Below are 72089 nucleotides of genomic sequence, written 5' to 3'. Positions count from 1 at the left end.
ATCCCCTGCTGATTTTGTACGTTTGCCCACTGACAAAGACATGATCAGTCTATAATTTTAATGGTAGGTTTATTTGAACAGTGAGAGACAGAATAACAACAAAAAAATCCAGAAAAACGGATGTCAAAAATGTTATAAATTGATTTGCATTTTAATGAGGGAAATAAGTATTTGACCCCTCTGCAAAACATGACTTAGTACTTGGTGGCAAAACCCTTGTTGGCAATCACAGTGGTCAGACGTTTCTTGTAGTTGGCCACCAGGTTTGCACACATCTCAGGAGGGATTTTGTCCCACTCCTCTTTGCAGATCTTCTCCAAGTCATTAAGGTTTCGAGCCTGACGTTTGGCAACTCGAATCTTCAGCTCCCTCCACAGATTTTCTATGGGATTAAGGTCTGGAGACTGGCTAGGCCACTCCAGGACCTTAATGTGCTTCTTCTTGAGCCACTCCTTTGTTGCCTTGGCCGTGTGTTTTGGGTCATTGTCATGCTGGAATACCCATGCACGACCCATTTTCAATGCCCTGGCTGAGGGAAGGAGGTTCTCACCCAAGATTTGACGGTACATGGCCCCGTCCATCGTCCCTTTGATGCGGTGAAGTTGTCCCGTCCCCTTAGCAGAAAAACACCCCCAAAGCATAATGTTTCCACCTTCATGTTTGACGATGGGGATGGTGTTCTTGGGGTCATAGGCAGCATTCCTCTTCCTCCAAACACGGCGAGTTGAGTTGATGCCAAAGAGCTCGATGTTGGTCTCATCTGACCTCCCAGTTCTCCTCTGAATCATTCAGATGTTCATTGGCAAACTTCAGACGGGCCTGTATATGTGCTTTCTTGAGCAGGGGGACCTTGCGGGCGCTGCAGGATTTCAGTCCTTCACGGCGTAGTGTGTTACCAATTGTTTTCTTGGTGACTATGGTCCCAGCTGCCTTGAGATCATTGACAAGATCCTCCCGTGTAGTTCTGGGCTGATTCCTCACCGTTTTCATGATCATTGCAACTCCACGAGGTGAGATCTTGCATGGAGCCCCAGGCCGAGGGAGATTGACAGTTATTTTGTGTTTCTTCCATTTGCGAATAATCGCACCAACTCTTGTCACCTTCTCACCAAGCTGCTTGGCGATGGTCTTGTAGCCCTTCCAGCCTTGTGTAGGTCTACAATCTTGTCCCTGACATCCTTGGAGAGCTCTTTGGTCTTGGCCATGGTGGAGAGTTTGGAATCTGATTGATTGATTGCTTCTGTGGACAGGTGTCTTTTATACAGGTAACAAGCTGAGATTAGGAGCACTCCATTTAAGAGTGAGCTCCTAATCTCAGCTCGTTACCTGTATAAAAGACACATGGGAGCCAGAAATCTTTCTGATTGAGAGGGGGTCAAATACTTATTTCCCTCATTAAAATGACATTTCAATTTATAAAATTTTTGACATGCGTTTTTCTGGATTTTTTGGTTGTTATTTTGTCTCTCACTGTTCAAATAAACCTACCATTAAAATTATAGACTGATCATTTCTTTGTCCTTGGGCAAACGTACAAAATCAGCAGGGGACCAAATACTTTTTTCCCTCACTGTAGATATTTTGCCACTGATCTTTACAAGAAACTGGAAACGATTGTGACAATTATACTTTGTTCTTATATAAGGTTGAATGTGACTTAAATAGATGGACTCAGTCCCCATTATCATTCCAGTCTTGTATTTCTGTAATAAAAATGGCATGTGTTGCTCTATATTCATTTTATAAACTCTGTGATTCCTCTGCGCCCAGTAGCAGGATATTGGGACAGGCTTCATAGGGCAATTTCCTATGAAGCCTATGAAAGAATAGAAAAATACTAACTTTACAAAGACCTGCTGGTGGATGGGGCGTTATGAATGTTTAATTTTATCACTGGGCTTTTGTCACTGGGCTTTTGTACGCAAGCAATTTCTCCGGGGCAGTGAAGGGGTAGGGTGCAGTCTTTCAGATGGGATGTTAAACAGGTGTCCTGTCTCTCTGTGGTCATAAAAAATCACAACCTGGCGAAATTCCATCATGACCACCTAATCATCCCCCTCATTCCTAATTGGCATATAATACTCCTCACCTCTCCACCTGATAGTTGATGTGTGGTGAGCATTCTGGCACAAAAATGGTCACCGTGCATCACCCAGGTGGGTGCTACAAATTGGTGATGGATGAGGTGAGTTTACCCCTTACAGTGAGGGAAAAAAGTATTTGATCCCCTGCTGATTTTGTACGTTTGCCCACTGACAAAGAAATGATCAGTCTATAATTTTAATGGTAGGTTTATTTGAACAGTGAGAGACAGAATAACAACAAAAAAATCCAGAAAAACACATGTCAAAAATGTTATAAATTCATTTGCATTTTAATGAGGGAAATAAGTATTTGACCCCCTCTCAATCAGAAAGATTTCTGGCTCCCAGGTGTCTTTTATACAGGTAACGAGCTGAGATTAGGAGCACACTCTTAAAGAGAGTGCTCCTAATCTCAGTTTGTTACCTGTATAAAAGACACCTGTCCACAGAAGCAATCAATCAATCAGATTCCAAACTCTCCACCATGGCCAAGACCAAAGAGCTCTCCAAGGATGTCAGGGACAAGATTGTAGACCTACACAAGGCTGGAATGGGCTACAAGACCATCGCCAAGCAGCTTGGTGAGAAGGTGACAACAGTAGGTGCGATTATTCGCAAATGGAAGAAACACAAAAGACCTGTCAATCTCCCTCGGCCTGGGGCTCCATGCAAGATCTCACCTCGTGGAGTTGCAATGATCATGAGAATGGTGAGGAATCAGCCCAGAACTACACGGGAGGATCTTGTCAATGATCTCAAGGCAGCTGGGACCATAGTCACCAAGAAAACAATTGGTAACACTCTACACCGTGAAGGACTGAAATCCTGCAGCGCCCACAAGGTCCCCCTACTCAAGAAAGCACATATACAGGCCCGTCTGAAGTTTGCCAATTAACATCTGAATGATTCAGAGGAGAACTGGCTGAAAGTGTTGTGGTCAGATGAGACCAAAATCGAGCTCTTTGGCATCAACTCGCCGTGTTTGGAGGAGGAGGAATGCTGCCTATGACCCCAAGAACACCATCCCTACCGTCAAACATGGAGGTGGAAACATTATGCTTTGGGGGTGTTTTTCTGCTAAGGGGACAGGATAACTTCACTGCATCAAAGGGACGATGGACGGGGCCATGTATCGTCAAGTGATACATGGCCCCGAGAAACTTCCTTCCCTCAGCCAGGGCATTGAAAATGGGTCGTGGATGGGTATTCCAGCATGACAATGACCCAAAACACACGGCCAAGGCTACAAGAAGAAGCACATTAAGGTCCTGGAGTGGCCTAGCCAGTCTCCAGACCTTAATCCCATAGAAAATCTGTGGAGGGAGCTGAAGGTTTGAGTTGCCAAACATCAGCCTCGAAACCACAATGACTTGGAGAAGATCTGCAAAGAGGAGTGGGACATAATCCCTCCTGAGATGTGTGTAAACCTGGTGGCCAACTACAAGAAATGTCTGACCTCTGTGATTGCCAACAAGGGTTTTGCCACCAAGTACTAAGTCATGTTTTGCAGAGGGGTCAAATACTTATTTCCCTCATTAAAATGCAAATCAATTTATAACATTTTTGACATGTGTTTTTCTGGATTTTTTTGTTGTTATTCTGTCTCTCACTGTTCAAATAAACCTACCATTAAAATTATAGACTGATCATGTCTTTGTCAGTGGGCAAACGTACAAAATCAGCAGGGGATCAAATACTTTTTTCCCTCACTGTACTATGTAAAGTGCTTTGTGTACCTCAGTTGGTAGAAAAGAGCTATATAAATCCAATCAATTATTATCATAATTTCTAATGTTCTGTCTATATGAAAACTAGCAAAACAAGCGTGATCTGGCATTGTTACACACCATTTTTATAATATTCTACTAGGAAGACGGCCAAATATACACTACCAGTCAAAAGTTTGGACATACCTACTCATTCAAGGGTTTTTCTTTACTTCTTTATATTATTTCAAAAATGTGTACATTGTAGAATAATAGTGAAGACATCAAAACTATGAAATAACACATATGGAATCATGTAGTAACCAAAAAAGTGTTAAACAAATCAAAATATATTTTATATTTGAGATTCTTCAAATAGCCACCCTTTTGCCTTGATGACAGCTTTGCACACTCTTGGCATTCTCTCAACCAGCTTCATGAGGTAGTCACCTGGAATGCATTCAATGAACAGGTGTGCCTTCTTAAAAGTTAATTTGTGGAGTTTATTTCCTTCTTAATGCGTTTGAGCCAATCAGTTGTGATGTGACAAGGTATACAGAAGATAGCTCTATTTGGTAAAAGACCAAGTCCATATTATGGCAAGAACAGCTCAAATAAGCAAAGAGAAACAACAGTCCATCATTATTTTACATACGGAAAATGTCAAGAACTTTGAAAGTTTCTTCAATTGCAGTCGCAAAAACCATCAAGCGCTATGATGAAACTGGCTTTCATGAGGACTGCCACAGGAATGGAAGACCCAGAGTTACCTCTGCTGCAGAGGATAAGTTCATTAGAGTTACCATTCTCAGAAATTGCAGCCCAAATAAATACTTCACAGAGTTCAAGTAACAGACACATCTCAACATCAACTGTTCAGAGGGTACTTTGTGAATCAGGCCTTCATGGTGCGGTGGATATTTTAAATAGTATCAAATGAGGAGAGACAAACTTATCACACAAGTCAGAGTTATACTTCAACTAAATCTTTATTCAAATAACTTATCGATAAGGGAGCTGGTCGCAATATCCACACAACCAAGTGAATAGAGTGAGAGTCCAACGAACAGGAAATGTCTCATATAGTGGACCTAAAAATGCTTAGTCATGGCTGGTTCCACCCCCTACCCGGCAGATCAGGAGCTACCTTGTTTTCTTCTTGTGGCTATGTGTATCGGGTTATAGCGCACAAACAAGTGATAACGTTAGTTCTGTTACTATCTCCACACAGCTGTGCCCTTGGAAGATAGTACAATACAGGATGAACTGAAAAACTGTGGTCACTCTGAGGCTCTTGTCGTGTGACCAGGTTACTCAGAAGCAACGAGAAATTGAAACAATACAGGTCTATCTGTTCCTCAAGTTTATCTCTATCCCATGTCCTTGACTACACGCCCAGAACAGCTGCAGGGAGCTAGAGGGAACCATCCTTATGAAAAGCACAGCATCGGTAGTTAAGAAATGTCTCTACTACTGTTAAGCGTATTAATTGTTATCTATTCATATTAAACAAATCAGGTAAATACGTGATCTTTCTCTCACAATGGTCGAATTGCTGTAAAGAAACCACTACTAAAGGACACCAATAAGAAGAAGACACCCGCTTGGGCCAAGAAACACAAGCAATGGACATTAGACTAGTGGAAATGTATCCTTTGGTCTGGAGTCGAAATTTGAGATTTTTGGTTCAAACCGCCGTGCCTTTGTGAGACACGGTGTGGGTGAACGGATGATCTCCGCATGTGTAGTTCCCACCATAAAGCATGGAGGAGGAGGAGTTATAGTGTGGGGGTGCTTTGCTGGTGACACTGTCTGTGATTTATTTAGAATTCAAGGCATACTTAACCAGCATGGCTACCACAGCATTCTGCAGCGATATGCCAGCCCATCTGGTTTGGACTTAGTGGGACTATCATTTGTTTTTCAACAGGACAATGACCCAACACACCTGTGTAAGGGCTATTTTATCGAGAAGGAGAGTGATGGAGTGCTGCATCAGATGACCTGGCCTCCCCAATCCCCCGACCTCAATCCAATTGAGAAGGTTTGGGATGAGTCGGATGGCAGAGTGAAGGAAATGCATCCAACAAGTGCTCAGCATATGTGGGAACTCCTTCAAGACTGTTGGAAAAGCATTCCAGGTGAAGCTGGTTGAGAGAATGCCAAGAGTGTGCAAAGCTGTCATCAAGGCAAAGGGTGGTTATTTGAAGAATCTCAAATATAAAATACTACATGATTCCATATGTGTTATTTCATACTTTTGATGTCTTCACTATTATTCTGCAATGTAAAAAATAGTAATAACTACGAAAAATCCTCAAAATTGGCTATATCGTAAAAAATGCAGGCACCAGGCAATGCGCCGGCTTTACGCACTGTGCCGCCAGTGCGCCTTCACAGACCGGTACGGCCCGTGCCTACTCCTCGCACCAAATCAGTGGTGCGTGTCTCCAGCCCGATGTGCCCTGTACCTGCTCCTCGCACCAAACCAGTGGTGCGTGTCTCCAGTCTGGTACGGCCCGTACCTGCTCCTCACACCAAACCAGTGGTCCGTGTCCCCAGCCTAGTTCGGTCCGTCCCTGCTCCTCGCACCAAACCAGTGGTGCGTGTATCTAGTTCGGTAAGGCCCGTTCCTGCTCCTCGCACCAAACCAGTGGTGCGTGTATCTAGTCCGGTACGGCCCGTTCCTGCTCCTCGCACCAAACCAGTGGTGCGTGTCTCCAGTCCAGTACGGCCCGTTCCTGCTCCTCGAACCAAACCAGTGGTGCGTTTATCTAGTCCGGTGCGCCCCGTACCTGCTCGTCGCACCAAACCAGTAGTGCGTGTCTCCAAACCAGTACTGCCCGTGCCTGCTCCTCGCACCAGACCAGTGGTGCGTGTCTCCAGTCTGGTACGGCCCGTGCCTGCTCCTCGCACCAGACAAGTGGTGCGTGTCTCCAGTCCGGTATGGCCCATGCCTGCTCCTCACACCAGACCAGTGGTGTGTGTCTCCAGTCCGGCCTCCAGCGAGGGTCAGCTGCTCCACTCCGGAGCCAGAGCTGTCCGCTCCACCGGTGCCTAGTCCCGCTCCGGTTATCTGCTCCCTACCAGAGCCGGGGCAGTTCGCTTCACAGGTGCCCAGTCCGGGTCCGGTCGTCTACTCTTCCCCCATGCCGGAGCCATCCGCTCCACCGGGGTCCGAGCCGGAGCCAGACGTCAACCCCTCTCCAGGGTCGGGGTCTCCCACACCAGGGTCCAGACAGGACTTGGTGCATCGCGGGAGGACTGCTGGGCCGGGACCAGACGTCAGCCCCTCTCCAGGTTCGAGGGCTCCCACACCAGGGTCCAGACAGGGCTTGGTGCATTGTGGGAGGACTGAGAGGGGGAGCATCGCGCCGGGGTCCAGACCGGACCGGGCATGCAAAGGGGGATGGCAGGATGGGAGAAGAGTTTACTGCCTACGTCACAGCCGGAGCCGGAGCCGCCACCGAGGCTAGATGCCCACCCGGACCCTCCCCTAATGAGTCAGGTTTTTGCGGCCAGACTTAAGTGTGATGAATAGTGAAAGGGGAATATCAGATTTCATTGTGCCTTTGCCCAACTAACATTATCCTGGTCCCAGATCTGTTTGTGCTGTAGGGGACAGTGGGGTAAGTTGAGCCAAAGGGTAAGTTGAGCCTCCCTTGTTTCTAGGAAACCATACACACAATTAATCATTTAACCAAATATTTAGGATGAGGTCACAATTTCATGGAGTCTGAAGGAAGAAACCACATGGGAAAAGGGGTGAGCAAGTTAGGTCCAAACAATTTTCACCAAGTCAAAGGAATATATTGTTTTAGAGATTTCATGATGCTTGTATCTAATCCAAAGAAGATCATTTTAAGATTGTTCTATACATCAGTTGGTCTCTATAAGCTTCAATATGAGGTCCTAAACCTACCATGAAAGTGCATCGTTGTACCTGTGTGGGCTAATATAGTAAAAACGTTTGCCTTGGGGTAAGTTGAGCCAATGGTGGAGCCTATGTTAAAAGTGTTTTAAAAAGTACAAAGTATTAGTTAGGTGTTAAGTCTGTGTTAAAAGATTATTAAAATAATTGAAAGACAATGTATCTCAATCTCTCCCAAACGTTTTGAAGATCATAGACAAATTCAGCTCCATCTCAAGTTATAAAATAGATCTAACCAAATCTGCCCTACTCCCCCTCAAGAACCCTACAGAGGACCCCATTTCTCTTATGGAATCCTAATAGTTTCCCATTTTAAATATTTAGGAATAGATATATTTCCTTCTTTAGATGAAACCATTGCCAAAATCTTAAACAGAACGCTAAAATCAATTAAATCAGTAGATGGATTAACATCCCAGTCGCTCTAACTGGCAGAATTTTGATTGTGAAAATGAATATGTTGGGCACAATGCTTCCTATGTCTCCCCCTTCTGGCTATTGGGATAAAATCCACAGTACATTTTCAAAATGGAAATGGAAAGGTAAGAGATACTGGATTCAATTAAAACATTTACAGAGAGGGAAAGACACTGGAGGGCTATCCGTTCCAAACTTTAAATTGTATTTCCAAATTCTAGCATTTCGCCCAATTATAAATTGGTTTATACATACAATGTGGGAAAAAAGTATTTGATCCCCTGCTGATTTTGTATGTTTGCCCACTGACAAAGAAATGATCAGTCTATAATTTTAATGGTATGTTTATTTAACAGTGAGAGACAGAATAACAACCAAAAAAATCCAGAAAAACGCATGTCAAAAATGTTATAAATTGATTTGCATTTTAATGAGGGTAATTCGTATTTGACCCCCTCTCAATCAGAAAGATTTCTGGCTCCCATGTGTCTTTTATACAGGTAACGAGCTGAGATTAGGAGCACACTCTTAAAGGGAGTGCTCCTAATCTCAGCTTGTTACCTGTATAAAAGACACCTGTCCACAGAAGCAATCAATCAATCAGATTCCAAACTCTCCACCATGGACAAGACCAAAGAGATCTCCAAGGATGTCAGGGACAAGATTGAAGACCTACACAAGGCTGGAATGGGCTACAAGACCGTCGCCAAGCAGCTTGGTGAGAAGGTGACAACAGTTGGTGCGATTATTCGCAAATGGAAGAAACACAAAAGAACTGTCAATCTCCCTCGGCCTGGGGCTCCATGCAAGATCTCACCTCGTGGAGTTGCAATGATCATGAGAACGGTGAGGAATCAGCCCAGAACTACACGGGAGGATCTTGTCAATGATCTCAAGGCAGCTGGGACCATAGTCACCAAGAAAACAATTGGTAACACACTACGCTGTGAAGGACTGAAATCCTGCAGCGCCCGCAAGGTCCCCCTGCTCAAGAAAGCACATATACAGGTCCGTCTGAAGTTTACCAATGAACATCTGAATGATTCAGAGGAGAACTGGGTGAAAGTGTTGTGGTCAGATGAGACCAAAATCGAGCTCTTTGGCATCAACTCAACTCGCCGTGTTTGGAGGATGAGGAATGCTGCCTATGACCCCAAGAACACCATCCCCACCGTCAAACATGGAGGTGGAAACATTATGCTTTGGGGGTGTTTTTCTGCTAAGGGGACAGGACAACTTCACCGCATCAAAGGGACGATGGACGGGGCCATGTACCGTCAAATCTTGGGTGAGAACCTCCGTCCCTCAGCCAGGGTATTGAAAATGGGTCGTGGATGGGTATTCCAGCATGACAATGACCCAAAACACACGGCCAAGGCAACAAAGGAGTGGCTCAAGAAGAAGCACATTAAGGTCCTGGAGTGGCCTAGGCAGTCTCCAGACCTTAATCCCATAGAAAATCTGTGGAGGGAGCTGAAGGTTCGAGTTGCCAAACGTCAGGCTCGAAATCTTAATGACTTGTAGAATATCTGCAAAGAGGAGTGGGACAACATCCCTCCTGAGATGTGTGCAAACCTGGTAGCCAACTACAAGAAATGTCTGACCCCTGTGATTGCCAACAAGGTTTTGCCACCAAGTACTAAGTCATGTTTTGCAGAGGGGTCAAATATTTATTTCCCTCATTAAAATGCAAATCAATTCATAACATTTTTTACATGTGTTTTTCTGGATTTTTTTGTTGTTATTCTGTCTCTCACTGTTCAAATAAACCTACCATTAAAATTATAGACTGATCATGTCTTTGTCAGTGGGCAAACGTACAAAATCAGCAGGGGATCAAATACATTTTTCCCTCACTGTAAGTCTTCCACTCCCTGGCTGAGAATTGAGAGAAATATGGTGGCTCCCATTGTCCTGGAATAAGTGGTGTTCATTGATCTACGCTTTGGCCCAATCATTGCTCCCACAATTTCTATTTGGCACAAAATTGAAAAACGATGCAACTGGGTAACTAAATGGTACGCCCAGACTCCAATATTTAACAATAATGCCTTGTCATCTGGAGGACGGCCTTTCACATCGCCCCAATGGTCCAAATGTGGTATCCGTACCCATGCCGATATTATGGATAGTAATTGTTAGAGGACATTCCAAGATCTGAAAGAAGCATTTATATTACCAGGTAACTCTTTTTTTCTTTATCTCCAATTAAGGTCAGTTATGCTAGCCTATGGAGTTCCATGGGAAACCCAGCTGTTGAACCATCCAGTGATGGAATTTGTAAACAGATTATCTGGTCTCCTGAAAAGACTAATCTCTGTAATATATAAACTATTGGAAAGCTCAAACTAGCCTTTAAAAAATGATGGCCCACAGATCTAAATGTAACTGAATCATCCTTTAACTGGACCAGAATATGGCAAAATATAACCTTGGCATCCTGTAATCCGAACCCTAATCTTATTAATTTCAAGTTTGTTCACGGACTTTATCTAACACCCAAAAAGAAAATATATCATGAAATTGGCCCCAACTTCCAAATGTTCACTGTGTCCCCTAAATCAGGAAGGCACATTCCTTCATATGATGTGGGAGTGCCCTGCAGTTAAATGCTTTTGGCACAAAGTTGCAAAATGTATTTCAAAGAGCATAAATGTAAATATTCAATGCTCCCCAACCATTATGTTACATAATTATGATAACCACTTGAATCTCTCAATCAATCAGATAAGATTACTGCTGGCAGGCAGCACTGCTGTGACATTATTTTCCTCTCTAAGGTGGCAACCACCTTACTGTCTCCCATTTAACCAGTGGATACAGTTACTATTAGAAGTTCTAACATTAGAATTATCGACAGCGAGAATGAATGGTGCTAGTCAAGGAACAATTGAGGCCTGGATAAATACTGTATACTTGACTCTGTTAAGAACAATGCCAGCTAAAGACCCACACATACAAACCAATTATTTATATTTATTTAGACTTTTGTTACTTCAGAGGGGTTGGGTTAAATGCAGAAGACAAATTTCAGTTGAATGCATTCAGTTGTACAACTGACTAGGTATCCTCTTTCCCTTCCTTTCTTTGCTTTCAGACCCACGGGGAAGGTGTGGGACGAGAATGGGTGGGAAGGATGCTTTTTTCGGGTCGGGAGGGGGGATGGGAAACATGGTTTCTGGGTGGGAAGAGAGGATGTGGCCGGGTGGATGGGGATTGAAGGGGTTCGGGGGAATGGGTTGGGGTGGGGGAGAGTTTTTTGTTTATTTTCCTTGCATACAAAATATTACAAAACTGGTGATACTGTTCTTTATACTACTTGTACTGCATTTCTCTGATTGATATTATTGTTTTTTTCCTTCAAGTGGCAGCTCACAGATACTATAAAGTATATGTGAAGATATGACATGCAAATATAACTAAATATATGAATATATCTGAATGAATGATTTAGAATGTTATATTTATACCTGTACCTGTACGTTGTAACCCCCTTCTGAAAATATGAAGTTGGTCCCCCCCAAAAAAAGTATTTGTATATAGGTAGTGGTAATATTTCATTCAGTACAGACATTTGTAGGTGGCTTAATTTACCCTGTCCCGCGGCTAAACTTACTCCATACCCGTGGTAAGTTGTGCAACGAGATAACTTTTTTTGAACAAGCTATGTTTTCAAAACTGTAATGTTGACATGAATTCTGATTATTTCCAGGGATACACATCATCCTGAAATATATGTAGATGTCGTTGTCAGAAAGAATACTATATTTCCCTTGATGGAGTGATGCTGAATGTAAAACATGGCTCAACTTACCCCACTCTCCCATATGGCAATGACCTTTGGCATGACAATGACCACAGGAGTTGACTAGACAGTACAAACCAGGCTACACTGAATAGATTCCATGTTGCAGAGTCTAGTCCAGGGACATGGAGAAGCAACAGCAGCCACAGAGGAGAAGTGATTCAACGCATCAGCATTTTCACCAGCCAGCTTGGGAAACTGACAAACAGATAAGCTATAGAATCAGAGGGAAATTAAAGACGATTCTCACAGTCCAGTCGACATGTTTTAGCCTTATGGTATTAACCATATTAACTTTTGCCTCTGGGGGTGCTCTTGAGCCAAAAGTGGTCCCCTATATACAGTGGCTTGCGAAAGTATTCACCCCCCTTCGCATTTTTCCTATTTTGTTGCCTTACAACCTGGAATTAAAATGGATGTTTGGGGGGGTTTGTATCATTTGATTTACACAACATGCCTACCACTTTGAAGATGCAAAATACTTTTTCTTGTGAAACAAGGGAAATAAGTATTTGACCCCCTCTCAATCAGAAAGATGTCTGGCTCCCAGGTGTCTTTTATACAGGTAACGAGCTGAGATTAGGAGCACACTCTTAAAGGGAGTGCTCCTAATCTCAGTTTGTTACCTGTATAAAAGACACCTGTCCACAGAAGCAATCAATCAATCAGATTCCAAACTCTCCACCATGGCCAAGACCAAAGAGCTCTCCAAGGATGTCAGGGACAAGATTGTAGACCTACACAAGGCTGGAATGGGCTACAAGACCATCGCCAAGCAGCTTGGTGAGAAGGTGACAACAGTAGGTGCGATTATTCGCAAATGGAAGAAACACAAAAGACCTGTCAATCTCCCTCGGCCTGGGGCTCCATGCAAGATCTCACCTCGTGGAGTTGCAATGATCATGAGAATGGTGAGGAATCAGCCCAGAACTACACGGGAGGATCTTGTCAATGATCTCAAGGCAGCTGGGACCATAGTCACCAAGAAAACAATTGGTAACACTCTACGCCGTGAAGGACTGAAATCCTGCAGCGCCCACAAGGTCCCCCTACTCAAGAAAGCACATATACAGGCCCGTCTGAAGTTTGCCAATTAACATCTGAATGATTCAGAGGAGAACTGGCTGAAAGTGTTGTGGTCAGATGAGACCAAAATCGAGCTCTTTGGCATCAACTCGCCGTGTTTGGAGGAGGAGGAATGCTGCCTATGACCCCAAGAACACCATCCCTACCGTCAAACATGGAGGTGGAAACATTATGCTTTGGGGGTGTTTTTCTGCTAAGGGGACAGGATAACTTCACTGCATCAAAGGGACGATGGACGGGGCCATGTATCGTCAAGTGATACATGGCCCCGAGAAACTTCCTTCCCTCAGCCAGGGCATTGAAAATGGGTCGTGGATGGGTATTCCAGCATGACAATGACCCAAAACACACGGCCAAGGCTACAAGAAGAAGCACATTAAGGTCCTGGAGTGGCCTAGCCAGTCTCCAGACCTTAATCCCATAGAAAATCTGTGGAGGGAGCTGAAGGTTCGAGTTGCCAAACGTCAGCCTCGAAACCACAATGACTTGGAGAAGATCTGCAAAGAGGAGTGGGACATAATCCCTCCTGAGATGTGTGTAAACCTGGTGGCCAACTACAAGAAATGTCTGACCTCTGTGATTGCCAACAAGGGTTTTGCCACCAAGTACAAAGTCATGTTTTGCAGAGGGGTCAAATACTTATTTCCCTCATTAAAATGCAAATCAATTTATAACATTTTTGACATGCATTTTTCTGGATTTTTTTGTTGTTATTCTGTCTCTCACTGTTCAAATAAACCTACCATTAAAATTATAGACTGATCATGTCTTTGTCAGTGGGCAAACGTACAAAATCAGCAGGGGATCAAATACTTTTTTCCCTCACTGTACTATGTAAAGTGCTTTGTGTACCTCAGTTGGTAGAAAAGAGCTATATAAATCCAATCAATTATTATCATAATTTCTAATGTTCTGTCTATATGAAAACTAGCAAGAAAAGCGTGATCTGGCATTGTTACACACCATTTTTATAATATTCTACTAGGAAGACGGCCAAATATACACTACCAGTCAAAAGTTTGGACATACCTACTCATTCAAGGGTTTTTCTTTACGTCTTTATATTATTTCAAAAATGTGTACATTGTAGAATAATAGTGAAGACATCAAAACTATGAAATAACACATATGGAATCATGTAGTAACCAAAAAGTGTTAAACAAATCAAAATATATTTTATATTTGAGATTCTTCAAATAGCCACCCTTTTGCCTTGATGACAGCTTTGCACACTCTTGGCATTCTCTCAACCAGCTTCATGAGGTAGTCACCTGGAATGCATTCAATGAACAGGTGTGCCTTCTTAAAAGTTAATTTGTGGAGTTTATTTCCTTCTTAATGTGTTTGAGCCAATCAGTTGTGATGTGACAAGGTATACAGAAGATAGCTCTATTTGGTAAAAGACCAAGTCCATATTATGGCAAGAACAGCTCAAATAAGCAAAGAGAAACAACAGTCCATCATTATTTTAAGCGATGAAGGTCAGTCAATACGGAAAATGTCAAGAACTTTGAAAGTTTCTTCAAGTGCAGTCGCAAAAACCATCAAGCGCTATGATGAAACTGTCTCTCATGAGGACTGCCACAGGAATGGAAGACCCAGAGTTACCTCTGCTGCAGAGGATAAGTTCATTAGAGTTACCATTCTCAGAAATTGCAGCCCAAATAAATACTTCACAGAGTTCAAGTAACAGACACATCTCAACATCAACTGTTCAGAGGGTACTGTGTGAATCAGGCCTTCATGGTGTGGTGGATATTTTAAATAGTATCAAAGGAGGAGAGACAAACTTATCACACAAGTCAGAGTTATACTTCAACTAAATCTTTATTCAAATAACTTATCGATAAGGGAGCTGGTCGCAATATCCACACAACCAAGTGGATAGAGTGAGATTCCAACGAACAGGAAATGTCTCATATAGTGGACCTAAAAATGCTTAGTCATGGCTGGTTCCACCCCCTACCCGGCAGATCAGGAGCTACCTTGTTTTCTTCTTGTGGCTATGTGTATCGGGTCATAGCGCACAAACAAGTGATAACGTTAGTTCTGTTACTATCTCCACACAGCTGTGCCCTTGGAAGATAGTACAATACAGGATGAACTGAAAAACTGTGGTCACTCTGAGGCTCTTGTCGTGTGACCAGGTTACTCAGAAGCAACGAGAAATTGAAACAATACAGGTCTATCTGTTCCTCAAGTTTATCTCTATCCCATGTCCTTGACTACACGCCCAGAACAGCTGCAGGGAGCTAGAGGGAACCATCCTTATGAAAAGCACAGCATCGGTAGTTAAGAAATGTCTCTACTACTGTTAAGCGTATTAATTGTTATCTATTCATATTAAACAAATCAGGTAAATACGTGATCTTTCTCTCACAATGGTCGAATTGCTGCAAAGAAACCACTACTAAAGGACACCAATAAGAAGAAGACACCTGCTTGGGCCAAGAAACACAAGCAATGGACATTAGACTAGTGGAAATGTATCCTTTGGTCTGGAGTCGAAATTTGAGATTTTTGGTTCAAACCGCCGCGTCTTTGTGAGACACGGTGTGGGTGAACGGATGATCTCCGCATGTGTAGTTCCCACCATAAAGCATGGAGGAGGAGGAGTTATGGTGTGGGGGTGCTTTGCTGGTGACACTGTCTGTGATTTATTTAGAATTCAAGGCATACTTAACCAGCATGGCTACCACAGCATTCTGCAGCGATATGCCATCCCATCTGGTTTGGACTTAGTGGGACTATCATTTGTTTTTCAACAGGACAATGACCCAACACACCTGTGTAAGGGCTATTTTATCGAGAAGGAGAGTGATGGAGTGCTGCATCAGATGACCTGGCCTCCCCAATCCCCCGACCTCAATCCAATTGAGATGGTTTGGGATGAGTCGGATGGCAGAGTGAAGGAAAAGCATCCAACAAGTGCTCAGCATATGTGGGAACTCCTTCAAGACTGTTGGAAAAGCATTCCAGGTGAAGCTGGTTGAGAGAATGCCAAGAGTGTGCAAAGCTGTCATCAAGGCAAAGGGTGGTTATTTGAAGAATCTCAAATATAAAATACTACATGATTCCATATGTGTTATTTCATACTTTTGATGTCTTCACTATTATTCTGCAATGTAAAAAATAGTAATAACTACGAAAAATCCTCAAAATTGGCTATATCGTAAAAAATGTGTTTTAAGGTTAGGGTTAGGCATTATGGTTAGCAGTGAGGTTAAGGTTAGGTTTAAGGTTAGGGTTAGGTTTCAAATCTGATTTTATGACTTTGTGGCTTTGCAAGCTAGTGCCCACTCTGCCTAGCTGCCTCCAGGGCAAGATTCATGACAATAAATGCTCACCAGACCCCCTGTGATTTCACAAGAAACGAAACATAGAGAATCCATTTGCGGAAGTGCAGTTTTCATTACATTAGCAAATACTTCCACCCCTGTGGCTATATAAGCAGTGGAATTTCATAAGGGTTTTAAAAGAACCACGACGCACACAGCAAGACACAAGAGGTAAGACATTTGAGAATCAGAATGTCATCTATGGAAAAGCCTAAATTAACTATTGTCCTCAGTGCTGCATAAACAATACTGTTTGATTCTATTAGATATACTTGATTGTGTCTTGTACACATACATTTACTTTATGTATAGAAAATGGACTCCGTTAAAAATCAACAAAATGTAATATGATGTCTTATCAATACAATGTATGGAGTGGAAATAGCACAGTGCATTGTAGACTGTATGATCCAGTTGCCTTACTGAATGCAGGTATTTGAAGTGAAGCATTAGATTTTTTGCAGATACAGCATTACTTGTATTTTTGTGTAGAATAACATTTTCCTATTTTAGTTTTTAAAAAATTGCATCAGCTAAAACGATTAATGGTGGTTCTTATTGTTGGGGAAGATGGTATAATATATAGACATTAAAGCTTTATGCCAATGGTTTTGCTAATGGACGTTGTGAGGTGGGCATATTTAAGCATGAAACACACTGAGAATCGCACTGCCGATGTTCCTTCTCTTGCTAGAACAAACGCGGTACGTACTGCGTACTGACCCGGTAGCGACGAACCTGCCGTTTCAACTTGTAGAATCGCAATGCTTGTCAGTATCAAACAACTTTCGCAATGTTCGTCAGTGTCCAACAACTTGACTTTGAGCCAATCAGAGAGCCACAGGAGTGACAACAAACAGGAAAAAGAGGCATCCACGGTTAAATGTCATGAGCCAGTCACACTCCATATACAGTGCCATGAAAAAGTATTTGCCCCCTTTCTAATTTTCTATACGTTTGCATATTTCTGATTCTGAATGTTAGCAGATCTTCAACCAAAACCTAGTATTAGATAAAGGAAACCTGAGTGTACAAACAACACAACAATGACATACTTATTTCATTTATTTCATAAACCAAGTTATGCAACACCCAATGGCCCTGTGTGAAAAAGTAATTTCCCCCACTGGTTGTGCCACCTTTAGCTGCAATGAATCCAACCAAACACTTCCTGTAGTTGTTGATCAGTCTCTCACGTCACTGTGGAGGAATTTTGGCCCACTCTTCCATGCAGAACTGCTGTAACTCAGCGACAATTGTGGGCTTTCAAGCATGAACTGCTCGTTTCAAGTCCTGCCACAACATCTCAATTGGGATTAGGTCTGGACGTTGACTAGGCCATTCCGAAACTTCACATTTGTTGCATTTTAGCCATTTTCATGTAGACTTGATTGTGTGTTTTGGAGTATTGTCTTGCTGCATGACCCAGATGTGCTTCAGCTTCAGCTCACAGACGGATGGCCTGACCTTCTCCTGTATATTAAACTGATACAGAGCAGAATTCATGGTTCCTTCTATTAAGGCAAGTCGTCCAGGTCCTGAGGCAGCAAAGCATCCCCAAACCATCACACCACCACCACCATGCTTGACCGTTGGTATGAGGTTCTTAATGTGGAATGCAGTGTTTGGTTTTCAGCAGGCATAATGGAACCCATGTCGTCCAAAAAGTTATACTTTTGGATCATCTGTCCATAGAACATTCTTCCAAGAGTCTTGATGATCATCCTTGTGCTTCCAGGTGCTTTTTGGCAAACTTGAGTCAACTTTTTGGACAACATGGGTAACATTATGCCTTTGCTGTGTAAACACAAAATAAACTGCCTGCCTACACTCTGTTTAGAGGTGCTAAGTACTGTCGGCAGGCAGTGATGTAAAGTACTTAAGTAAAAAATAAGTCGTTTTTTGGGGTATCTGTACTTTACTTTATATTTTGACTACTTTTACTTTTACTTCACTACATTCTTAAAGAAAATTATGTACATTTTACTCCATACATTTACAGTGACACCCAAAAGTACTTGTTACATTTTGAATGCTTAGCTGGACAGGAACATTTTCTAATTCACACACTTATCAAGAGAACATCCCTGGTCATCCCTACTGCCTCTGATCGTGCGGACTCACTAAACACATGCTTTGTTTGTAAATGATCTCTGAGTGTTGGCGCATGCCCCTTGGCTATTCATCAATTTAAAAATCAAGAAAATGATGCCGTCTGGTTTGCTTTATATAAGGAATTTGAAATTAGTTATACTTTAACTTTAACTTTTGATACTTAAGTATATTTTAGCAATTACATTTACTTTTGATATTTAAGTATATTTAAAACCAAATACTTTTATACTTTTACTAAAGTAGTATTTTACTGTGTGACTTTCACTTTTACTTGAGTCATTTTCTATTAAGGTATCTTTACTTTTACTAAAGGATGAAAATTGCATGCTTTTTCCCACCACTGTCGGCAAACGTTTTACAATCCTACCGGTGTGTCTGAGCTATAATTAGGGGACCCATGTTGCCTCAAGAGCACCCCCAGAGGCAAAAGTTCTGTATAGCCTATTTAATATGGTTTATACCATAAGGCAAAAACTGGACTGTATGATTCCTCTTCCATTTCCCTCTTTTTCTATTGCTTATCTGTTTGTCAATTTCCCAAGCTGGCTGGTGAAAATGCAGAAGCGTGGAATCACTCTGTGGCTGCTGTTGCTTCTCCATGTCCCTGGACTAGACTCTGCAACATGGAATCTATTCAGTGAGTTCAATTTAGCCTGGTTTGTACTGTGTTGTCAACTCCTACAGTCATTGGCATGCCAAAGGCCATGGCCATACAGCACAAACAGATCTGGGACCAGGATAAGTTCAGTTAGCCAAAGGCACAATGAAATCTGATATTCCCCTATCACAATTAAGTAATGTTAGTTTGTGAATGACAATGACATGATGTTTTAATAGCAGACTTTCCAATGAATCAGGAATAGGCCAATCATGTAGTGTACTCCTCAAGTTCCTGTTTGCAAAACACAAACAAGTTGGTTCATGCTTTGTACTGTAGTCTAATAGAAATGTAAGCAAACAGCATAGTTGCATAAATCTGTGGTTGGTTATAGCTCATCAGTCCAATTTTTAAACTGACTAACTTAAAATCCTCACCCTCTCTGTGCTCACAGGTAAGTCCTCGACAGAGCCCCCACAGGAGGGTGAGGTGAGGCTGGTGGCGGGTAAACAGGACTCAGAGGGTCGAGTGGAGGTGTACCACGAGGGGAAATGGGGGACCGTCTGTGACGATGGCTGGGACCTGGCCGAGGCTCAGGTGGTGTGTCGTCAGCTGAAGTTCCCTGGCGTTATATCTGCTGTCACTGGAGGGACTTATGGAGAGGGTGAGTATCTTAAAAAGGGTCATGTTCATTAGGCACCAAATGGAAGAAAATGGACTGAAACAGGGAGGGACTACCTGGGTCGTATTCACAAGGCACAAAATGGAAGAATGAAACAGAGTGAAATGGGGAGGTACTATCAGATCTTGTGCAATAAGGAACGCTCCTTTTCATTTTCTGTCAGCACAACAATTTGAAACCTTTTGCTACAGTTTGCCTGATGAATATGACTCCTTGCATGAGTTTGCCAAAAGGAGGCAGTGGAAAAATATAAGTATTAGTAGCATTGTCAATAACTCTGAATCCCAAATCAAACCTCAGCAACCCCTACCCCCTAGGGACTTTTGTAAAAATATGAGAGGATTGAATAAGCGTTAGCAATATGACGACAAGGAATTTGGGATTCTTGGAGGGAGCAAGTTCAAATAGGCAGTGATTTGTGGGAATGGCAGGCAGCACCAGCAGAAAGAGTCAACTAACATAATTTTATACACCACAATATAATATTTTGCATATTTCTGCACATGATTTTGCTTTCTCTTTGTTTATCCTCTGTTTTGTGTATCCAAGGATCGGGTTCAATCTGGTTGGATGATATGAACTGCAAAGGAACCGAGAAGTCCCTGTCCAGCTGTCCTTTCAAGGGCTGGGCGTTGACCGACTGTTCCCACAAGGAGGACGCAGGGGTCGTTTGTGAGAGAGGTACTACACTTTTCCCTGATTCCTTTGCTCCTAGCTCCTCGTCTCCTTCTGAAAAGTCTCCACGCCTCCTTCTCAAAACGGCAGAAATGTTTTTAGGAGGTGAGTTAAGAGGATGCAAGGAATTGAGGAAAATACATTTGAGATTCACCCAGTGTGTCACGATCGTTTACGAACGAGAAGGACCAAGGCGCAGCGTGATAAGCATACATGTTTATTTAACGAATAAACACCACGACAAAACAACAAACGAAACGTGAAGTCCAAGGTAGCATACACACAACATACCTTACACGGAACAAGATCCCACCACTAACTGGTGCCAACAGGCTGCCTAAGTATGGTCCCCAATCAGAGACAACGAGCAACAGCTGCCTCTGATTGGGAACCACACAAGCCAACATAGATCTACACATTCTAGATCTTAAACATAGAACATCGACATAGCAAACACAACACAGAAAATACACACCCTGACTCAACAAATACAAGTCCTCAGAGTCAGGGCGTGACAGTACCCCCCCCCCCCAAAGGTGCGGACTCCGACCGCGCCACATAAACATAACAGGGTAGGGGCCGGGTGGGCATTCCGCCTCGGAGGCGGATCCGGCTCCGGGCGTGACCACCACTTACTCTTCACCTCCCTGTTGCGCCCCTGGTCTGGTCTGGACCTCGGCGCGCTGCTTCCCCTCTCCTTCCTCCCACGACGTACCAAGCCCTGTCTGGACCCTGGTGTGGGAGACCCCGAACCTGCAGAGGGGCTGACGTCTGGGTCTGGACTGGAACCGCTGACTGGAGCTGGACCCGACGACGGTGGATCAAACTGCTCTGGCTCCGGAGTGAATCAGGCACCGGTGGATCAGGCACCGGTGGAGCGGACTGCTCTGGCTCCGGAGTGGAGCGGTTGACCGGAGCTGGACTAGACCCCGGTGGAGCGGATTGCTCTGGCTCCGGAGTGGATCCGCTGACCGGAGTTGGACCGGACCCTGGTGGAGCGGATTGCTCTGGCTCCGGAGTGGAGCAGCTGACCGGTGCCGTACCAGGCACCGGTGAAACAGGCACGGGCCGTGCCGGACTGGACACACGCACCACTGGCTTGGTGCGGGGAGCAGGAACGGGCCGTACCGGACTGGCGACGCGCACCACTGGCTTGGTGCGGGGAGCAGGAACGGGCCGTACCGGACTGGCGACGCGCACCACTGGCTTGGTGCGAGGGGCAGGAACAGGCCGGGCCGGGCTGGCGACGCGCACCACAGGCTTGGTGCGAGGGGCAGGAACAGGCCGGGCCGGGCTGGCGACGCGCACCACTGGTTTGGTGCAAGGGGCAGGAACAGGCCGGGCCGGGCTGGCGACGCGCACCACAGGCTTGGTGCGAGGGGCAGGAACAGGCCGGACCGGGCTGGCGACGCGCACCACTGGTTTGGTGCGAGGGTCAGGAACAGGCCGGGCCGGGCTGGCGACGCGCACCACTGGCTTATTGCGAGGGACAGGAAAAGGCCGGACCGGGCTGGCGACGCGCACCACAGGCTTGGTGCGAGGGGCAGGAACAGGCCGGACCGGGCTGGCGACGCGCACCACTGGCTTGATGCGAGGAGCAGGAACGGGCCGGACCGTACTGGGAACACACACCACTGGCTTAGTGCGGGGAGCAGGAACGGGTCGGGCCGTACTGGGAACACGCACCACTGACTTAATGCGGGGAGCAGGAACGGACCGGACTGGCGACACGCACCACTTTCTTGGTGCGAGGAGCGGGACTGGGTTCCTTTATAAACCCCCGCTCCTTCTGCTGCCTAACCAGCTCCTCTCGCCGTGCCTCTACACTCTCCTTCTCCCTTATCGCCTCCTGTAGCGCCTCCCTCTGACCGAATAACTTCTGCTCCCTCTGAACCAATAGCCCCCTTAACCTGGTGGCCTCCTCTCCTAACCTGCAGATCCGCCCTGTCGCTGCCTCCTGCTGCCTCGTCATACACACCGTGTGCCCCCCCCCAAAAAAAATTATTGGGGTTGCCTCTCGGGTCTCCGTCGTCGGCACTGTTGGCGCCGTTTCTCCTCTCCTACCTGGGCATCCTCCTTCATCGCCTTCCGGTAGCGGACGGCCTCCTCCTCCGTGATTCTCCCCCAACCGAGGAGGACATCTACTAACGTAACCTCCTGTTTAATTCCCGGCGTTTGCTCCTGAACACGCTGCTTGGTCCTATTTTGGTGGGATCTTCTGTCACGATCGTTTACGAACGAGAAGGACCAAGGCGCAGCGTGATAAGCATACATGTTTATTTAACGAATAAACACCACGACAAAACAACAACCGAAACGTGAAGTCCAAGGTAGCATACACACAACATACCTTACACGGAACAAGATCCCACCACTAACTGGTGCCAACAGGCTGCCTAAGTATGGTCCCCAATCAGAGACAACGAGCAACAGCTGCCTCTGATTGGGAACCACACAGGCCAACATAGATCTACACATTCTAGATCTTAAACATAGAACATCGACATAGCAAACACAACACAGAAAATACACACCCTGACTCAACAAATACAAGTCCTCAGAGTCAGGGCGTGACACAGTGTGTCTGCAGACTCTGTTTGACCAAGGTTAGGGAAGAAACATACATTTTAACCCATAAAAACTACACAAGGTTATTTTCCTGGTTAAATAAAGGGATGAATTAATGAATTAATACATGTTCCTAACTTCACTGAAACTAAAAGACACACTATCAGCCCTACATATTCCTACTAATCATGTACAGTCCTAATCATGTGCATTCCTCATACTGTACAGGCACAGATTTGACCAGTGACACAGCCCATTTCCTGGACCACAGTCTGGGCCTGTCAGATGACCTGGGCGAGTTGTTTGACCGTGGGGATGACTGTGACATCATCATCGCATTCCAGAGCCCCACAGGGAACAGAGACGGGGAGGGGAAGTTAGAGGTGGAGGAAAGGAACATCTGCACCCACAAACTGATCCTCTCTCTCTACCCACACTTCAACATCACCAATGGGTCCAGTAGCCTCTCCGTAGAGATTAGCCAAGCCTGCAGCCCCCATGTCACCAGCTTCATCAGGTACTAGTCTATGAACCTTAACAGGTGCTATTTAGATATACTGTATGTTTATTGGATTAAATACATACACAAGAATGTTGTACAGTGAGGGAAAAAAGTATTTGATCCCCTGCTGATTTTGTACGTTTGCCCACTGACAAAGAAATGATCAGTCTATAATTTTAATGGTAGGTTTATTTGAACAGTGAGAGACAGAATAACAACAAAAAAATCCAGAAAAACGCATGTCAAAAATATTATAAATTTATTTGCATTTTAATGAGGGAAATAAGTATTTGACCCCTCTGCAAAATATGACTTAGTACTTGGTGGCAAAACCCTTGTTGGCAATCACAGTGGTCAGACGTTTCTTGTAGTTGGCCACCAGGTTTGCACACATCTCAGGAGGGATTTTGTCCCACTCCTCTTTGCAGATCTTCTCCAAGTCATTAAGGTTTCGAGCCTGACGTTTGGCAACTCGAACCTTCAGCTCCCTCCACAGATTTGCTATGGGATTAAGGTCTGGAGACTGGCTAGGCCACTCCAGGACCTTAATGTGCTTCTTCTTGAGCCACTCCTTTGTTGCCTTGGCCGTGTGTTTTGGGTCATTGTCATGCTGGAATACCCATCCACAACCCATTTTCAATGCCCTGGCTGAGGGAAGGAGGTTCTCACCCAAGATTTGACGGTACATGGCCCTGTCCATGGTCCCTTTGATGCGGTGAAGTTGTCCTGTCCCCTTAGCAGAAAAACACCCCCAAAGCATAATGTTTCCACCTCCATGTTTGACGGTGGGGATGGTGTTCTTGGGGTCATAGGCAGCATTCCTCCTCCTCCAAACACGGCGAGTTGAGTTGATGCCAAAGAGCTCGATTTTGGTCTCATCTGACCACAACACTTTCACCCAGTTCTCCTCTGAATCATTCAGATGTTCATTGGCAAACTTCAGACGGGCATGTATATGTGCTTTCTTGAGCAGGGGGACCTTGCGGGCGCTGCAGGATTTCAGTCCTTCACGGCGTAGTGTGTTACCAATTGTTTTCTTGGTGACTATGGTCCCAGCTGCCTTGAGATCATTGACAAGATCCTCCCGTGTAGTTCTGGGCTGATTCCTCACCGTTCTCATGATCATTGCAACTCCACGAGGTGAGATCTTGCATGGAGCCCCAGGCCGAGGGAGATTGACAGTTCTTTTGTGTTTCTTCCATTTGCGAATAATCGCACCAACTGTTGTCACCTTCTCACCAAGCTGCTTGGCGATGGTCTTGTAGCCCATTCCAGCCTTGTGTAGGTCTACAGTCTTGTCCCTGACATCCTTGGAGAGCTCTTTGGTCTTGGCCATTGTAGAGAGTTTGGAATCTGATTGATTGATTGCTTCTGTGGACAGGTGTCTTTTATACAGGTAACAAGCTGAGATTAGGAGCACTCCCTTTAAGAGTGTGCTCCTAATCTCAGCTCGTTACCTGTATAAAAGACACCTGGGAGCCAGAAATCTTTCTGATTGAGAGGGGGTCAAATACTTATTTCCCTCATTAAAATGCAAATCAATGTATAACATTTTTGACATGCGTTTTTCTGGATTTTTTTGGTTGTTATTCTGTCTCTCACTGTTCAAATAAACCTACCATTAAAATTATAGACTGATCATTTATTTGTCAGTGGGCAAACGTACAAAATCAGCAGGGGATCAAATACTTTTTTCCCTCACTGTATGTCTTAAAGGGGAAGCTCTGTCGTAGCCGGCCGCGACCGGGAGACCCATGGGGCGGCGCACAATTGGCCCAGCGTCGTCCAGGGTAGGGGAGGGAATGGCCGGCAGGGATGTAGCTCAGTTGGTAGCGGTGGCTAAAGTAAGCTGAAGTTTGTACTGGCTGTTTTAAAGAAAACCTAACCATGGATTACAATTTGTCCTGGCCCATAGACTAATTTCATCCAACATGAAGTTGTAAAATGCAGAATTTACCGCACCGTACAACCCAAAATCCAAATGTGTCAGAGAATTTTAGACCTCAAAAGTAGACTGTAAAGATGAATCCATGTCTCGTTGCATCAATTGTGTAGATCCAGGGTGATTGTGCCTTACTTAAAGCACAGTTTCTCTCTATCCAACACCACTGGCTGAATGTCCTTTTTAGCTATGATATCTCCTAAATTTTTTTGAATAAAAGTTAATTTATTTAAATGTCCTTGCTCTGGTTCTCTAGGTACCTTTACACCCGCAAGATCGACGTGACCGTCTCCTCCGCCCAGTGCCTCCACAAGCTGGCCTCAAAGTTCGGGGTGAAACGGCTGATGCAGGACACCGGCAGGCTCTTCACTGTACTCCTCCCTGAGGACCCCTCCTTCCACACCCAGGCCTCTCTGTACCAGTACTCTGTCCAGACCGGGGACCTGCTGCTTAAGGAGAACTGCCTCCAGTACCTGGCCTGGAACTGCGAGGCTCTGATCAACTCCCCGGCCTGGAATGACCTCTCCACAGACTTCCTGATGGCCCTCTTGGCACGCTCTGACCTAGTGATACCGGACGAGGGGTTCCTCCTGCAAGCGCTGGAGAGTTGGATCATAGAGAAGGGTGACTCGACTGGCACCAAGAGCCAGGTGGCCCTGTTAGGCCACATCCGCTTCCCGATGATCCCCACTGAGAAGCTCTACAACCTGCAGTTTACCTCGGAGCTCTACAGGAGCCACGAGAAGCTCTATCGTGTCAGCATGCTCAGAGGCTTCCAGTTCAACGCCTTGTCGTTCGAAACTCTGAGGAAGCACAAAAGCAGCGAGAGTGAAGAAGAGCACGATTACTATCCCAGGATCTACACTGCTGAGCCATGGAGCTTCACCATCAACTCAACCAACAAGGAGCCACCACGCCAAGATATTCGATATGATTATAACAGGCGCTACAGCCACTACCAAAATTATTACCCCACTCCAGCCACAGATTATGGCAAGTCATTCACCACACCAAACCACAATAGTGTGATTTACCAGACCAAAGGCACCAACCCCCTCAGTTGGTCAGCAAGAGTCTTTAAGAACCAACGAGAATGTTCTAGGTGTATTTCCTTCCCCACTGCCAGCCTCTCTCTCCAAAGCAGCCTTAGACACCAAAACCAGACCAACAGTGTTCGCTTCAGCAACCGACTGCTCCTAACATGCGAGGGCAGGTATGTCTTTCACGTACAGGACTTCAAGAACAACTTGGCCCAGATCCCTACTAACATCAGTCTGGCCCTGTCCTACCCCTGTCCTAAAGGCCAGTATGACTTTCGGTTCGTGGTGAGACCAGAATACATTTGATAGCACTGCCTGGCACAGATGCAACAATGTTCCTAACACACATCCAAAAATCAAATAATGATGTCCCTGTTGCCAATCAATTGCTTATTTTTTTCTATACAATAGTTTGAAATTATGGTACTGTAGTTTTGGAAATATGTGATTGATTTGATTATAACCTTTTGTTGATTTGCTGAAAGCAAGTATTAAGCAAAAACTATAACATCTATGCTTGCACTTGAATAAAGGCATTTTAACATACAGGGGTGTGGATTATGTTTTTTCCCCCCAGATGATGGCTAGTGCTTCCCATAGAGATAGCTAGAGGACTCTAGTGCCCAAAGCCTGTTTTACCATGGCCAGCGCCATTGAGGACTGTCACCATTTTGAAGAAGTCTACTGGGTGTGTGGGACTTCCTATGGGTTAAGGAAGGATCACATAATTCCAATCAGGTCATCAGGAGGGATCAGCCAATGAATTAAAGTTGTGAGCAAATATTCCATAACTGAAGGTGGCAGTAAATTGGCCACCTTGGCTATATACCTGTTCAAACAACACACTCCAGGTGGCAGTATGCACCCTTTCAGTTTGTTTGCCAACTCATAGAAGTAGTAGAAGAAGAAAACTGACTACTTCAAAATGGAGTTGGCCTCAATGGTGCTGCCAGTGCTCTCACAGAGACCATAATAGGACAGATTCAAAGATGGACCATGTCTGTTATTCCTCCATTAGATGGGGTCATTCCTTCAATCATATTCAGTGGTAAATGCTCCATATGGAGGCTGAATTGGGTTAAAAGGTATGAGTTCCTCTTTGGCCAAACTACTCCCTAACCTCTCTGAGACTTCACTCACATTTTCGGGTAAATTACCATAATCTTCGGCAACCATAACATACTGCTGACTTGTCCGATGGGAAAGTCCCTTTCTGACCTTAAAGTCAATCTCTCTGTGTAGGGTATGATGACATATTGATTAATCGGTTGCAGAATGGTTTTATATGGGCTATGATGAGAACAGAGTTTTTCTAATCAGATCACATAGATTTAAACTCCTGGAAAAACTCCTGGCCCTATAGGGAGGATGAAAACCCTGTCAAAATGCAGCAACCTTCAAATCAAATCAAAGTTTATTGGTCGAGTACACCCAACGCTTAATTTGTAAATTGGGAGGTGCCGGAACAAAAAGTGAGCGCGAGAGGAGGGTGACCTGGGGAGCGCTGAGGTACCGGAACGCATGAGGGGAAAGAAATATCCTTTATAATAAAGCATTGCGCGCATATCATAGCATTTACGTAGTGGCATAGAGCAGTAGAGTAGAGGCACTTACAGAAGATGCACACATGGGGAAAATTTTAGTAGCCTTGGGTCAAGGGAAAATGTGGCCTTTTATAAACGCATTTCATGCAATTCTACATCATTTTACATGACTGGACACTTTGGCAGAATATTTTTTAATACCGCACAAATTATTGAAATGACAGGCTACTTTGACACTGACAAACTGAGAATCTGAGATCAATAAAAACGACCTTGAATCCATCAATAGCATAGGCCTAGGTGTGTGGAGACATATTGTAGGCTACACTATGAGGAGGAAATTATCATCCTAAAAATGATATCCAGTTTTACTGACTCACCCAATCATGCGCAGATCATTCGCTGGTGATGGCAGATGCGTTCGTGCCAAAAGCCTATCTCTGTTGTTTTACTGTGTAAAACTATATTTGGAAGTTTATCAAATATTTTGTTAACCTACAGCAGACATATTAGAGTCTTCTCTTTTCAGCAGGAGACATATTGTTTCCAACCTATGTTTTCATGCGATTGCTTTTTAAATATTGTGAAAGGCCTGTTTTGTCTGCATGCTGTGTCAGATTTGCCGCGCGTTTACGACTCTAGGCTATGCCTTGGTTTTGGGCTAAACACAATCCACAGCTAGGCAATAAAAAATAGGTATTTTCATGGTGTAGTAGGCTATTCAGAATTATTTCATTTCTTTCTGAACAGACAGCAGTAATTATATAACTTTGGCAAGTGTATTGGAATGTATCAGGGGTGCTGCAGCTCCTCCAGAACCCTTCGCGTGTCTAGGATTCTATAAGGAAATAAATGATGAAGTGCAACGCTGGAGAGATGAGAGTTTCAGGCTCATGTCTATCAGAGCAGAGAGAGGGAGAGAGATCATAGAAAGTGAATCTTATTCTAGTTCTGTGAGATATACAGTGGGGGAAAAAAAGTATTTAGTCAGCCACCAATTGTGCAAGTTCTCCCACTTAAAAAGATGAGAGAGGCCTGTAATTTTCATCATAGGTACACGTCAACTATGACAGACAAATTGAGAAAAGAAAATCCAGAAAATCACATTGTAGGATTTTTAATGAATTTATTTGCAAATTATGGTGGAAAATAAGTATTTGGTCACCTACAAACAAGCAAGATTTCTGGCTCTCACAGACCTGTAACTTCTTCTTTAAGAGGCTCCTCTGTCCTCCACTCGTTACCTGTATTAATGGCACCTGTTTGAACTTGTTATCAGTATAAAAGACACCTGTCCACAACCTCAAACAGTCACACTCCAAACTCCACTATGGCCAAGACCAAAGAGCTGTCAAAGGACACCAGAAACAAAATTGTAGACCTGCACCAGGCTGGGAAGACTGAATCTGCAATAGGTAAGCAGCTTGGTTTGAAGAAATCAACTGTGGGAGCAATTATTAGGAAATGGAAGACACACAAGACCACTGATAATCTCCCTTGATCTGGGGCTCCACGCAAGATCTCACCCCGTGGGGTCAAAATGATCACAAGAACGGTGAGCAAAAATCCCAGAACCACACGGGGGGGACCTAGTGAATGATCTGCAGAGAGCTGGGACCAAAGTAACAAAGCCCACCATCAGTAACACACTACGCCGCCAGGGACTCAAATCCTGCAGTGCCAGACGTGTCCCCCTGCTTAAGCCTGTACACGTCCAGGCCCGTCTGAAGTTTGCTAGAGTGCATTTGGATGATCCAGAAGAGGATTGGGAGAATGTCATATGGTCAGATGAAACCAAAATAGAACTTTTTGGTAAAAACTCAACTCGTCGTGTTTGGAGGACAAAGAATGCTGAGTTGCATCCAAAGAACACCATACCTACTGTGAAGCATGGGGGTGGAAACATCATGCTTTGGGGCTGTTTTTCTGCAAAGGGACCAGGACGACTGATCCGTGTAAAGGAAAGAATGAATGGGGCCATGTATCGTGAGATTTTGAGTGAAAACCTCCTTCCATCAGCAAGGGCATTGAAGATGAAACGTGGCTGGGTCTTTCAGCATGACAATGATCCCAAACACACCGCCCGGGCAACGAAGGAGTGCTTTCGTAAGAAGCATTTCAAGGTCCTGGAGTGGCTTAGCCAGTCTCCAGATCTCAACCCCATAGAAAATCTTTGGAGGGAGTTGAAAGTCCGTGTTGCCCAGCGACAGCCCCAAAACATCACTGCTCTAGAGGAGATCTGCATGGAGGAATGGGCCAAAATACCAGCAACAGTGTGTGAAAACCTTGTGAAGACTTACAGAAAACGTTTGACCTGTGTCATTGCCAACAAAGGGTATATAACAAAGTATTGAGAAACTTTTGTTATTGACCAAATACTTATTTTCCACCATAATTTGCAAATAAATTCATTAAAAATCCTACATTTTCTGGATATTTTTTTCTCATTTTGTCTGTCATAGTTGACGTGTACCTATGATGAAAATTACAGGGCTCTCTCATCTTTTTAAGTGGGAGAACTTGCACAATTGGTGGCTGACTAAATACTTTTTTTCCCCACTGTACAGGGCGCTACTCACACAGTCATGGCCAAGCGTTGGTCTCAAACATATGTTACACAAACCATAGGCCCAACCCGAATAAACTCAGAATATCAGGGCCAGGCTGAAAATCTAATTAAAGAAAAGGCAACTCGAATGAACTTTGATCGCTTTTATTATAATTTTTACATTGCAAATAGCGACAATTACTTTTCATGCCAGGAGAGGTAGGGATCCGGACAAATAGGTTCCGGAACGAAACAGTCCACAACGGAGAGATGCCGGATCATGTTCCGGGAGGATCCGGCTCAAATTAAGCACTGCCTACACCGACTTGAAGATGTCATCGCTGATGCAGCAAAATGCTTGTGTTTTCTAGCTCCAAAAATGCCGTAATATCTAGTAATTAAAAAACAATACACACATAATCGAAAAAGTAAAAAAAAGTACAAATGATCAGAACAAGCAATATCAGAGTCCGGAATATAGACATGATGGACAGTATATGAATAGAAAATGTGTGTACAGCAGTAGTTATAGTAAAACCTTGTACTTACTCATATGAATTATATTTTAAAACTAGACTAACAGGGGGGATTTCGTTACACAGAGACAACTGTGATTAGACAATATAACTAACAGGGCTGAGCTTACTTTATGCAGGGTTGCATCATGTAGGCCCATGGATGGAAATGGCCAGTGCCCCAAATCCTTAAATTCCATCCCTGTGTAGGCCTATATACATCTGTAATTAAAAGTTACAGGTGCATTAACACAGTCTAGCCTATGTCATCACTATTTATTGATTTGATGAATTTTGGATTAAAGAAGTTTGAATATAAACCAAATTTGATTACATTCACATTTTCTCTTAACACAGATATATTGGCTTTGGCTACAAATACACAACGTTACGGTTTGGTTTCCCCTGGCCAGATTGGACACGGGCACAAAGAGGCCTACAGTTGCTCAGACTGATACAGCATGTCAGATAGCTAATGTTTAGGTGCATGTTGCTACAACATTTCTGTAACAAGTTTTTGCTTGTGTCTATCGGGAGTGAGTTATTTTCCGTTTGCTAAAATAATACCGTAGGAAAATGGAATGTGCGCTCTGCTTCCTATAGACGTGCGCCATGCCTGACCTGCGATTTCAGTGAATCCGATTGGACACAGAGGTGGCAGTGGCAGTGTGTCACACTCGCAAATGCTTCACAATTTATTTATTTGTAGGCTATAGCCTTGAAATAATGTAAATAAAGGTTAATAATATAGAAATAATTCCTGTCTGGCTCCTGACGTATTTAGAGTGTTTATATGCTGTTTAATACTACACGTAGCCTCTTTGAAATGATGAGCGCTTCTAACAGTCACTTTTTCATGTTGTTTACTAAAATACTTTTCTTAAAATCATATGGTTTGGTTTAAATACTTCAAAACCAAATGGTAGGTCCAGGTAGTCACAAAAATAGATGGGTGTTGGTTAAATTGTGATTTTAATGATTGGAGCGAATATGGAACGGCAGTTTTTTTTCATGTGAGCAAGGAGAGGTTTTTAGCACTCAACTCCGCTCAAATACTCTGATAGAGAACAGAAGATGCCACAATGTTTGCATGATTAATGCCTAAGCTAATTAATTTCCATGTGTCCTATCTGTGCTTGGCGTTCAAAACAGTTAACGCACACTAAGCTAGCAGTAATATTACAAATCGTATTGAAACATGTTCTCAGAATGTTAATTAATTACCTTCGAATAACCTATAATGTCCATTCTCAGAACGTCAACAAAACCTCCCAGGGCAACTTTTAGGGAACCATAATAAAACATTCTGAGAACCTCCCTGCAAACTAAAAACGAACGTTCCCAGAACAGCTGAAATGTTCACTTTCGTTCTCAGACTGTTCAGACAAACAGATTTTGGTGCGCATTAAATGGAGTCATGAGTGCATTCAAGTGCGTGTTCCGTGGCAAATCTTCTGTTCAGGACAACTCAGGGTATAATGCATGTAATTTTAGTAACTGTGGATCAAACATAGAGATCATGAACTTTGATACTGTAAGTTACATGAGTTTTCAAATATGGAAAGTGCACATTTGGACTCATTTGGTTTGTTTGTATGACATCAAAGCGGTATTTATTATAATCCTCAATGTCTCATCTTTCATAACACATCGACTCCTCTCGATTTAAAGCATTTCCCTCACTCAGACAATAACACATGTGCAAAAGTAGCCCAATTAGCGGGAGGGATGGGGTTATCTTCTTGTTGTGCACGGTGCTCAAGTTTATAACAGCTGTCAGTCAAAACCCCTACCAGTGCTGTGAAGCGAGAACCTGAGCTCTGACGTCATGTATAGCGTGTTCCTGTACAGCAAATGCATTCCAATTTAGGCGCTTATCAATAACAAAATCTGCCATTTTCAACCCCATACACATGGGCTGAGTGGAAAGGGCTATGGGTTGCCCAATTGCCTAGGGTAGGGCTATTCAACTTCTTAAGAGGTCTGGAGCATGCTGGTTTTCTGTTCTACCTGATAATTAATTGCACCCACCTGGTGTCCCAGGTCTAAATCAGTACCTGATTAGAGAGGAACAATTAAAAAATGCAGTGGCACTGGCTTCACAGCGAGGTCCAGAGTTGAGTTTGAGGGGCCTAGGCCAAGTGAACTGTGCAGTCAGGCAAGTTGAGCCTGCTTTAAAGTTGCCCCAGGTGTAAAAAAAAAAAACGGAAAACCACAAAACTGTAAGGAATTCAAATAGGCATATCCTAAAACTGATATTTCTGGTTCATCCCCATTGTTTAAGTGAAAGACAGATAATTTATGGCAGCCTGGCATATTGAGCCTGCTCTGTGGTTGTCCCATTAAGCAGTGGATTTTTTCAATGGAGTTGCAATGGTTCTAGATTAAAATAATGCTCAGCCTACCACTGGCTTGGTTCTGACTGGGGGAGGAGCTCAGAGCCTGCAATAAAAAGCGGCTGATTCCGTCAAAGGGAAAACAGATTTCTAGGAGGTTTTTGTCTGTCTGGGAACAGGTTTGAAGGGAAATACGTTCTAGTGTAGTTTACTCGTAGAGTAAACATTTTCTCTCACGCTATAGATTGTTGATAGATATCTTTTTCCATAGCTGACAGAATTACAATTCGTTTTCATAATGACTTGGTCTGTAAGCAGTTGTTTCATCACTCTGGTCGTTCTGTTCCTTTGGCGGGTCGAAGACATTGCAGAAGCTTGCAGATGCGCCCCTGTGCATCTTCAACAGGCTTTTTGCAGTGCAGACGTCGGTAAGGCAATTTTGGCAACATTTCTGACTTCTCAGCTTCTCTTCACATGTTGATAGATGGGCTACTACAGTGGTTCTTAACTCCGGTAACCCCAACAGTACATATTTTTTATTGTAGCCCTGGACAAGCACACCTGATTCAACTAATCATCAGGTATTTTTGTCTGGGGCTGTTGGGGATACTCGAAGGCTGGAGTGACGAACTACTGGGCTACTACATTATCAATGCGCAGAATGCAAAAATGTTAAGAATTCTCTGGTCTTAATAATAAAAATTCATGACATGATCATTAAGCCTATATTTACATATTCTCACATAAGTAGGCAACAGTAAACTGGGCTACAGCCAGTTCTCTCCAACCCTGTTCCTGGAGAGCTATGCTCCTAAATGTCTTCAATCCAACCCGTTGTAATTAACCTGATTCAGTTTATCAACCAGCTAATTATTACTCAGGTGCGCTAGATTAGGGTTGGAGCGAAAACCTACAGGGTGGCAGCTCTCCAGGAACAGGGTTGAGAGCCCTGCTACATGAAGCGTTATAATTGGCGTTAGGCCAACACACTATGCCTACAGTTGAATTGTTATTTATCCAAAAGCATACATATATCAACTAAGTTAATAGTATTTTCCTACATTTAACCCAAGGTACTCAGTTGTAGGGTAGACTTTAAGTCAAATAATAGTGGTAGGCTACAGATGCCATATCTTAATTTGAGCCAGATTCACATCAGGAAAATTATCCTGCAGCAACAAGATGTGGATTATAATTGATATATTTTTCTGTTGGCAAATCAAGTCTGACATTTTAAAGTGGAAATTAATCATTAGAAGGCTTTTCAAACCTTGAATACACTCAAAGTTTGCATTTCATGCTGTGCAGGAAAATTCCTGAAACATGATGATCAAATTAAGATATGGCATCTGTATCACTTATCTTGGACAGTTAACATTTCGCTCATTTGTTCCTTAAAAAGGAATGTTATTCTCAGCCTGACTTGTACTTGAATTAAGAACGCACATATGCTTCATGATTGTTAAACAATGTTTTCTCTTTAGTGAAGTAGGTGACTACAAGTCTTCTGTACCCGCAGTAGCCACCAATATGAGATTTTCATATTAAATGGACATTACACTCAAGTCTAAGTTTGTCTGTTTCAGACTTCAAAAGTGATCTTGTGTTGCGGTAAATCCACCTCCCAGGCTATCTATTGTGTAGATCCAGCTACATGCCACAATCCCAAATGAATGGAGGAGATGAGCACCATGTAATATCCATATTTGCGGTGCTTATCTTTCCTATTCATTTGGAGTTGAGGTGTAGTTGGATCTGCATAACTGATGGTGGGGGATGTGGAGCCATCTTGAGGTCTGAAAACATCTGACAAATTTAGAAATGGCGTGTAATGTCCCCTTTAAGTAGCTGGTACAGCTGTTAGTAAAAACCCAGTCTACTGTAGTTTCATTAGATCAGGATGTCTGCAAAACAAAAACTATATAATTCCAGTGATAAAAGCAACAAGTACTACTATGTGGTGTACTGGTCCTAATGATGATGGACAGCTCTGGAATAGAGTGAGCTTGACATCATTACAGGAGAAGTTCATCTGTTTGTCAAGGACAAATCTAAAAAAGAAAGTGAGGTTGGCGCTGTCAGCACCTTCTACCCAGACAGATGGGCTGTATGTGACTGTCTGTGCATGTGAAGGCTCCTCAGCAGGCCAGGCACATTAATTTTCTCTGATTACAGCTGATGTAACACTCATGTGTCTCAGTCTTCCTACCAGCACCTGGTTGGCACCTGAACCATCTGCAGGGCAGCATAGTTAAACCAGGCGTGTTGAATTAAAGGAGCAGCAGATGACCAGAGCTAGGAATCTAGGACCAGGAGGGGAAACTGGACTTAGTCGTCTGTTTTGGAGCAAACCTAGCCAAAAATGTTATACCCAAACAGCGTCAACACATGCAAAAACATTCTGAAAAGACTGTAAAATCTTGGGTCTGTAAAGCATTCTACTGTTCTTCTCTTAGATCCTATAACACCCTTAAACCATCAGTGTCTGACTGACCAGTAACTGAATTGATTATTTCAGTGGAGTTAAACCATGTTTCTCTTCTAGTGATCAGGGCAAAGGTGGTTGGAGTGACTGTTGGGTCTAACACCAAGTATGACATCCAACAGATTAAGGTATGATTAGCCTTTTTATTAAGTGGATGTTCCTTCCTGCACTGCAACATTGAAGCCCCCTGAACCCCAGTCTGACAGCTGGTCCCAATTTGCTCCTTGGCCCAACCCTTCAATGTTTGCAGATCTTCTAGATGGGTAGAAGCAGTGTAGTTGTGGAGATTCCACCATATGGAAAAATAGCTTCTTTTATAGAAATGAGTCTTGCTAGAAAGCACATTATTCAGTCAACGTTCCTACCAGTCCTACACTATGGTGACATCGTCTATATGAATGCAGCTGCCATTTTCATTAAAGCTTTTAAAAGCAGTTTATCATAAAGCCCTTTATTACTGGTTGCATTCTCTACCAGGAAGTTGGTTGGCTCTCTTTGACGTCACGTAGGTTGCTAAATTGCTAGATTTTCATTTATAAAGCCCTTTTACTCAAACTCACTGTACCTAACATCATTACTAACCTTCAGACATTTGAGTTACCACAGCCGGTCTCAGATCAGGGATGGCTAACTCTGGAAATTCCTTTGGTCTCTACTTTTTGTTCCACAAATACAGTGCAATCTTCAAAATGTTCTATATGTGATGTTTTGGTGCCTCTAGGGCTATTCAGAAAGCTCATTGAGTACCTAATTGTTTGTTTTAATTGGTGTTTTTCTGCTTAGATTGTATATTTTGTGTGCATTTGCGTAATTCAGGGATCATCTGTAAATAAATAAAAAAGACCTTGGTCTCAGTATGACACCCTGATAAAACAAAGGTTAGATTAATAAATATTTATAGATCTGCAAACTTCCAAGGGTTAGGGCTGAGGGGATGGGGTGTAGGGAGGGAATTAGCAAAGACTGACTGCCTGAGAGCTGCAGTCAGTTAGGTTCAAAACTGTATATGTTTGACAGATCCTTCTCGCTCTCCTCCTTGTGATTGGCTAGATGTTCAAAGGTCCTGACCGGGTTATCCACGCCATCTTCACTTCATCGTCTTCAGCCTCGTGCGGCGTGACTCTGGAAACCAACAAGGAGTATCTCATCACCGGTGCAGTTCTCACTACGTTACCCAAGTTCCATTGCCAGCACTGGTTAAACTGCTCAAACTATTGACTTTATCTTGTACAAGAAAACAAGTGCTTTAGAAACAATACTTTCTCTGTACATCTTCAAGTTACACTTGTAATACTTAATATGTTATGAATTTAAATGTTTTATAACGATTATACATGTTTACAACTAATGCATCACTTATTATGATAAATTCCAGTGTTCTGGGCTGCATCGGTATGTCTACCTGCTCCAGGGTAGTTTCCGGATCTAGGATCAGTTTCCCCTCCGCTAATCTTAACCGTTCATGGGGGAACAGAGGTGAAACTGATCCAAGTTCAGCGTCTAGGGAACACTTTTACCCTACACCAGGTTTTCCCCACAGCACAGTGATGGCTCACTGTCTCCTCTCTGTCTGCAGGCCAGCTGAATACTGCTGGAAGGATGCACATAATAACGTGTAACTTTATTCAGTACTGGGAGGACCTGAGTGGCACACAAAAGAAGAGCTTGACTCGACGCTACCAAAGTGGCTGCGATTGCACGGTGTGTGTGACTGGAATTATAGTAATATTACTTTACACCAGTTTTGTTCAATATTTACTCTGGTAAAACACATGAGCTAGCGTATTGGGGTAATGATCAGTCCGTCATCTTGGTCTTTCTCTCTCCTTACTCCGATCCACAGATCATCCGCTGCTCTTCCCTCCCCTGTCCGGTCAGCACCCCAGATGAGTGCCTTTGGACAGACTGGTTGTTGGAAGATGGCCAAAGCGGACCCCAAGCTAAGAACTTTGCCTGTCTCAAGAGGAGTGATGGGTCCTGTACCTGGTACAGGGGGATGGCTCAATCCAATTAGTAGTTCCTGGATATTGAAGTCTCCTGAACTCTACAGGCCATCCGCTCAGTGATTAAAGATGCCTGCAATTAATAACTGGTCACTTGTGTAATAAAAAAAAAAAACTACTACTCAAATATAGTGCTTCAAGTGTTAATTTCTTGTGCCATTCATCAGTTAAAAAAAAAAACTGGAACCAAAGGTGTTAGTGAAACCCAAAAAGAGTGACATCAAAGTGGTGTTGGCCGACGTGGTTGTGTTTCTAAATAGAACATTATTCCTGAAAAATACCATCCGAAAGCCTGGGGTATGTTCAGCTGGGCACGGCATTGTAAAACATTCAGATTGTATTGTAGTGTCTAAACAGTTTATGATTTGTTGATTGCAAATGGTGTGTTAGAGGAAGTCTTATGTGGAGTCCTGGGATTGGTTTATGGGAAAACACCCATATTATGTTACATAGGATATAAATACCATGGTTGAAACAGGAGGGGTAGTAACAACATTAAGATATTGGGCCATTGTTCTCCAGATGTCTGTAAATTGGCGCTGAGATCTTCAATGTAATAAATAATTATAATCGAGGACAGTGTCAGCGGATTTCTTGTTCTCTCAGCATCGTTTTCTCGACACTACAGTATGTTATGTACATAAACAAACAGGCTTCTCTGACGTGCAGGCGTGGTTCCCTAGTGCACGCTAAATAAATCTTAATTAAACTGCTGAAAACCCTCCCACTTGCTGGCCAACCGATTGTCAGGGTTTTCAGTACATTTATCTAAAGTCATCACTTTAAATTTGTACTTAAATTGTTTTCCATTTCCTCGACACTCACTACCCACTGGGCCATAACTGGTTGAATCAACGCTGTTTCCATGTAATTTTTAACACGTGTTGAATCGATGTGAAACAGATTTTGGTTTTGAAAAGCTTTTTTTAACCTAAATCCAATGACATCGTGACTTTTTGTATTCGCGAGTAGTTGACAACCCAACCAAATGTAAATCAAATCTAGATGTTGAAATGATGTCTGTGCCCAGTGGGTAGACTATATGGAGAGAACAGTTCAGAATATTTTGGATCAATGAAAGGAAGCTGTGTAAATCCACGCATATTTGTCTCCTTTTCAGCACCAATTGGTAATATACAAATACTCTGATCTTGTATATTTAAGGTTTGGAACGTATTTATGAACAGTTAAACTGGTTTGGAGAGACATTGGTGACTAAAAAATAATATTGATAAAAGCTAGGTAAATGACTAAGTCAGATAAGGGGATTGCAAATATAAATGACAATTCGTTTTAGATTTTTTACCTTGTGATCGCTGGAGACCAATGTGAAATCCGTCATCAGGCAGCAAACCGAAGCATATCACCTTTTCCATAGTGAAGTTTATGAAATGCTGGCCTTATAACAAATTACATTTGGAGACTCAAGCTATAGGTTTCTGTAGCCATGCACAAATGACAGCATAGCGCCAAACCAGAGTTGATTTATGATTTCTAGAATATTTTAATTATATTCCTAGACTTTTCACTGTATTTTACAATTTGTATCATGTTAAATATTAGCCACTATCGGTAGCCACCATCAGTTATACCAACAGAAATGTATAACTGACACTTTAGTGTTAGTTCCCTTACATTTTGCATCACTCCATTATATTAGTTTATCTTTCTTTCCTCATGTTCTTGTGGTTGTTCCTGAGGATCGCTAGCAATAGTGGATCATATTAAGTTGTGAAACAATTTTGGACATGTAGCCTATTTGAATCCTTATTGACGCACCAGTGCATCAAAGCAACATAAAAATCAGAATCTGTCAGTTTAAACTAGAGATATGTTTTTTTGCATGGGCTGCGTCTCAATCCACCGCATCCACCTATGTCGCCCTTCCACATTTGCGGTGGAAAGTGGCAGAGCTACAGCATTGTTTGTCAGACCAGGAGACATACCGAAAATCGGTGTTCTCACAAAAACGTCTGTAGAATCTGAACGGTTTGGCCTACAAACTAATGTGACTCTTTAGAAAGGGGAGACTCTCACGAAGACGATGGTGTTCTCCGTTTTGCTCTACAACCCCACAAGCCCCACGGGACTCCTCTGAAGTCAGTAATGCTGATGTGCCAACTTTGGAGCGTCCAAACTGTTTGGGCTACTAACTAATATGACCCCACTGTAAAAAGGTGAGACTCTCTAGGACCCCCACAAGTGTCACTGGACTCGTCTAAAGGTAACCCATACAAATGTATGCAGATAGTTTTGTGCCAACAAAAATAAGGGGTTAAATGTGTCAAAAACCAAAATATTTCCTGAGTTTATATCTCCTAGATATAGGAAAGACACTTCAAAACCTTATTCCTTGTGATTCATTTTTTGACTGTTTTTCCCCCTTACATTTATGAATGTGTTATTCAATGTGTTTCTATGGGCTATAGTAGTAAAGGCCAAATTCAATATTTTACCACCCCCCCCAAAAAAAAAAAACATATATCTTTTAATACCTAAAGGGGTCCTAAAATCAAATAGCTAAAATATTTATGGTACTGTATGACCTTCCCTTAGACTTTGAAGAATTAAAGCTGGAACCTGGCGCACCAACTGAACCGTTGTCATCACAGTTACATGATTAATGAGGATTATTAGGGTAGATTCATAGGACTACTGTTCAACCCATATTGTAGACTTTTCTTACCTTCCAATATTTCTTGCATTGAACAATTGAATATGGCAACTTTCAGGATGATTCAAACCACTGTATTTTTGATTCACCAATATATTCCAAACCAGTTTTTTTTTATTATTCTTAAATACTTTCCTAACCCTAAAAAATATACAAGATCTGCTGCAAAAGAGACGAATATGCATGTGTTTACATGGATTTCCTTCGTTGATCCTTAATATTCTGAACTGTTCTTTCCATTTATTCTAGTGCAGGGGTCTCCAACAGGTCGATCGCAAGCTATCAGTAGTTAGCAAAACAATTCTGAAAGTATATGCATTTTTTATGTGTTTCACCGCAAACGGTCATAAATCTCATAAGTATCAGATACCGCAAGCTCCCAGCTACTATCTAATCAACGCGTCATTGACATTATCCCACCCCAGGTTAGCCACTATTGGCTTTAAAAGCCAAACCTAACACAATATCTGCCAATTAATTTCCAGCAATATTGCCCATCTGTCTTTGTGGTGAGCGCGTTTTGTCTATCACTCTGTCCGTAGCCAGTTGATGTCATAACTGTCTTGTGGATTGACAGAAATACTTTCCCCAAAACCTTCTCAATTAAATGTTAACTGCAAAGTAGGTTTACCTGGCAGAAGTATATCATGAGTAAGTCTATCCTTTGTATCTACTATTTGTTATTTGCCAACTTTTCCATGAAATGAGCAGCAGCAGTACAGAACCATCGCTAGATGACACATTAGACTGCACATTCCTCACTCGTGACATGTTTAATTGTTCAAAGGCAGCTCTCATACTAGAAAAGGTTGGAGACCCCTGTTCTAATGAGTCTGTCATGAAAATTAAAATGAAAGGTAAACCAAATTTAAAGGGATGGCTTTAGATAAAGGCACTGGAAACACTGTTGAATGAAAACTCCATGAGAAAATCTGTTGGCCAGCAAGTGGGAGGGTTTTCAGAGGTTGAATTACATTTATCCAACGCGCGCAAGGGAACCACACCTGCAAAGCCTGTAATGCACCTGCATAAGGTAAGTCTGAATACCAACTACTGAGAAGTATGTAGGAAAGGGGTGCGTAGGAAAGGCGTACATTTCCTAAGTCTGAATCAGGCCTTATAACGGCTTCATCATTCGTATTATTATATGTACTGGCTTATCTGAGGTCTTGCTATCGACAAACCCCTTTGTTGATTTCTCTGTTTGTAAACCTGGCTGCTTTGGTTCACACAGTGCAATGTTTACAATGGGTTTCATAAGTATTCACCCCCTTGGATTTTTTCACATTTTGTTGCGCTACAAAGTTGGATTGTAATACATTTAATTGTGATTTATTTTGTCATTGATCTACAATTAATAATTAATAGAACTTAAGTAACTAACATATAGTTGTTGCATAAGTATTTACCCCCTTTGTTTAGGCAAACTGGCGCAGTGGTCTAAGGCACTGCATCGCAGTGCTAACTGTGCCACTAGAGATCCTGGTTCGAATCCAGGCTCTGTCGCAGCCGGCCGCGACCGGGAGACTCATGGGCGGCGCACAATTGGCCCAGCGTCGTCCAGGGTAGGGGAGGGAATGGCCGGCAGGGATGTAGCTCAGTTGATAGAGCATGGCGTTTGCAACGCCTGGGTTGTGGGTTCGATTCCCACGGGGGGCCAGTATAAAAATATATGTATTCACTAACTGTAAGTCGCTCTGGATAAGAGCGTCTGCTAAATGACTAAAATGTAAAATGTGGCTGACTAGAACACATAATAAGTTACATGGACTTACTCTGTGTGAAATAATAGGGGTTGACATGATTTTTGAATGACTATACCTTACCCATTCAAACACTGTCTGTAAAGTCCGTCAGTCAAGTGTTGAATTTCAAGCACAAAGACCAGGGAGCTTTTCGACAGCCTCATAAAGAAGGGCAGTGATTGGTAGATGGGTAACAATAAGACATAAGACATTGAATATCTCTTTAAGCATGAATAATAATTCTCAAAAGAATAATGGGCAAATATTGCACAATCCAGGTGTGCAAAGCTCTTAGAGACATAGGGCTCTATTAAATCAGATCCGCTTTATCCGACATCCGCACAACAGTTGTTTTGGTGTTGTCAGTGGTGGAACTGCGTAAGAGCTGTCAAATCCACAAGCGGCTCCTGGTATTATACCTAAATTGGACAGTCGCATTAAGATAAATCCCATGCGACCTTGTTTAAAAGTTTGAACACTGGAATGTGAGATGCAATCTACAACTCGATTAGGCTGATAGAAATCCTCATTATATTGTTTAATACATTTCATTTTGAGCGTCATTTTCTATATAGCCTACAATTTGTGACAACAATCAAGAGCAGCTGCTCACTGACTTGACCGCTCCAACACAGTTACACCTCCTACACTGCCAAAACATCAAGTATGTGGTTGTCGGCGATCACCAGTTAACGCTTGATCTGATTTAATCTAGGCATTTCCCAAGAAGACTCACAGTTGTAATCGCTGCCAAATGTGTTTCTAACATGTATTGACTCAGGTGGGTGAATACTTATCTAATCAAGGTATATTAGTGTTTTATTGTCCCCCATGATGAAATCGGGGAGGGGACTGTATATCTGTCTCTGTCTGTTTGTACGTTAGTATACTAGCCCACTATAACCAACTATAATAACTCCACACAAACCACCCCAAAATAGCTCACTATAATGAACACATAGCCTATAAACGATATTCAAATCAAATCAAATCAAATGTTATTTGTCACATACACGTGTTTAGCAGATGTTATAGCGGGTGTAGCGAAATGCTTATGCTTCTAGCTCCGACAGTGCAGTAATATCTAACAAGTAATATCTAACAAATTCACAACATATACCCAATACACACAATACTAGTAAGGAATGGGATTTAAGAATATATACATATATAGAGGAGCAATGACAGAGCCGCATGGACTAAGATACAGTAGAATATTATAAAATAGAATGCAGTATATACATATGAGATGAGTAGTGCAAGATATGTAAACATTATTAAAGTGACTAGTGTTCCATTTCTTAAAGTGGCCAGTGATTTCAATGGGCAGCATCAGCCTCTAATGTGCTAGTGATGGCTATTTAACAGTCTGATGGCCTTGAGATATGAGCTGTTTTTCATTCTCTCTGTCCCAGCTTTGATGCACCTGTACTGACCTCGCCTTCTGGATGATAGCGGGGTGAACAGGCAGTGGCTGATGTCCTTGATGATCTTTTTGGCCTTCCTGTGACATCGGGTGCTGTATGTGTCTTGGAGGGTGAGTAGATTGCCCCTGGTAATCAGTTCGGCAGACCGCACCACCCTCTGGAGAGCCCTGCGGTCGCGGGCGGTGCAGTTGCCGTACCAGGCGGTGATACAGCCCAACAGGATGCTCTCAATTGTGCATCTGTAAAAGTTTGTGAGGGTTTTAAGCCAAATTTCTTCAGCCTCCTGAGGTTGAAGAGGCTCTGTTGCGCCTTCTTCACCACACTGTCTGCGTGGGTGGACCATTTCAGTTTGTCAGTGATGTGTATAACAAGGAACTTGAAGCTTTCCACCTTCTCCACTGCGGTCACGTCTATGTGGATAGGGGGGTGCACCCTCTACTGTTTCCTGAAGTCCACGATCATCTCCTTTGTTTTGTTGATGTTGAGTGAGAGGTTATTTTCCTGGCACCACACTCCCCGAGCCCTCACCTCCTCCCTGTAGGCGGTCTCGTCATTGTTGGTAATCAAGCCTACTACTGTAGTGCCGTCTGCAAACTTGATGACTGAGTTGGAGGCGTGCTTGAACACGCAGTCATGGGTGAACAGGGAGTACAGGAGGGGGCTGAGCACACACCCTTGTGGGGCCCCAGTGTTGAGGATCAGCGAAGTGGAGATGTTGTTTCCTACCTTCACCCCCTGGGGGCGGCCCGTCAGGAAGTCCAGGACCCAGTTGCACAGGGTGGGGTTCAGACCCAGGGCCTCAAGCTTAATGATAAACTTGGAGGGTACTATGGTGTTGAATGCTGAGCTATAGTCAATGAACAGCATTCTTACATAGGTATTCCTCTTGTCCGGATGGGATAGGGCAGTGTGCAGTGTGATGGCGATTGCATCGTCTGTGGATCTATTGGGGCGGTAAGCAAATTGAAGTGGGTCTAGGGTGACAGGTAAGGTAGAGGTGATATGATCCTTGACTAGTCTCTCAAAGCACTTCATGATGACAGAGGTGAGTGCTACAGGGCGATAGTCATTTAGTTCAGTTACCTTTGCTTTCTTGGGTACAGGAACAATGGTGGCCATCTTGAAGCATGTGGGAACAGCAGACTGGGAAAGGGAGAGATTGAATATGTCCATAAACACACCAGCCAGCTGGTCTGCGCATGCTCTGAGGACGCGGCTAGGGATGCCGTCTGGGCTGGCAGCCTTGTGGGGGTTAACATGCTTAAATGTCTTAGTCACGTCGGCCATGGAGAAGGAGAGGCCACAGTCCTTGGTAGTGGGCCTCGTCAGTGGAACTGTGTTATCCTCAAAGCGGGCAAAGAAGGTGTTTAGCTTGTCTGGAAGCGAGACGTCGGTGTCGGCGACGTGGCTGGTTTTCCTTTTGTAGTCTGTGATTGTCTGTAGCCCCTGCTACATACGTCTAGTGTCTGAGCTGTTGAATTGCGACTCCACTTTGTCTCTATACTGATGTTTTGCCAGTTTAATTGCCTTGCGGAGTGAGTAGCTACACTGTTTGTATTCTGCCATATTCCCAGTCACCTTGCCATGGTTGAATGCGGTGGTTCGCACTTTCAGATTTGCGCGAATGCTGCCATCTATCCATGGTTTCTGGTTAGGGTAGGTTTTAATAGTCACAGTGGGCACAACATCACCTATACACTTCCTGATAAATTCAGTCACCGTTTTGGTGTATACGTCTAAATTATTTTCGGAAGCTACCCGGAACATATCCCAGTCCGCGTGATCTTGAAGCGTGGATTCCGATTGGTCAGACCAGCGTTGAATAGTCCTTAGCACGGGTACTTCCTGTTTGAGTTTCTGCCTATAGGAAGGGAGAAGCAAAATGGAGTCGTGGTCAGATATTACTACCATTACTACTGCCGTCACTACCCCTACCCCTACTACTACTTCTACTACTACTACTACTACTACTACTACTACTACTACTACTACTACTACTACTACTACTACTACTACGTCTACTACTATTTCACAACAATAAATACTTCTAGATTAGCAAGCACACCACATTTACTTCAGTAAATGTCATTTTCTAGTTTAAAAATTATAATTCATATGAGCAAGTACAAGGTTGCTGCAGTTTGACAAGGTTTTCATCCTCCCTATAGGGCAAGGAGTTTTTCCAGGAGTTTAAAAGTAAGTGACCTGATCAGACAAACTCTGTTCTCATCATAGTCAATATAAAACCGTTATGCAACTGATTAATCACTGTCATACCCTACACAGAGACTGACTATAAGTCAGCAGTATTTTTTGGTTAACTGAGGATTTTAGTCACTTGCCTGAAAATGGGAAAATAGTTGTTTACACACAGAAATGCCATAACTTGTCGGTCTCTTAATTAAACAACAGGGAGGAAGCAGAAAAATCAGGTTTTCGGCCTGCTAAAACAGATGGGTAGGCCGAACGTTAGTGAAGCTCTTATTAATTTCAACGAAACCTGAGCGTGAGCTCACTGGTTCCACGAGAGGCTTGCGCTGCTTGAGCATAAATTCATCATTTCTATGCGCAGCTCACATTTGACGGGGCGAATAAACTAGAGATGGCATCCCTCGCTGAAACAACGGCTTCCCATTCATTTTAAATGGAAGGAAAGTGGTGAGAAGCGGAGTGGGCGGGGAAACGTTGGGCAAAGCTAGCATTGGGCGATGGAGCTGAAAGCAGTGGGGCTAAAGTTGGGCAAAGCTTAACTTAATGCAAATCTCCGGTGATATCGCGGCGCAAGTAACCAATAAAAGCTCACCATAGCTTCCAACCCATACTGGATTGGCTGACAATGGCTGTTGCTACATAGCACTACCTCGCATGCTTGCTAGCTTGTTAGCACCCACGTGAGGGTGAAGCTAACATGGCTAGGCAAGTTATCATTATAAAGTGTTTTCTGGCCAAAGCAATAGGAAAAAGTGTCTCAGCTCTGCTCGCCCTGACCAAAATATATGCTTCCAGTGTAGCAGGTAAAAAAACCGACTTATTTTGCGACGCTTCTACTGGAATTGTTTGCAGTTTGGTTGTTTTCAGTTTAAACAAATGCCCTGCCTAATGGGACAACCACAGAGCAGGCTCAACTTGCCCGGCTGCCATAAATGCTATAAATTGTCTGTCTTTTACTAAACAATGGGGATGAAACATAAATATTAGTTTGAGGATACGCCTACTGGAATTCCTTACAGTTTAGATTTTTTGGGTTAAAAAAACTAACACCCTAGGCAACTCTAACCCTGTAACCCTTAAAGTCCCTGCATCAGCTCTAGGACCAACAGGCTCTGAGACAGCTTCTACCCCCAAGCCATAAGTCTGCTGTATGAACACTCACAACATAATTCATTTATGATTTTATTTGTTATTTTATAAACAATACAAACATACAGTGGCTTGCGAAAGTATTCACCCCCCTTGGCATTTTTCCTATTTTGTGGCCATACAACCTGGACTTAATTAATTTGTTGGGGGTTTGTATCATTTGATTTACACAACATGCACTTTGAAGATGCAAAATATGTTTTATTGTGAAGCAAACAAGAAATAAGACAAAACAGAACAGAACTCTATAAGGTTGGCAAATCTAGCCACTGGGATTTTTGCCCATTCTTCAAGGCAGAACTGCTCCAGCTCCTTCAAGTTGGATGGGTTCCACTGGCGTATAGCAATCTTTAAGTCATACCACAGATTCTCAATTGGATTGAGGTCTGGGCTTTGACTAGGCCATTCCAAGACATTTGAATGTTTCCCCTTTACCCTTAAACCACTGGGATGGTGTTCTTGGGGTGATGAGAGGTGTTGGGTTTGCGCCAGACATAGTGTTTTCCTTGATAGCCAAAAAGCTAAATTTGAGTCCAGAGTACCTTCTTCTATATGTTTGGGGAGCCTCCCACATGCCTTTTGGCGAACACCAAATGTGTTTGCTTATTTTGTTCTTTAAGCAATGACTTTTCTCTGGCCACTCTTCCGTAATGCCCAGCTCTGTGGAGTGTATGGCTTAAAGTGGTCCTATGGATTATACTCCAATCTCTGCTGTGGAGCTTTGCATCTCCTTCAGGTTTATCTTTGGTCTCTTTGTTGCCTCTCTGATTATCACCCTCCTTGCCTGGTCTGTGAGTTTTGGTGGGCGGCCCTCTCTTGGCAGGTTTGTTGTGGTGCCATATTCTTTCAATTTTTTTATAATGGATTTAATGGTGCTCCGTGGGATGTTCAAAGGTTCTGATATTTTTTTATAACCCAACTCTGATCTGTACTTCTCCACAACTTTGTCCCTGACCTGTTTGGAGAGCTCCTTGGTCTTCATGGTGCCGCTTGCTTGGTGGTGCCCCTTGCTAAGTGGGGTTGCAGACTCTGGGGCCTTTCAGAACAGGTGTATATATACTGAGATCATGTGACAGATCATATGACACTTAGATTGCACACAGGTGGATTTATTTAACTAATTATGTGACTTCTGAAGGTAATTGGTTGCACCAGATCTTATTTAGGGGCTTCATAGCAAAGGGGATGAATACATACGCACGCACTACTTTTTCGTTATTTTATTATTTTTATTTCTTATAATTTCTTGAAACTAGTTATTTTTTCATTTCACTTCACCTTTTTGGACTATTTTGTGTATGTCCATTACATAAAATCCAAATAAAAATCAATTTAAATTACAGGTTGTAATGCAACAAAATAGGAAAAAAGCCAAGGGGGATGAATACTTTTGCAAGGCACTGTACACATACAAACGACAAGATCATACAAACATTAACTACATCACACCTGCTCAGACCCACTAGCACATATCTCCAGCGCCCGCAGATTGTCAGTTGAATATCTTCCCTATCATATGAAACTGACAAGACTTTATATACACACTACATACACAGTCACATACACACACTGAACTGACACTCTCATACAAAACCCACACACATTCACATACACTACATACGCACACACACAAACACACACTTAACACACACACACATACTTTCACTCATCATATGCTGCTGCTACTCTGTTCTTATTTTACTCTTATTATTATCTATCCTGATGCCTAGTCCTTTTACCCTGCCTTCATGTACACATCTACCTCAAATACCTTGTACCTCTGCACATTGATCTGGTAGTGGTACTCCCTGTATATAGCTCCATTCTTGTGTATTAGCCACAGTAGCCTACTTGACCACTATTAAAACTATAACTTAAAGCAGGTACAGCCTCAGTGTTCACAGTAAACGTGCATTATGTAGGCGCAGGAATGGAAATGGCCAGTGCACAAAATCTTTAAGTTCCATCCATGTATAGGCCTATATGGGTGATTCTACAGAATAGGTGCAAACTGCAGTCCCACCCTCCAAAAAAAGTATCCAAACTTAGGATATTTATTCATAACATGATGTGTTGTAATTCAATCTACATCATCACATCTTCTAATTCAATCCAAGGAAATAACAAACATATTTTTGAATGAGTATAGTACAAAGTCCTTGTTTAGTATTTCTTTTAAGGCAATACACTATTTTTGTATTTTTTTAAACACTATTATTTCAATAGAACATCTTCAGTTGTTCTATTACTACTTTGAAAGAAACTGATCTAATTAGTTTTGTTTATTTTTAAACACACATTAAAAACTGTAGCATGAGTTTGTCTTAAGCCACACCCCTACAAATATTGACAGGTGATGGGATTGCACCCCTCTCCAGCATGGCCACATGGTGAGTAGTCTGAGTGAGCAAGTATGTACATCTTCATGTATTTTTATGTGTCACTACCGAACATCTAATTTATAAAAAAAAAAAAAATGTAAAGTACAGTTTTGGGACTAAATTATATGTTTGCTGGGATGTACAGTACCAGTCAAAAGTTTGGACACACCTAATCATTAATCATCATAATCATAAAAATAAAAAAACTATTTTCCACATTGTAGAATCATAGTGAAGACATCAAAACTATGAAATAACACATATGGAATCATGTAGTAACCAAAAAAGTGTTAAAAAATCAAAATATATTTTATATTTGAGATTCTTCAAAGTAGCCACCCTTTGCCTTGATGACAGCTTTGCACACTCTTGGCATTCTTTCAAACAGCTTCACCTGGAATGCTTTTCAACAGTCTTGAAGGAGTTCCCACATATGCTGAGCACTTGTTGGCTTCTTTTCCTTCACTCTGCGGTCCAACTCATCCCAAATCATCTCAATTGGGTTGAGGTCTGGTGATTGTGGAGGCCAGGTCATCTAATGCAGCACTCCATCACTCTCCTTCTGTCACGCCCTGACCTAGAGAACTCTTGTTGGTTGGGTTAGGGTGTCAGTTTCAGTTGAGATCTATGTGATTATATATCTATGTGTAGATCTAGTTTTGTATTTCTATGTTTGGCCGGGTGTGATTCCCAATCAGAGGCAGCTGTCGCTCGATGTCTCTGATTGGGGATCATACTTAGGTAGCCTGGTTTCCTACCGTAGTTGTGGGATATTGTGTTCCTGTTAGGGTTGTGGTGTTATAGCCCAGAGGACTTCACGGTTACGTTGCTTTTGTTGTTTTGTCGAGTGTTTATTCGTTCTAATAAACATGTACGCATACCACGCTGCACCTTGGTCTGACCCGTCTCTCAACGTACGTGACAGAATATCCCACCGCAAAAGGACCAAGCAGCGTGCCCAGAAGGAGTAAACGCCTGGGACTCAACGGGAGGTAACCTTGGTAGATGTCCTCCTCGGTTGGGGGAAAATTACTGAGGAGGAGGCCGTCCGTTACCGGGAGGCAATGAAGGAGAGTGTAGCCGATAAAGGACCCTGGGCGAAGGAAGAAGCCCGGGTAGGAGAGGATCAACGACGACATCAACGGTGCCGGCCGAAGAGGAAGCCCGAGAGGCAGACCCAATAAAACATTTTGGGGGGGCTAAAAGGGGTGGTCGGGGATCGAGAGAGAAGAGCCCCGACCATTGCACCCGTGGGGGTTCCAGGTGGAGTCCCTACAACCATGGGAGCAGGGATGGGAGCAGTTTTACACAGAGGAGTCGGAGGAAGACGACGACTATGAATTTCTGTTCCCTCACTCGTGGCGGCTCCCGGAGGAGTCCTCACTGAAGGGGGATTGGTGGTGGAGAGAGAAGGACTGGAACAGTCGTGGATCTCCAACGCCAGTTCCCAGCCCGGTACGCCCCGTGCCTGCTTCTTGCACCAAGCCAGTGGTGCGTGTTCCCAGTCCGGCACGGCCCGTGCCTGCTCCTCGCACCAAGCCAGTGGTGTGTGTTCCCAGTCTGGCACGGTCCGTGCCTGCTCCTCGCACCAAGCCAGTGGTGTGTGTTCCCAGTCTGGCACGGTCCGTGCCTGCTCCTCGCACCAAGCCAGTGGTGCGTGTTCCCAGTCCGGCACGGCCCGTGCCTTCTCCTCGCACCAAGCCAGTGGTGCGTGTTCCCAGTCCAGCATGGCCTGTGCCTGCTCCTCGCACCAAGCCAGTGGTGTGTGTTCCCAGTCTGGCACGGTCCGTGCCTGCTCCTCGCACCAAGCCAGTGGTGCGTGTTCCCAGTCCGGCACGGCCCGTGCCTGCTCCTCGCACCAAGCCAGTGGTGCGTGTTCCCAGTCCGGCACGGCCCGTGCCTGCTCCTCGCACCAAGCCATTGGTGTGTGTTCCCAGTCCGGCACGGCCCGTACCTGCTCCTCGCACCAAGCCAGTGGTGCGTGTTCCCAGTCCGGCACGGCCCGTGCCTACACCTCGCACCAGCCCTGTGGTGCGTGTCGCCAGCCCGGTATGGCCCGTTCCAGGACAGAAACACGCACCTAAAATGGAGTCAGCAGGTACAGTTGGTCCGTCCGGATCGTTGGAGGAACGTATCCAACGGCAGGCGAGCAGGATCCAGGCTCTCGGCACCGCAATGGAGCGCGTGGTGAGTACATTGGAGCGATGGGAGAGAGGTGGCATTTCTACACCTCCTCCAACCACACAACTGACCCGACCTCCAGCGACGGACCCCTGCAGGGAGCACCTTAGCGTGTCGGTGCCCAGTCTGGGGCCGGCAACCAGCCCAACTACAGGGTTGGAAACCACCTCTGTGTCGGTGCCCAGGGTGGGCACAACGTACAGCCCCGTTTTGGAGCAGGAGCTCCTAAACGTGTCGGTGCCCAGTCTGGGGCCGGCAACCAGTCCTACTACAGGGCTGGAACTTTCCTCTGCGTCGGTGCCCAGGCTGGGCACGGCGTTCAGTTCTGCTCCAGAGATGGGGATGGATACGGGTCCGAAACTTTGCTCCACTCCTGTGCCAGAGCAGTCCGCTCCACCGGTGCCAAGTCCAGCTCCGGTCAGCTGCTCCACTCCGGAGCCAGAGAAGTCCGCTCCACCGGTGCCCAGTCCAGCTCCGGTCAGCGGCTCCACTCCGGAGCCAGAGGAGTCCGCTCCACCGGGGTCCAGTTCAGCTCCGGTCAGTGGCTCCACTCCGGAGCCAGAGCAGTCCGCTCCACCGGGGTCCAGTTCAGCTCCGGTCAGCGGCTCCACTCCGGAGCCAGGGCTGTCCGCTCCACCGGGGTCCAGTACAGCTCTGGTCAGCGGTTCCACTCGGGAGCCAGAGTAGTCCGCTCCACCGGGGTCTAGTTCAGCTCCGGTCAGCGGCTCCACTCCAGGCCCAGACGTCAGCCCCTCTCCAGGGTCGGGGCCTCCCACACCAGGGTCCAGACAGGGCTTGGTGCATCGCGGGAGGATCCTTTATTGCAACTTTTTCACTATGTTTCGGTAGTGACAAATTCAATGGGGTGGTAGGGAATTCAGGTAAATATTTCAAATCTCAGTAAGCGTGTGAATAATATACTGCATATTCCTATTGGAAGACGTGTGGTGAAAGTTTGGTAAAAATAGGATACAAATTAGCTTCTTTTTTTTTTACCCCAATTTGCACAACTTCTGCAGAATAACCCATATACTGTTAATCTGTAATAAAAAAGTTAAAGGTCCATTAACAGTCTAGCCTATGTCATCACTATTTGTTGATTTTATGCATTTTGAATTAAAGAAAACAATGGTGTAAAGTAACTACATAAAAAATACTTTGAAATACTACTTCAGTATACAGTATTTATACTATTACTCAAGTAGTATTTTACTGGGTTACTTTCACTTTCATGAAGGTATCTTTACTTTTACTCAATGACAATTGGGTAGGCTACATTTTCCACCACTGGGCCTAGGTAGCCTAGCCAACCGAAGTTATATAATATAAACCAAAGTTGATCACAACACAAATAAATTGGCTTAGGCTATAAATACATAATGTTACCACTTTGTTTCCCCTGGATGAGACAGGGCGCATAGAAGCTAGGCCTACAGTTGATCAGACTGATACTGCATGTCAGATCGCTAATGTTTAGGTGTAGGCTGCTAAAACATTTCTCTAAAGAGTCTATTGGGAGTGACTTATTTTCCTGTTTGCTAAAATAATACCGGTGGGGAAATGATAGCCCGCTCTGATTTATATAGACGTGTGCCATGCCCGACCTGCACGATCTGTGATTTCTGTGAATCTGATTGGTCACAAAGGTGGCATCACAGATCCCAGAGTGGTGGGGCCATTTCTTTCACCTGCTCTAAAGCTACCCCAGGTGATTTATTTTACTGAAAGCAACAAAACTGTAAGGAATTCCAGTAGGTGTAGCCTAAAATGTATCTTTCTGATTCATCCCCATTGTTTAATTGAAAGACGGACAATTTATATAATTTATGTTGAGCCTGCTCTGTGGTTGTCCCATTAGGCATGGGATTTTTTTAAAGGAGTGGCTGTGGTTCTGGATTAATAGAATGATCAGCCTACCACTGGTTTTGTTCTGACTTGGGAAGGGGCTAACAGCCTGCAATAAAAGGCGGCTGATTCAATGTAGTATGTGTATGTAGAAGGCTTTAATGGTTTCTCTTAGTTATTGACTGAATTGTCGTGGGGTAAACATTTTCCTTCCACACAATAGCTTTTTTCTTCTAAAGCGTCGACAGTAAAATAATTAGTTTCTAAAATGACTTGGTCGGTAAGCAATTGTTTCATTAGTCTGGTAGTACTGTTCCTTTGGCAGGTCGATGAAATCGCAGAAACTTGCACTTGCATGATTATGCTGCATCCTCAACAGGCTTTTTGCAATGCAGACGTCTGTAAGGCAATTTTGGCAACATTTCTTCTGGAGTTTCTCTTCACATTACATTTTACATTTTAGTCATTTAGCAGACGCTCTTATCCAGAGCGACTTACATATTATTATTTTTTTTACTGGCCCCCTGTGGGAAACGAACCCACAACCCTGGCGTTGCAAACGCCATGCTCTATCAACTGAGCTACATCCCTGCCGGCCATTCCCTCCCCTACCCTGGACGACGCTGGGCCAATTGTGCGCCGCCCGTGAGTCTCCCGGTCGCGGCCGGCTGCGACAGAGCCTGGATTCGAACCAGGATCTAGTGGAACAGTTTTGCACTGCGATGCAGTGCCTTAGACCACTGCGCCACTCAGGAGCTCTCTTCACATGTCGATAGGCTGCGTACTACACTATCAATGCGCATCATGCAGAAATGTTACGAATGTTGTGGTCTTTGTAATGTTAGCATTTTTAGGACATGATCATTAGGCCTATATTTACATCTTCTCACAAGTAGTTACATTAAGTCGGCATTAACAGTAAAATGGGCTACACCTGGAGTTTATTCATTACAGATCTAACGAAACGGAGGGACCTACCTGAATTTGTCCAATAGAAACACTTGTTTACTTTTTCAGTTTGGAGTACCGGTAAATGGAATTGGCGTAATGATTAAACCCCAGGTGTTATATTTTTCTCTAGGCCAGGTATGGGCAACTCCAGTCCTCGCTCCTGATTGCTGTCACTTTTGCCCCTGTTAACACACCTGACTCCAACAATCAACTAATCATGACCTTCAGTTTAGAATGCAATGAGTTAAATCAGCTGTGTTTGCTAGGGATTGGTGTTAAATGACCACTCACGCCCCCGAGGACTAGAGTTTCCCCATCCCTGCTCTATGCCTACAGAATACTTATTTGTCCAGAAGCTAAATTAGTGTATGTTGTGTGTGTGTGTGTATATATATGTGTGTTAAAAGTTAATATTTTCTTATATTTAACCTAAAGCACTGTTGTACTGTTTTTGTTTCAAAGCAAATGTTCAATTCAACATGACTTCACATACTTGACATTTTACAGAGAACCCATCAAAATGACTAGGCCTACATGGCAAATGGGACTAGGCTACATGTCTCAGCTATTATGTCACTGATCTGTAAGATGTACTCTCACTCATTCAGGGTTTGGCTCAGTTTATCATGCGGCTAGGTTGGTTAACGGTTCTTCATTCTACTAAGAGATATTTCCATGCTTTTGTCTCGAGTTGATAGCAGTGTTACCAGCACTTTACCAACTGCTTGAGTACAGGCACCTCTTATAGGATAGGTTAGTCCCTGTAAAACATGAATACCGGCATTGTGAAATTAAGATGTACGCGCAGTCTGTCCTGTGCAGTATGCTAAGGGCGGTTGAGTGTCTTGGACAGAACCCCGTCACGAGTGGCTATACTTGACCTTTCAGATCAATTTAGGCCTACCGTGAATCAGATTACTGGTTCAGTTAGTGAAGAGGTGTAATGACATGCAACACATGATTCCCTGGGGTCAGTTCCTGTTGAGTTTATGGACAACCGTTTTAAGCGAAGAGATGTCCTTCTTGGTATATTCTCCAAAATGATTGAGGGACACATTGCGGGACATGAGAATGATTGCTTTGGCTTTGCTGCTGAGGGCGTGAGCTCTGTTGGTAGAGCATGGCGCTAAAGCCTGTGACATCTTGGGTCTGTAAAGGATTCCATGTACTCTCAGATCCCACAACACCCTGACTCCATCAGTGTCTAACTGACCAGTATACTGAATGGATTATTTCAGTGGAGTTAAACCATATTTCTCTCTTCTAGTGATCATGGCAAAGGTGGTTGGAGTGAATGTTGGGTCTAACACCAAGTATGACATCCAACAGATCAAGGTATGATCAGCCTTTTTATTAAGTGGTTGTTCCTTCCTGCACTGAAACATTGAAGCCCCCTGAACCCCAGTCTGACAGCTAGTCCCAATTCACTCCCTTCCCCCTTAGCTTCAATGTTTGCAGATATTAAGGATCTGGATAAGTATAAGCTGTGGTGCTTCCACCATATGAAAAAAAAAAAAAAAGGTTAACTTCTATAGAAATGCCTCTTGATTTAAATAGTATACATTTTATTATTCAGTCGCTGTTCCAACTGGCCCTTGACTATGGCAACATCCTCTATATGAACTCTGCTCCCGCTTCATTACATTCTCTACCAGAAAGTTGGTTGGCCCTCTGTCACAGGTTGATACATTGCTATGTTTTCATTTATAAAGCCCTTTTTTAAAAATTCCCACTGTTCCTTACATCATTACTAAGACATGAGTTAGCCATCCCTGAGACTGGGTGTGGTAACTGGAAATTCCTTTTGTCTCTACGGAGTTAGGTAAACCAGCTTTAAGTATTTATTTTTTTTGCACCTGAATTTGTGAAACCATCTTCCAAATGTTCAAATATTTGTTTTGGTGACTCTCGGACAATTCAGAAAGCTATTTATTTTATTTTGATGACCGTGTTCTTTCTGCTTGCATTTTTGTTTTTTGATATGTTTCTGTAATTCAGGGCTCCTCTGTAAAAGTGACCCTGGTTAAATAAAAAAATGATTGCTTGCAGATCTGCAAACATCAAAGGCTTAGTGCTGAGGGGATGGGGTATAGAGTGGGAATTAGGAAAGACTGACAGTGCCTGAGAGCTGCAGTCAGTGCGATTCAAAACTGTTTGACAGATCCTTCTTTCTCTCGTGATTGGCTAGATGTTCAAAGGTCCTGACCGGGTTATCCACGACATCTTCACTGCATCCTCCCCAGCCGCATGCGGCGTGACTCTGGAAACCAACAAGGAGTATCTCTTCATAGGTGCGGTTCTCACTACGTTACCCAAGTTCCATTGCCAGCACTGGTTAACCCTATCAGTCCTGAGACCCCAGCAAAAATCTACTTTTCATTTATCTGCATGTCCAGCCCTTACATTTAGCCTCGCTGAAGTGTTTTTTATTTTCTTTTTAGGACAACCAGGGCTACAAGTGAAACGCAAAACAATTTGACATAAACCGTTGCATTCATGAGTTTTATTGACCAATGTAAAGAAATATTAGGTCCGCCAAAGCAAAAACCTGATAAAAATGAATGTCAATGCTGTAAGTACAGAAATGTTTTGCTCAGTTGGAAATTGATATCCAACTAGTCGGTGACAACTGTTTGGTGTTTGTGACAACTATGTAAGCGTATTACATTACTGAAGACACTATGTCCTTGGATTTCATATGATGTATGTAGAAGAACATACACAACTTGTGTAGCTTGTGCGCGTCAGAGCAAAATATGTTAGGTTTGTGTGTTAGCGTTTCATAAATGGCTTTTAATAGTGACTCTACAGACGTATTTGTAAAAGACCCTGCCCTTGGCCCCTTTGGGATCTGCCCTGGTCTCACAAACCCCTCTCTACCTCAGCCCCCATTAATCACAAACTAATAGTTGGTACCAGCGGATGTAGTAGACATGGACTAATCCAATGTTACAACCCAGAAGTGTGTATCTCAAACACACTGTTTTAAAAGGGATTAGAAGTCCAAAAACTGACATTCACTTGGACTCATTGGGTTAAACTGCTTAAAATGCTTACAGCATCATGGCCTGCTCTAAACTATTGACTTCACCTTGTATAAGAAAACAAGTGCCTTAGAAACAATACATTCTCTGTACATCTTCAAGTTACACTTTATAAAAATGTACAAATGCTTACACGTTTACAATTCATTAAATGATTATGAAACAATGTTTATAATGCTTATACAGTGTCTATAGGAAGTCTACACCCCCTTTCAAAGTGTTCACCTTTTGATCCCTTATAGCAGGGGTGTAAAAGTCATTCCATGGAGATTTGAGTGTCTGCAGGTTTTTCCTTTCAATTACGACCTAGACAACCAGGTGAGGAGTTCCTTACTAATTAGCGGTGGTGGAAAAAGTACCCAATTTTCATACTTGAGTAAAAGTAAAGATACCTTAATAGAAAATGACTCAAGTAAAAGTCACCCAGTAAAATACTAGATTTAAAAGTATTTGGTTTTAAATATACTTAAGTATAAACCATTTCAAACTCTTTATTAAACAAACCAGACAGCACCATTTTCTTTTTTATTACTTACAGATAGCCAGGGGCACACCAACACAGCATGTATACTACATGACCAAGTATGTGGACACCTGCTCGCGTAACATCTGTTGTGGAAATTCTAACCAATAAGGAGAGACTTTGTTATTTCTTCAAAATGATAATACTTTTATCGATTTTAGTTATTGCAAAAACTCACTATATCCTGTCTGTAGGCAAGCTGGTGACTGGAAGGATGTATGTAACACTGTGTGGCTATAATATGCCCTGGGAAGACTTGAGTGCCACGCAAAATAAGTGCTTGACTCGCCGCTACCAAAGCGGCTGCAATTGCAAGGTGTTTGTGTGATGGGAATTATAGTGATATTACTGTACACCAATATTTACACAGTACTTTTTCTAAAAGGAAGTATACTACTCTGGTCACATTGGTAAAACGCATCAGCTCGAGTATTGGGATAATGATCTGTCAGTGATCTTGGTCTTCTGTCTCTCTGCTCCAATCCACAGATCATCCGCTGCACTTCCCTCCCCTGTCCGATCAGCACCCCAGAGGAGTGCCTGTGGATGGACTTGGGGACTGACAATGGCCAAAACCTTGCCTGTATCAAGAGGAGAGATGGGTCCTGTGCCTGGAAGTAGTTCCTGGATATTGAAGAGCCTTATACTCTACAGGCCATCTGCTCTGTGATTAAAGATGCCTGCAATTAATGTAAAAAAATACACAAAGCTACAAATGCAAATTATGATTTAAATGAAATAAAAGCGCTTACTGGTCACTTCTACAAGTGCAATAAAAATATACTACAAATGAAATATAGCGCTCCAAGTATTAATTTATTCCGCTGATCTGTTTACTAGTTTTTAAGCTAACAAAAGGTGTTAATGAAACCCAAAATGGTTCTCAGTGGTGTTGGCCCATGTGTTTTCTTCTTCTTCTAAACAGAACTGTTCCTGAAATGTTATTCTAAATCCTGGGACTCGTTCAACAGGGCACAATGTAGAAAGTTCAAATGTTATGTTCTATACATAAAGAACAAACTGGCTTCTCTGACAGGAGGAAAGGAATCATGTCTGCTCTATTAATGGCATTTCTATCTGCAGCGTTCAACGATTGTTTACTGAATGTGGCTCTGAATTAGTTTGGGTCTAAACCAGGGCTTCAGCTTTGTCATTGACCAACTTAAACTCTGATTCTTCATAAGTCGGATAATATTGATGTGTATTCTTCGGTGGGATGAATATTCTGTTATGTACAATGCTGTGTTAATGTGCTAGTCGGAATTAGGAAACTGACATTTTCTTACTTGCGAACTGGTTGTAGTTATACAATTGCCACATTCAACCAGTTAGGGAGTTGGACGTTTCCTAGTTTTGACTAGCACAGGAGTGGTACAAAAAAAGTTCCACACTGGCTGACATCACTGTATCATATTCACTATAACTGCTTCATTATTTTATTTACTGGCTTATCTGCTTATCTTACTATGGACAAAACCCTTTGATTTCTCTGCAACAGATTTTAAATCTGGTCGCTTTGGTTCACACAGTGCAGGTTAGTGTTATTCGTCATGACTCTTGTTCTGGAGGCCACACTGCGGATGGGCACAGCCATCTGTTTTTAAACCTAACTTTAACCACACTAACCTTAAATTAAGAACAAAAAGCTATTTTTCCTTTCATGAATTTTTACAATCTAGCCAAGCTAAGGGGAAATCGCTCAGTTCTGCCTCCAGGACAAGACTCATGATAAACAACCTGTTCACACAATGTTATGTTTACAGTGGGTATCACCACCCCTTGGACTTTTTTCACATTTTGTTACAAAGTGGGATTTGAATTGTTATTTTATTGGATCCCCCCCTCAAAAAAATGCATACAAATGATGAAGTATTGAAGTATTAACCACCTTTGTTTAGGCAAGCTTAAATTAGTTAAGGAATAGCATTTGGCTTAACAAATCACAAATTACATGGACTGAAATAAGGGTTGACATGATTTTTGAATGATTACCCCTGTCCACCCATGCATACATCTGTAAGGTTCCTCAAAGACCAGGGAGCTGTTCGAAAGCCTTATTAAGAAGGGCAGTGATTGGTAGATGGGTAACAAATCAGACATTGATTCTCTTTAAGCATGGTAAAGTTAATAATTATGCTGTGGATTATGTATAAAACCACCCAGACACATCAAAGTTAGTCGTCTTCTGAACTGACCTGCAGAACAGGAAGGAAACTGCTCAGGGATGTCACCACGAAGCCATTGGGGATTTTAAAATGGGAGAACTGAGGATGGATCAACAACATTGTAGTGGCTCCACAATCACGACTTAAATGAAAAAGTGATGTATCTTGTATGCAACAAGGCACTAAAGTAATACTGCAAAAAAACAAATGAATACACTTTTTGGTCTAAATGCAAAGCCTTATGTTTGGGGCAAATACAACACAACACATCACTGAGTAACTGCCTCCTTATTTTCAAGCATGGTGGTGGCTGCATCATGGTATGGGTATCCTTGACCATGGCAAAGACTGGGGAGTTTTTCCAGGATAAAAATAAAGGGAAATTCTAAAGGAAAACCTGCTTCAGTCTGCTTTCACCAGACACTGGGAAGGAATGCACCTTTCAGAAATACAATAACCTACAACGTTCCTGAGTGGTCATGTTACAGTTTTGACTTAAATGTCCTTAAATCTATGGCAAGACTTGAAAATCGCTGTCTAGCCATGATCCCCAACACTTTGACAGAGCTTGAAGAATTCTGAAAAGAATAATGGAAAATATTGCACAATCCAGGTGTGCAAAGCTCTTAGAGACTTAGAGCTTTATTCTGGGGTGGTTCGAAATTCGCATAGCATCCGCATAGCAGTTCTTTTGGCGGTGTCGGAGGTGGAACTGAGTTAGAGCTGTCAAATCCACAAGCGGCTCCTGGAATTATAGCTAAAGCGGATATTGCCATTGGCTGCACGGAGTTGCATCAAGAGAAAGCCCATGCAACCTTCTTTACAATTTCGAACCACCCCAGAATAGCTCACTATAACGAACACATAGCCTATAAAAAACGATATTACTACTACTACCATTACTACTGCCGTCACTACCACTACTACTACTACTATTTCACAACAAGAAATACCTCTGGACTAGCAAGCACACAACATTTACTTCAGTAAATGTCCTTTTCTAGTTTTTTTATATATTTCACAAGAGCAAGTACAACGTTGTTGCAGTTTGACAGGGTTTTAAACTATGTGACCTGATTAGACAAACTCTGTTCTCATCATAGCCCATATAAAACCGTTTTGCAACTGATTAATCACTGTCATACCCTACACAGAGATTGACTATAAGGTCTGAAAGGGACTTTCCCATCGGCCAAGTCAGCAGTATTTTTTGGTTAACCAATGATTTTGGTCACTTGCCTGAAAATGGGAAAATTGTTGTTTACACACAGAAATGCCATAACTTGTCGCTCTGTTAATTAAACAACAGGGAGGAAGCTGAAAAATCTCATTTTTTGACCTGCTACATCGGATGCGTAGGCCGAACATTTGCCAAGCGTGAGACACTCCTATTAATTTAAACAAAACCTGGGCGTGATCGCGCCGGCTTCACAGAAGGCTTGTGCTGCTCGAGCGTAAACTTACGCTCTGGTTCTATTTTCAAGATTTTGATGCGCAGCTCACATTTGACGGGGTGTATACACTAGAGACGGCATCACTCGGTGAAACAACTGCTTCCCAGTAATTTTTTATGGAAAGAAAGCGGTGAGAAGTGGAGTGGGCGGGGGACCGTTGGGCGAAGCAAGCGTTGGGCAATGAAGCTGAACGCAGCGGGGCTAAAGTTGGGCAAATCTTAATGCAAATCTTCTGTGATATCGTGGGGCAAGTAACCTATCAAAGCTCACCATAGCTTCCAACCCCTACTGGATTGACTGACAATGGCTGTTGCTATGTAACACTACCTAGCATGCTTGCTAGTTTGTTAGCACCCACATGAGAGCAAAGCTAGCGTGGCTAGGCGAGTTACCGCTATGGTTGTAAGGCCCTCCCCAACCCTCCTTTTGGCAAATCTGACCACGACTCCATTTTGCTCCTCCCTTCCTATAGACAGAAACTCAAACAGGAAGTACCCGTGCTAAGGACTATTCAACGCTGGTCTGACCAATCGGAATCCACGCTTCAAGATTGCTTTGATCACGCAAACTGGGATATGTTCCGGGTAGCTTGCGAAAATAATTTAGACGAATACACTGAAACGGTGACTGAGTTTATCAGGAAGTGTATAGGTGATGTTGTGCCCACTGTGACTATTAAAACCTACCCTAACCAGAAACCGTGGATAGATGGCAGAAAGCGCGAACCACCGCATTTAACCATGGCAAGGTGACTGGGAATATGGCAGAATACAAACAGTGTAGCTACTCACTCCGCAAGGCAATTAAACTGGCAAAACATCAGTATAGAGACAAAGTGGAGTCACAATTCAACGGCTCAGACACGAGACGTATGTGGCAGGGTCTACAGACAATCACGGACTACAAAAGGAAAACCAGCCAAGTCGCTGACACCGACGTCTCGTTTCCAGACAAGCTAAGCACCTTCTTCACCCGCTTTGAGGATAACACAGTGCCACCGACGAGGCCCACTACCAAGGACTGTGGCCTCTCCTTCTCTGTGGCCGATGTGAGTAAGATATTTAAGCATGTTAACCCCCGGCCCAGATGGCATCCCTAGCCGCATCCTCAGAGCATGCGAAGACCAGCTGGCTGGTGTGTTTACGGACATATTCAATCTCTCCCTTTCTCAGTCTGCTGTTCCCACATGCTTCAAGATGGCCACCATTGTTCCTGTACCCAAGAAAGCAAAGGTAACTTAACTAAATGACTATCGACCTATAGCACTCACCTCCGTCATCATGAAGTGCTTTGAGAGACTAGTCAAGGATCATATCACCTCTACCTTACCTGTCACCCTAGACCCACTTCAATTTGCTTACCGCCCCAATAGATCCACAGACGATGCAATTGCCATCACACTACACACTGCCTTATCCCATCTGGACAAGAGGAATACCTATGTACGAATGCTGTTCATTGACTATAGCTCAGCATTCAACACCATAGTACCCTCCAAGCTCATCATTAAGCTCGAGGCCCTGGGTCTGAACCCCGCCCTGTGCAACTGGGTCCTGGACTTCCTGACGGGCCGCCCCCAGGTGGTGAAAGTAGGAAACAACATCTCCACTTCGCTGATCATCAACACTGGGGCCCCACAAGGGTGTGTGCTCAGCCCCCTCCTGTACTCCCTGTTCACCCATGACTGCGTGGCCAACCACGCCTCCAACTCAATCATCAAGTTTGCAGACGACACAAAAATAGTAGGCTTGATTACCAACAATGACGAGACAGGCTACAGGTGATGTAGAAAATTGTCCTTCCAGTTTTTGTAGAATTAAGAGAGTTTATTACACAAGCAATAGAGCCGAGCTGGTCTGCAGAGCAACTAACTTTCCACCTCTCAGCTCTCAGTTTATATACAGTTTCATCTTTACTCATAATACACACCTTTTTAGCTTAATCCCTCCCTGTTTAGTTCCTCCACCATTGTTTCCAAGTTTTTCACCTTTTGACCGCTCCGCCCATTTCCTTATTTTATAATAGTGGCGCAATCTCACTTATTTTCCTTCTATTCAACCTGTTTTATGAAACAATGGTGGCAGGACCAAGCCCTGTCATATAAAAAAATAACAGAGCCGTTTTCTGGCTCTGTTTTAAACCTTTAATTGATTGTTAAACATATTAAACATATTAAATATAGCATGTTAATTTTATGTCCATTTTCTGAGCCTCTGAGCCTTAATGAATAACAGACATTGTAGGTCCATTTCCTGAGCCATTTCCTGGCTCTGTTCCAGACCTTTATCTTTTGCACCCTGTCCGGCCTCTATCTTTTGTACCATGCTTGGCTATGTCATGTTGCGGTATAACAGACATTGTCAGCTTGTCATGTTGATTAACTATGCATTTTCAGCTTGTCATGTTGTGATTAACTATGCTCAACTGAAAATGAACTATGCTCAACTGAAAAATCTCCAATACAGGGAGGAGGTGAGGGCTCTGGGAGTGTGGTGCCAGGAAAATAACCTCTCACTCAACGTCAACAAAACAAAGGAGATGATCGTGGACTTCAGGAAACAGCAAAGGTGCACCCCCCTATCCACATCAATGGGACCGCAGTGGAGAAGGTGGTAGGCTTCAAGTTCCTTGGCGTACACATTATTGACAAACTGAAATGGTCCACCCATGCAGAGAGTGTGGTGAAGAAGGCGCAACAGAACCTCTTCAACCTCAGGAGGCTGAAGAAATTTGGCTTAGCACCTAAAACCCTCACAAACCTTTACAGATGCACAATTGAGAGCATCTTGTCGGGCTGTATCACCGCCTGGTACAGCAACTGCACCGCCCACAACCGCAGGGCTCTCCAGAGGGTGGTGCGGTCTGCCGAACGCATTACCGGGGGCAAACTACCCGCCCTCCAAGACACCTACAGCCCCCGATGTCACAGGAAGGCCAAAAAGATCATCAAGGACATCAACCATCCGAGCCACGGCCTGTTCACCCCGCTATCATCCAGAAGGCGAGGTCAGTACAGGTGCATCAAAGCTGGGACCGAGAGAATGAAAAACAGCTTCTATCTCAATGCCATCAGACTGTTAAATAGCCATCACTAGCACATTAGAGGCTGCTGCTGCCTATTGAAATCACTGGCTACTTTAAGAAATGGAACACTAGTCACTTTAATCATGTTTACATATCTTGCACTACTCATCTCATATGTATATACTGTATTCTATTCTATAATATTATACTGTATCTTAATCCATGGCGCTCTGTCATTGCTTGTCCATATATGTATATATTCTTAAATTCCATTCCTTACTAGATTTGTGTGTATTAGGTATGTGTTGTGAAATTGTTAGATATTACTTGTTAGATATTACTGCACTGTTGGAGCTAGAAGCACAAGCACTTTGCTACACCCGCTATCACATCTGCTAAACACGTGTATGTGACAAATAAAATGTGATTTGATTAGTGTATCTCAGCTGGAGCAATAGGATAAAGTGGCTTGCGCTCTGCTCGACCATGACCAAAAGTTACTCTTCCAGTGTAGCAGGTAAAAAAAAAACGTATTTTGCGACACCCCTACTGGAATTCTTTGCAGTTTGGTTGTTTTCTGTTTAAAATTCCCTGCCTAATGGGACAACAACAGAGCAGGCTCAACTTGCCTAGCTGCCATAAATGCCATAAATTGTCCATCTTTCACTTAAACAATGGGTATGAACCAGAAAGATCCGTTTTAGGCTACGCCTACTGGAATTCCTTACAATTATGTGGTTTTCTGTATAAAAAAAACACCCTGGTCAACTCTATCCCTGTAACCCTTAAGTCCCTGCATCAGCGCTAGGATCAACAGGCTCTGAGGCAGCTTCTACCCCCAAGCATAAGACTGCTAAATAGCCATAACACTACTAAATAGTTAATTAATTGGTGACCCGGACTACATGCATTGACCCTATCTTGCACTGACTATATGCATACTCACAAGACTATACAGTATATACACACTATATACACACACACATACACTGAATGTACACTCTCACACAAAATCCATACATATTGACATACACTACACACACACACTTTCACACTCATCATATGCTGCTGCTACTCTGTTCTTTATTTTACTCTTAATATTATCTATCCTGATGCCTAGTCACATTACCCTGCCTTTATGTACATATCTACCTCAAACACCTTGTAGCTCTGCACATTGATCTGGTACTGGTACTCCCTGTATATACAGTGAGGGAAAAAAGTATTTGATCCCCTGCTGATTTTGTACGTTTGCCCACTGACAAAGACATGATCAGTCTATAATTTTAATGGTAGGTTTTTTTTAACAGTGAGAGACAGAATAACAACAACAAAATCCAGAAAAATGCGTGTCAAAAATGTTATAAATTGATTTGCATTTTAATGAGGGAAATAAGTATTTGACCCCTCTGCAAAACATGACTTAGTACTTGGTGGCAAAAACCTTGTTGGCAATCACAGAGGTCAGACGTTTTTTGTAGTTGGCCACCAGGTTTGCACACATCTCAGGAGGGATTTTGTCCCACTCCTCTTTGCAGATCTTCTCCAAGTCATTAAGGTTTCGAGGCTGACGTTTGGCAACTCGAACCCTCAGCTCCCTCCACAGATTTTCTATGGGATTAAGGTCTGGAGACTGGCTAGGCCACTCCAGGACCTTAATGTGCTTCTTCTTGAGCCACTCCTTTGTTGCCTTGGCCGTGTGTTTTGGGTCATTGTCATGCTGGAATACCCATCCACGACCCATTTTCAATGCCCTGGCTGAGGGAAGGAGGTTCTCACCCAAGATTTGACGGTACATGGCCCCGTCCATCGTCCCTTTGATGCGGTGAAGTTGTCCTGTCCCCTTAGCAGAAAAACACCCCCAAAGCATAATGTTTCCACCTCCATGTTTGACGGTGGGGATGGTGTTCTTGGGGTCATAGGCAGCATTCCTCCTCCTCCAAACACGGCGAGTTGAGTTGATGCCAAAGAGCTCGATTTTGGTCTCATCTGACCACAACACTTTCACCCAGTTCTCCTCTGAATCATTCAGATGTTCATTGGCAAACTTCAGACGGGCATGTATATGTGCTTTCTTGAGCAGGGGGACCTTGCGGGCGCTGCAGGATTTCAGTCCTTCACGCCGTAGTGTGTTACCAATTGTTTTCTTGGTGACTATGGTCCCAGCTGCCTTGAGATCATTGACAAGATCCTCCCGTGTAGTTCTGGGCTGATTCCTCACCGTTCTCATGATCATTGCAACTTCACGAGGTGATATCTTGCATGGAGCCCCAGGCCGAGGGAGATTGACAGTTCTTTTGTGTTTCTTCCATTTGCGAATAATCGCACCAACTGTTGTCACCTTCTCACCAAGCTGCTTGGCGATGGTCTTGTAGCCCATTCCAGCCTTGTGTAGGTCTACAATCTTGTCCCTGACATCCTCGGAGAGCTCTTTGGTCTTGGCCATGGTGGAGAGTTTGGAATCTGATCGATTGATTGCTTCTGTAGACAGGTGTCTTTTATACAGGTAACAAACTGAGATTAGGAGCACTTCCTTTAAGAGTGTGCTCCTAATCTCAGCTCGTTACCTGTATAAAAGACACCTGGGAGCCAGAAATCTTTCTGATTGAGAGGGGGTCAAATACTTATTTCCCTCATTAAAATGCAAATCAATTTATAACATTTTTGACATGCGTTTTTCTGGATTTTTTTGTTGTTATTCTGTCTCTCACTGTTCAAATAAACCTACCATTAAAATTATAGACTGATCATTTCTTTGTTAGTGGGCAAACGTACAAAATCAGCAGGGGATCAAATACTTTTTTCCCTCACTGTACATCCTCTATGCAAGTCACTAAAGTAATACTGCAGAAATATATATTTTTGGCCTAAATGCAAAGCCTTATGTTTGGTGCAAATCCAACACAACACATCACTGAGTAACTGCCTCCTTATTTTCAAGCATGATGGTGGCTGCATCATGGTATGGGTATCTTTAACATCGGCAAAGACTGGAATTTTTCAGGATAAAAATAAACTGGATGGAGCTAAGCAGAAACCTGCTTTACACCAGACACTGGGAGAGGAATGCACCTTTCAGAAATACAATACCCTACAACATATTCCTGAGTGGTCAAGTTACAGTTTGGACTTAAATGTGCTTGACGATCTATGGCAAGACTTGAAAATTGCTGTCCTGATCCTCAACACCTTGACAGAGCTTGAATAATTCTGAAAAGAATAATGGGCAAATATTGCACAATCCAGGTGTGCAAAGCTCTTAGAGACTTAGAGCTTTATTCAATAAGATCCGCTTTAGCCGACATCCGCATAGCAGTTGTTTTGGCGGTGTCGGAGGTGGAACTGAGTTAGAGCTGTCAAATCCACAAGCGGCTCCTGGCATTATAGCTAAAGCGGGCATTGCCATTGGCTGCACGGAGTCGCATTAAGAGAAATCCCTTGCAACCTTGTTTACAAGTTCGAACACTGGAATGTTAGGCTAATAGAAATCCTAATTTTCTAAAAATTATTTTACATTTCAGGGTCATTATTTCTATATAGCCTAACACGAGTGGGCTGGTTGTGCCTTTGTGACATTGATCAAGAGCAGCTGCTCACCAACTTGACAGCTCGGACACAGTTACACCTCCAACACCGCCAGAACATCAGCTATGGGGTTGACTGCGATCGCCCGTTAACGCTTGATCTGATTGAATCTAGGTCTTACCCAAGAAGACTCACAGTTGTAATCGCTGCCAAATGTGTTTCTAACGTATTGACTCAGGAGGGTGAATACTTATCTAATGAAGGTATATTAGTGTTTTATTGTCTATGTATCTGTCTCCGTTCGTTCGTACCTTAGTATACTAGCCCACTATAACCAACTATAATAACTCCACACAAACCACCCCAAAATAGCTCACTTTAACGAACACATAACTTGCCATAACTTGTCGGTCTCTTAATTAAACAACAGGGAGGAAGCAGAAAAATCGGGTTTTCTGGCCTGCTAACTCGGATGCGTAGGCCTAACTTTTGCCAAGCATGAGACACTCCTATTAATTTCAACGAAACCTGCGTATGATCACGCCGGCTCCACAGGAGGCTTGCGCTGCTCGAGCGTAAACTTACGCTCTGGTTCTATTTTCAAGTTTTTCGATGCGCAGCTCACGTTTGACGGGGCGTGTACGCTAGAGACGGCATCACTCGGTGAAACAACGGCTTCCCAGTGTCACGCCCTGGCTCTGGGGACAATGTTATGTTGAGCCAGGGTGTGTAATTCTAGGTTTGATTTTTCTATGTTGGTCTGAGTGACTCCCAATCAGAGGCAACGAGTGTCAGCTGGGTGTCTCTGATTGGGAGCCATATTTAACTGTCTGTCTTTCACGTTGTGTTTGTGGTTTCTTGTTCGTGTTGGTGTGTGTTTAACCATAGACGTCACGTTTTTTCGTTTGTTGTTTTGATCGTGTGATCATTTAATGAATATTATATGTTCACCCGCAACGCTGCGCCTTGGTCTCTCCATGACGATCGTGACAGAAGAAACCACCTAAACCAGACCAAGCAGCGTGTCCAGGAGCCATCGCTGGCAGATCTCCGTGGCAGCCTCGACTGGGTCAAGCCTAGTGAGGAGCAGAGAGGGTGGACTTGGGACCAGTTGAGGAGGAGCTTCGACTGGGTCAAGCCCATTGAGGAGCTGAATGGCGGGAGTTGGAGACAGAGGAGCGAGAGTTGGGCGAGAACGATGGAGGCCTGGCCTACGGGGAGGAGAGACCCCCAGAAAATTTTTAGGGGGGGGCTCACGAAGTCGGGGCAGCAGGAGGCCGCGATAGAGCGGTCCAGCGGGTTGGCAGAGGAGGCCGCCAGGTTACGGGAGTCACTGGTCACCAGGGGGAAGGAGGTTGTAGAGGCACGGCGAGAGGTACTGGCGTGTGTGGCCAGTCCGGTCCGGCCTGTTCCTGATCCTCAAGTAGGGCCAGTGGTGTGTGTTCCCAGTACGGTCCGGCCTGTTCCTGCCACTCCCACCAAGTCAGTGGTGCGTTTCGTCAGCCCGGCGCGGCCCGTTCCTGCTCCCCGCCCAAGTCAGTGGTGCGCGTCGTCAGCCCGGTCTGGCCCATTCCTGCTCCCCGCACCAAGTCAGTGGTGCGCGTCGTCAGCCCGGTTCGGCCCATTCCTGCTCCCCGCACCAAGTCAGTGGTGCGCGTCGTCAGCCCGGTCCGGTCCATTCCTGCTCCCCGCACCAAGTCAGTGGTGCGCGTTGTCAGCCCGGTCCGGCCCATTCCTGCTCCCCGCACCAAGTCAGTGGTGCGCGTCGTCAGCCCGGTCCGGCCCATTCCTGCTCCCCGCACCAAGTCAGGGATGCGCTTCGTCAGCCCGGTCCGGTCCATTCCTGCTCCCCGCACCAAGGCAGTGGTGCGCTTCGTCAGCCCGGCTCGGCCCGTTCCTGCTCCCCGCACCAAGTCAGTGGTGTGCTTCGTCAGCCCAGTCCGGCCTGTCCCTGCTCCACGCACCAAGCCTACGGTGTGCGTCGTCAGCCTGGTAAGGCCCGTTCCTCCTCCACGCACCAAGCCAGGGGTGCGCGTCGTCAGTCCAGCACAACCCGTGCCTGGGTCATGTCCGGAGCCGGATCCGCCGCCTAGGTGGAGTGCCCACCCGGTCCCTCCCCTGTGGGATTTAGTTGGCGCGGTCGGAGTCCGCGCCTTTAGGGGGGGGTACTGTCACGCCCTGGCTCTGGGGACAATGTTATGTTGAGCCAGGGTGTGTAATTCTAGGTTTGATTTTTCTATGTTGGTCTGAGTGACTCCCAATCAGAGGCAACGAGTGTCAGCTGGGTGTCTCTGATTGGGAGCCATATTTAACTGTCTGTCTTTCACGTTGTGTTTGTGGTTTCTTGTTCGTGTTGGTGTGTGTTTAACCATAGACGTCACGTTTTTTCGTTTGTTGTTTTGATCGTGTGATGATTTAATAAATATAATATGTTCACCCGCAACGCTGCGCCTTGGTCTCTCCATGACGATCGTGACACCCAGTAATTTTAAATGGATGGAAAGTGGTGAGAAGCGGAGTGGGCGGGGGAAGGTTGGGTTAAGCGAGCTTTGGGTGATGGAGCTGAACACAGCGAGGCTAAATTTGGGCAAAGCATAACTTTATGCAAATCTTCGGAAATTTTGCGGCGCAAGTAACCAATCAAAGCTTACCATACCTTCCAAACCTTACTGGATTGGCTGACAATGGCTGTTGCTATGTAGCATTGCCTAGTATGCTTGCTAGCTTGTTAGCACCCACATGACGCGAAGCTGTCTTGGCTTGACGAGTTACCGCTATATAGTGTATCTCAGCTGGAGCAATAGGATAAAGTGGCTTGCGCTCTGCTCACCCTGACCAAAAGTTATGCTTCCAGTGTAGCAGGTAAAAAAATTACTTATTTTGCGACACCCCTACTGGAATTCTTTGCAGTTTGGTTGTTTTCTGTTGAAAATTCCCTGCTTAGTGGGACAACAACAGAGCAGGCTCAACTTGCCTAGCAGCCATAAATGCTATAAATTGTCCATCTTTCACTTAAACAATGGGTATGAACCAGAAAGATCAGTTTTAGGCTATGCCTACTGGAATTCCTTGCAATTTTTGTGGTTTTCTGTAAAAACATATACAAAAAAACCTGGTCAACAACCCTATAACCCTTAAAGTTCCTGCATCAGCGCTAGGATCAACAGGCTCTGAGACAGCTTCTACCCCCAAGCCATAAGACTGCTAAATAGCTATAAGACTGCTAAAAACTAAATAAAATGGCGACCCGGACTATCTGCATTGACCCTATCTTGCACTGACTATATGCACACTCAAGACTTTGCACCATTTTCTTTCTCTCTGTAGCCCTCACACTTTCAATATTTAAATAATAAATCATTCGATTTTTCCATTTTGTTAATGATGGCAAATTGATGAATTTCCAAGTTTTACGTATACGTTTTTTCAAGATGAGTGCTGAGAAGAGAACCATCCAGCCCATTGGGTATCTCGCTACACCCCCATATGCCATGTCTTGAAATATGCAGACAGACGTATTAAAAGTATGTTTACATTGTAATACTTCTGACAGCGAACTTTCTAGCTCCGCCAACAACTTCCGGACTTCATAGCATTCCCAGAAAGCATGGATTATTGAGTCTTTATTAGTTTTACACTTAAGACATCACTCTGCTATTGTGCTGTAGAATTTGTGACTTTTGTCTCTTGTATAATGAATTCTATACATGATCTTATAATGGATTAAGCGTGAATTTTTGTTAACTGTAATTTTGTTAGTTATGTTCTAACTCTCCCTCCATCTTGTGCCAACATCAGTTCTTTTTAAGTCTTGGTTCCAATAGTTTATATTTTTTTTCTAAGAGCTTGTCAATTGGATATGCTCTGCAA

The 72089-nt window shown here is 43.7% G+C and overlaps 2 protein-coding genes across 2 annotated transcripts; both read left to right on the top strand.

The window, feature by feature from the left end:
* The first annotated feature begins 16433 nt into the window (after nt 1–16433).
* LOC311101692 (galectin-3-binding protein A-like) lies at nt 16434–27035 on the top strand. The gene is made up of 6 exons (XM_084142844.1): nt 16434–16538; nt 19025–19119; nt 19535–19744; nt 20312–20443; nt 23234–23522; nt 25706–27035. Exons 2-6 carry the CDS (start codon nt 19038–19040, stop codon nt 26793–26795), a joined length of 1803 nt encoding a protein of 600 aa, XP_083998970.1. The 5' UTR covers nt 16434–16538; nt 19025–19037; the 3' UTR covers nt 26796–27035.
* Nucleotides 27036–33617: 6582 nt separating this feature from the next.
* Nucleotides 33618–58672, top strand: LOC311104195 (metalloproteinase inhibitor 2-like; the record flags this gene model as incomplete). The annotated part of the gene is made up of 5 exons (XM_084145899.1): nt 33618–33860; nt 35978–36045; nt 56673–56775; nt 58246–58367; nt 58541–58672. The coding sequence occupies exons 1-5, from the start codon at nt 33731–33733 to the stop codon at nt 58670–58672; spliced, it is 555 nt and encodes a 184-aa protein (XP_084002025.1). The 5' UTR covers nt 33618–33730.
* Between the last annotated feature and the right edge of the window lie 13417 nt (nt 58673–72089).

This window comes from Coregonus lavaretus (assembly GCF_964263955.1).
Source record: "Coregonus lavaretus genome assembly, chromosome: 2".
Taxonomy (NCBI): Eukaryota; Metazoa; Chordata; class Actinopteri; order Salmoniformes; family Salmonidae; genus Coregonus; species Coregonus lavaretus.
The sequence above is the reverse complement of the archived record's forward strand: the minus strand, read 5'-3'. Positions and strand labels throughout refer to the sequence as shown.

Excerpts from the sequence above, each read along its gene's own strand:
- LOC311101692 (XM_084142844.1), top strand. The coding sequence starts at position 19,038 with ATGCAGAAGCGTGGAATCACTCTGTGGCTGCTGTTGCTTCTCCATGTC. Across the intron at positions 20,444-23,233 it reads AGGGGTCGTTTGTGAGAGAG|GCACAGATTTGACCAGTGAC; the intron begins GTACTACACTTT and ends CATACTGTACAG. Across the intron at positions 23,523-25,705 it reads CATGTCACCAGCTTCATCAG|GTACCTTTACACCCGCAAGA; the intron begins GTACTAGTCTAT and ends CTGGTTCTCTAG.